The sequence below is a fragment of the Vitis riparia genome, chromosome 9 (assembly GCF_004353265.1).
Source record: "Vitis riparia cultivar Riparia Gloire de Montpellier isolate 1030 chromosome 9, EGFV_Vit.rip_1.0, whole genome shotgun sequence".
Taxonomy (NCBI): domain Eukaryota; kingdom Viridiplantae; phylum Streptophyta; class Magnoliopsida; order Vitales; family Vitaceae; genus Vitis; species Vitis riparia.
In genome coordinates, this window is record NC_048439.1 from 4,579,155 (window position 1) to 4,650,464 (window position 71,310).

Genomic DNA, 71,310 nt, shown 5'->3' on the forward strand with positions numbered 1-71,310 from the left:
CATCATATTCACCAAGGAACATTCACTCCCATTCAAAGATCAATTGAGTTTGCTGATAAGTTTCCTGATGAGATTAAGGATAAGAAACATTTGCAATGTTTCTTAGGAAGCCTTAATTATGTTTCAGACTTTATTCAAGATTTAAGCTAGCTTTGTGCCCCTTTAAGACAGAGACTTAAGAAAAATCCAGTTCCTTGGAATGAGAATCATACCAAGATTGTTAAAATAGTAAAGTCTAGAGTCAAGACCTTACCATGTCTCGCCTTAGCTGATCATAAAGCCTTTAAGATTATTGAGACTGATGCTTCTGACATAGGTTTTGGTGGAATTCTTAAGCAAAGAAGTAATAATCAAGAATTGTTGGTTAGATTCACTTCTGGAACTTGGAACCATGCCCAACTCAACTACAGCACCATCAAAAAGGAAATTTTAAGCATCGTTTTATGCATTTCAAAATTTCAAGATGATCTTTTGAATCAAGAATTTTTATTAAGAGTGGATTGCAAATCTGCAAAATCAGTTTTACAAAAGGATGTTAAAAATATAGCTTCTAAACATATTTTTGCTAGATGGCAAGCTATTTTAAGCAATTTTGATTTTCAAATTGAGTATATTAAAGGAGAATGTAACTCAATCCCTGATTTCCTAACCCGTGAATTTTTGTAGGATTCACAAGAATAGGACCCCCAAGAAAGACAAACAACCTCTTAGGTCCATTAAACCTATAGATTCTAAGATTTCCCATTTAGCTCTTTCTGAAAAATTCATACCACTTTATTATGACCATTTTGAAGTAGCAGGTTCTTCCAGCCGCTTCAATCATCATATTCCTTCAACATCCCCTAGTAGGGATATAGATTCAAGCTCGAAATCTCTACCTTTTGTGGAAGATTCCTTCCCCACAAATCCATCTTTTAACAATACTAACACTTTATCTGATTATATCAATTGCATTTTTGAATGGCAGGAAAGGTGTGAGACTCTTGAAAGGAAACTTGAATTAGTTGACTTTCAGAAGCTCATGTTAAAAGCTCAAGCCTCATTTTCCCCACTGGAAAATGGTGAGAATAAGCATTCTACCCCACTGGTGAATGATAAATTGAGTGAGGAAGAGTTGGGTTACCGTATGCTAAGAATGTATCATCTTAAGACTGAGAATCTATACTCTCTTCAGCCAAAACTACGTCTCCTAATTTTGGAAAAGGCTAAGTCCTCAATTGAAGAAAGCCAGATCTTCATCTCTTCATACCTCCAGGATCTTCATCTCTATCTTTCTACCAATATTGGTCTTAAGGTCCCAGGTTTAAGCTTGGTTACTGATAAGGAAGTTGATGATTCTAAAGTTTGCAGAATGATTGAAGAACCTTTCCAGTACCAAAAAGGCATCAAGAAAATGATTTGCAATTGCAATAGAAATTTCACAATCAGTTGTGTTTGCTTGAACTTGCAATACTATTCGCCAATTAGCATCAAATTCAAGGCTGAAGAATTATTATTAACTCCAGAAAAGCTTTTGGACCATGGTCTGGTCCATCAAATCATATGTTCTGATCCCCACCAAGTATCTCAGTTTGGAAGAAAAATTGCTCTTGGCCTAACCTAAGGATTTAAAATGAACAAGAAATTCGTGGACACCATCATCATCAGCAAAACTCCAGAGTGGGTTTCTAGTGGCAAGCTTGTTCCAGCCCAACACATTGTTTCTTTTCACTATCAGAATAGAAGACCTACTCAATTGTCTTACCCTCTGCTATTTTCTGATATCTATGCTGAACCCATTATTAAGCAAATCAAACATTGGAGAGCCAGAATTATTAGCAGGGATTTTGAGGCTTTTCCAAGAAATATGGGTTATCTCATTGTTGCAGATTCTTGTCATCAGATTTTCTGTGGCAAGAGATTGGACCCTCTTCCAACCAAGTCTTTTACTAGTGATGAAAAGATTCTTGAAGAGCATCGTAAGGATTATTATCTACCCTAAGCATTTTCTTCATGATGACCTGCCAACAAGAATATTATCAAACCAAGCAGTTTTTAGCAATAAAAGCAACCTGTCAGCTGTCTTCTCCGCATAAAGCAAAGATTCCCGGCGAAATTGTCAAAAGTAGCTTGTCAAAAGGGTCTTTTCGATGGAATTCGGTGGAAAAGTGAATTTTACTATTCACTATTCATGCACGAGATTACTATTCATGACAGTTAGCAAACAATGCTTTGTCCCCTCTTTTTGCCTATTTAAGGAGACCTGATTTTCATTTGTAAGCACCCATAATTTTATGCTCTCCCTTTTCTCTTCTTTCTCTCTCATCATGTAAGCCCTTCAAGCCCCAAGCTTTCTTTAAAGCTTTCCTCCCATTGTAAGATATTTCTCCTTATATATCTATGTTTTATGATTTACCTCCTATTATATATATTATACTTGAAAAAAATATTTTACTTTTTTTTTTTTGTGTGTTTGAAACTAACATTCTGCGATGAATATTTTTATGCTTAAATATAATATTTTTGAGTGAAATTTTTTCATGCATAAAAATAATATTTTCTCATGATTTTGTTTTTCCTTAAAGGTAATATTTTGTTATGAAATTATTTTCAAGTCTAAAAGTAACCTTTTGTCATGAATATTTATTTGTACTTGAAAAATGATTTCTTTTTTTACTTTGCTTTTCTTAATAAAAAACAATTAATTACAAACTTGTAACACAAAATTGCTATAAATCATTTTTTGTGCCTAATTTTTATTTATTAGTTAGACTAATATCAATTTTATGATTTATATTCATAATAATCAGACTTACTTGTCAAACTCAAAATAATTTTGCAAAACGAGAAACCATAGTTACTTATTACAATTATGATGCATCAATAGAAGAATAATTACAATAATTTATTTTTCATCTAATTTTAATAATTATAAGTTTTTTAAAATAGTTTTTCTGAAAAAAAAATAAAATTAGAATATGTTTGACAATTAAAAAACGTTTTAAATTTTTTCTAATATTTGAAAAATAAAAATTTTAAATGTTAAAACATTTAAAAATATTTTTTAAAATCACTGTAAAACGGATCTTTAATGTTATATTATAATCGATATATAGAATAATAACTTATCATTAAAATTAGCATGTTCAAAGATATTTTTAGTAAACCATTGTTATGATGTTGGGGCTGAAATTTTGACTTTCACCATGTGCTAAATACAAATTCCATCTGATTCTGATGGTATCTATAGTTAATAAATACAACTTTTGTTATATTTTGCTTCACTTTCCCGCTGACCAAACAAACAAGTATTGTCGCCAATAAATTATACTTGGCCGGGTTCATGACTAAAACGTCCATTGCAAAGGAACATGACGTAGTCTTTCTTTGGCCTGTAGCCTAAAACAAGTTAAGACAAAACGGTGTCGTTTTCCGGAGGGTGTCAGTCGGTGTCCAACTCGCTTACAAAAATATTACCCAAGTGCCTAGACTTTTTATGTGATTTTAAGACACGTGTCATGGGTACCTGAATAAGGTACATTATGAACTCATTGTGAGCCGTTGGATGGCCTGGCTTTGGTCAGGGAATCTTTGCTTCATGCCGTTGGATTTCAGGTGGACATGCTCCGCAGAGAACACACGTGTTTGTGTTTTATGAGGCCAAATCACAAAAACAAAAAAAAAAGAGAAGGGATGATGCAAAAGAAAAGGACAAAAGTAGTACATAAGCCACTCAAAACCCACCCTCTCTTGGTGTCATTTACTGAAATACCCTTCTCATTTTACAGCCATAATTTTAAATTATCCATTAGAAGTATTCATTCTATACATCCTACACCGAGAGAGAGAGAGAGAGAGAGAGAGAGAGAGAAGCCTTTCTTGTAAGATTTGCATCAACTCTAATTCTATACATCTATGTACTCTCTATGATTAATTAATATTTTTATTATTTTAATTTTGGACTCTTTTATAAGTATAAGATAGTGATAATAAATTAAGGTATAAAAAATTGTCATTTTTATGTTTTCCAAATATTATTCTTCAAATTGTTACCTCCTATGATTTTGATTATCGAATATTTGAATTTTTTATTATTATTTAGTTAATCACTATAATTGTTGTCATCGATTATGGTTACAACTGTCAAAGTTATAAAATTATTGTCGTTGTATAATTTTACTACATCTTTACTTTTTTAAAGTAAACCAAATTATCATAAATAACTGTCATTTACCATTATTGTTATTAAACATTTCAATTGTAGTGTTTATTAAAAGATGTCTTTATCATTAGTAAGGTAAATTATCATGATTTATTGTCGTTTTTCGTTACAACTAACGACAATATGTTGTTCCAATCATCGTGGAAGTTATCATCATTTATTCTGATCAGTATCAATGCTAAATATATTAGTACTCTAGTTGTTTTATTCATTAAATATTAATGCGATTTTAATAAAACAAATTATTGTAATACTTTGTGTTTTTCACTTATTATTATAACTATTATTTTGTTTATTCTTATAATTATTGATACCGTAGAAAGTTATCTTATAATTAAGAAAATTTATACGGATTTTCTAGTAAAATAAATTATCAACTATTATTGTTGACTGTGTCATTATAATAATTGATATTATAATTATTTAAATAGTTGAATGTTACTATGTATAGTCTATAATCATATTATCTAATTCCTAAATGGACATATCCGGTAAGTTTAAAAGTGTACAACATCATATTTTGTACCTTAAAGTCTATAGCTTGATCAAATTAAGAAACAAATTTGCAAAAGGTTATTTACGTCATTTCACTTCATTCATGATCCTTGTCCACATTTTCAAACTGGCCAACCTTCAGGAGGTGTTTGGTTTCACATTCAAAAACCATTTTTCTCTTTTGTTCTAAAATCTTGGGTGCTTCTCCTAATGATAATAATTAAAAAAAAAACATTTTTTTAAAACCACCCTATACCAAACATTCCTTAAGCAGCCCCAAAAATCCAACCCACTTTTAAGCCAACAGAAAACATAGCTGTGAATAGGAGCAGACGTTAGTCAGTTTTTTTGGAATTCACTTGATACTTTTGAAGTTTTGTAATGGCTCTTTTCATGACGAAGACCAGGGTACAGCCACTCATTCCGTCCACAGGGGAACCTTCATTCTGACGTGGCAAGATCATAGTGGATCAACCCATAACCGACCCCACTTGGGAAACACATTTTCTGATCAAGAGGCACAATGGGTGGCCCAATTTTGAAGTGCAGAACTGCTTTGGGTGTGAGCAATCTGCACACAAAGTGCCATCTCTCTGTACACAGTATTGTATGGTGGTATTCTCTGAGATAATCGTATTAGACAAGAGGGAGGCAGAGAGTATCAGGAGTGTCAATTCTATGCTGCTTCTAATGCATGCAACATAGAGGGTGCGGAAGGCAGCAGGTGAGAGCCTTTGTCTACATCTATGTATTCGCTTCATTTGTGACTGTCAATCCGCAATCTTGTTCTTTGAGAGCTTCTCTTAGGACAAAAACAAGGGTGAGTTTCTCATTCTAATTTCCTGCGTTCCTCCCTTTCTTTCTGTGCTGTCATTGTCATTCGTCACTGACCCTGAAGAGCTTTCTCATGGTCTCATGATTTGCTGCACCCTGAGGTTATGGAAATTGGGTTTGAAATAAACCAGGTTGTTCTTTCCATTTTTCTTTTTCTAGGAGTATCTTTTCTGTGTTCCTCTGGTTGGTTTCAGACACTAGCCAGCTTTTTCTTCTAAAATCTCCTTTCATATTTACTGGTTTTCAAGACCCTTTTTCCTACAAAATCGAGTTTTTATGGTCTTTTTGGAGATCTAAAATCTCTCTCTCTCTCTGAATTTGATTAGTACTTTATATGAAGATCCTCCAATGCATTTTCTGAAAGTCTCATTTCTGATAATTTGGGGCTCAGAGTGGTACATGCTGGCTCCATTTTCACTGCTCTCTGAATCTAGAGTAACAATTCTCAATTGAGGCATTTAATTAATTTTCCATTAAATCTCTTAATTTCCTTGCTTTACTTAGATCCCATTATTGCATGTGTGAATGGTTTGCACTTTATCTCTTCATGTTCTTATCTTTAGTTCTTGTCTTTATAAGCAATTCTTGAATTTAATGCAGTGAGAAGGATAGAACAGATTCATATGCAATGCTGAGCGAGCACAATAATCATCATTTCAGGGGTAATCTAATCACTGAACACAGTTCAGACTCCCATTTTCTTTCTGGTACCTTATACTTCAATCATAAAAACAACTTGTTTTTCAGTGTCCATGGGTTTTTTTAGGGGGTTTGATACTGAATTTTGGTCGTCTGCTGCCTCAGCGAACTGTTCGGATTGTTCAGATAAGCTTCTGAAGCTCGGTAAACTTTTAAGGTTTTGGCCCACAAAACCATCATCCATAATTGAGACTAGCAGGAACTGCAGTGGCATTGAGTTAGCTCGAGGGATCTCTGTAATATTCGCTGAAAAAAACTCCCATCTTCTGCTTCGACATAGAGATGTTACCGTCCACTTCACAGTACTGAATTTCGGAAAATCATGTAATTCTTCTGTTGCTAGCAATTCCTTAACTGATACAGATTCTCAAGGTTCGGTCACCCAACAACCCATGCCCCAAAACGTAGCCTGCGACGTTGGGGAATCATCTACAAGGCCTGATCAGGCCTATCGAAGAGTGAGTTCTTTCAGTTCCATCAACGCCGGGCCTAAGGTGAGTTCAAGTTCAAGGGCTTCTTCCGAAAAGAGAGATGCTATGATGATCCCTCCTCCAGATTTTAAAAAATCTATGAGAACCCAAAAGAGCTCAGTCATCATACCTTATGCCTTAGATGAGATATGGTCATCTGAGGAGTATACTTGTGTGGTTGTTCATGGTGATCAGAAGCCTGCCGTTACTCATATATTCTGTGACTACATTTTGGAGTGTCACGCCAGGTGGATGGTCGGAAGGAAAAGGATACCCACAATTGAATCGCTTGAACAGATCACCAAGAGCCCAGATGTTCCAACAGTTCAATCTTTTGATAATGATCGTCAATTTATCTTGAGCTTCTGCTCCATGTGCAGCCAAAGACTGGAGAAGGAAGAAGACATTTACATGTTCCAGTTTGTCCCCAATATTATATATATGTCCCACTTTATGTTTTCTACTTCACTAATTAGGCTATAACTAACAAGGATTCTGATGTTAATTTCCTGTAAATTCCTGCAGAGGTGAAGCATTTTGCAGTCCTGTCTGTCGCAACCATGCGGTTATAATTGAACTTTGGGCCGAGGAGGGAAGGAAGGTCAAAGGGGACCATAGCTCCCAAGGTCCTCCTGAACCTGCAGACTCAGATGAGAAGAATCTCTTCACCTTGGGCATCCCCATCATTACATGAAAGAGGTGAGATTAACTGCTCAAATGTCACATGCCACCGTGCCTTCCAAAAAGGTAAAACAACCCCAATGTATATACGGTCTGTTTTAAAAGAGCTAGCTGTCTCTTTTCTTCAACTTTTAGCAGCCATGGACTTATCGAAATGTACAGTTTTCTCGAATTGTGTTGCAGGTTTCATGGTGGAGTTGAGTCAACACTAGCGTCATTTTTAGGTTCCTTAGTGGAAGTTCTAGTAGCTGCATGCCAAGGCATTTGGCACATCAGTCTGCCCATCTTTTTTTCTTCTTTGTTTTTCTTTAATCTTAGAGAGAACCCATGTAGCAACCTTAATTAACTCTGAAACTTAATTTTCATGGTAAGTAGTGTTATAGTACTTGATGTTTCAAATTTAGCTCTTTTATCTCTCCTTGATGTTTGGAAATTGTTATAATTTAACGGCTATTTTTCATGGTGGTAACACATTACTGACTCATAAATTAATATCCCTTATTTATCTTTTAAATTAATTACTCTACTTATATAATTTTTTTTTGCACAATCATGTTTGTCTCGTTTTTTTTTATATTTCTAATACACTACCAATAGTACATCACATTTAATGTCTTTTAATTCCATAACGTCAAAGTTTTTAGAATTAATTGGTTAAAAGAGATGAAATAATTTCCATATTTATGAATTTAACATTTTCTATGTTTTTGTTTGAAGGGTAACTCATTTTTGACGTAAATACCCTTGATTTTTTTCAAGTATTTGCATGAATGTTTAAAAAAAAAATATTTTTACAAGAAAAAAACGAGGACATTTTTTTCCAAAATAAAGGTAAATAATAAAAAATTAGATTTCCAAAATTGGGTTTTCAAATACCTTTTTAATCAAATAACCCTAATTTTTATATCTCTTTCTTATGTCATAGTGTCCATTTTGTGAAGTAGTTAAATATAAAAATAATGAAATAGTAAATTCACACCATTTTTACTTGTAATTATAACTTTCTTCGTTTTTTAGAAAAGAAATTAATTGTATTTAATTTTTCCCACAAATATCATATCTGTCATGTCTTTTACATATTAGTTAAGTAGCCATTAATTTTTTTTCCTCTTAATTAAATTGGTGAATTTATATAAGAATAATTAAACTAATATATTATTTAAGTTTTTCTTCATGTTTCTCAACTATATGTATAGCCTAATAATAAAAACCTTACCTCCATTGAAAAAAAGGCTAATGCTAATGCTAATATAAGAATGCACACCCATTGTTATTCTCTCTTTGTTTAGTCCTAGTTACAATGGATGCAAAAAACTAGTTAGGATCATTGTGAATATTGTTATAGTATATGTGAGACAAGAATAATTATTTTGCAATAATTAGTTGTTTTGACAACTTTAATAGAATCAACCACCCACTAAGATGATTTATTTATTTTTAAGTTAAAGTAATAATTTAACTCAAGGATGTTTGTTTTTTAGGTAAATAAAAAAAGTTAAAATATTTGATTTTTTTTATTTAACTAAAAGTAATATGTCGATATCAACCAATATAATATAAATAAACTTATTATCGATAAGTTTAATTTAATTATATTGATATTAATAGGATACTAGTGATTAACTTACTTTGTACCTAATTAAACAACTCTACTCTATAAAAGCATTCCATTCTTCATTAGATTTTATATTATTAGACTTAATACAAATTCATGTTTAATGACGCTTATTTCCTGGACCCTTTTAAAAGTGTACGTTCTAGCAATTCAATCAATAATGGTCTATATATATATATATATATATATACACCTATGTTTCCCTGTTTCTCAAACACCCCGCCTCATCTAAAAAACCTAGCTTGTATTGGAAAGTTAAACCCAAAACGATCCATGGCCTTCAACCATGCACCATCAAACTCATCGGTGACCTTACTAGCTAGCTACCCCACTTGACTACCTTACCAATGATTATTAGGAGTACTGCCTCACCGAAGGCACCCAAAAGCATTAATTCACTTGCATTTTGGGTCACTATATCAGGTAACTTTTCGCAAAAGGTAAGAAAAAGAAAAAGGATTTGGTTCATGTAGTTTCAAAGCTTGAACTTAGTCTAGTTTATTGCAGTTTACTGATACGCTACTCGATCTGCTTATGGAATCCCTGTATTTCTACTGGAAAGGTTGATTTTTGGTTCGTTTTTGTGCATTTTGATCTGAGTTGGAAGTTGGTTTGTGTTTAGAATAGTGTAAAAAAGCTCATTGGATGGAAATAGGGAAGAGGGGCCATTGTAGCTGTGTTCCAGTCTGGTTCGGGCTTTGAATCTAAATTGCTTTGTTCTTATAATGAGCCAAGATTTCTAGTTCTTCTAACCTTACTTCGGCATCCCAAAAATAGATTTGATCCATGCTCCAACCATCACTTCAATCATATATAAAGCAACTTCCACTTTCAAAATCTAGAAAATCATCTTCATTTGATAACAAAATACTATGCTGACCAACTGTTTTTTAGGTTCATCTACCAACAGTACTTTTCAGGGAGAAGTAGGAAGAGTTCAGTATTTGCGGTTGAAAGAGATCATATGATACCAAACTCATACTCTTCACCATCCATACTACTCATAAAGCACAAGATGGACCACTAGAATGATACTAGTGATTATTCTTCAGAATTATTGCCTTCAAGTACACCACAAAAGAACTGAGAAGCCTAGAATGATTGTAATCAACCATTAGTAGAAGATGTTTATACTTGAAATTGCTTGAAATCACATTACACTGCTAATAATACTATGACATTATTCTTTCCAATCATCTTTATCTCAGAGATCGGACAGGGTTATTCTATCAGATTACACATAGGTTCACAATGGTAATACTAGTGGCAGCACTAAGAAATGATCAGCATTCCTTCTTGTCTTCCTTCTCGACCTGAAGGCCCCTGGAATCCCAACTGTGAGAACTGAGAATTTTTACAATAATTGTTCCTTTGTCACAGCCAATTGCAACCCTGTCCAGAGAACCAATGGCAATGGTAAGAAAAGTGAGCATACAAATCCATTTTCCCCCACGCTCAGTGACTGAAAGATCATTTACTATGCATATAAATCTTTGTATGTTTTGAGCATATTAACATTCTTCAAACTGATAAGGAAGGAAGGAAGGAAAATTACCTGTTTGAACCTTTTATGCATCCAAAAGTCCAAACTCTTTCAAGACCATAGTCTAGCGTGTTCTCAAGCCTGCAATTTAACGAGAATTATTAAGAAAAATATGATACTTCTAGCTGACAGAACCTGGTTTCTTGCTAATACGAGAAAAAAGGTTGAAAAAACAAAAATATGCAGCATATCTGGAACCAATGCTTATGGAAAAAGAGGGGTCTGGCAGATTTCTCTATCACTTGGACTTAATAGAAAGACAATTTGAACAATGAAATTGTTACCTATAAGTCACTGAATCCCAAATGCGAACAGTGCTATCCTCAGAACCTGTAATGAGTAGGGGAAGTTCAGGATGAACACACACTGCAGAAACATTATTTGTGTGGCCTTCAAGTGTTTGGACACAACTTTTGGCTTGATAGTCCCAGACCTGTTTTCAGCATATTCATCAATATACGACTCAGCTAATATTTACATATGATCTCCATACAGTCATGAAAAATATAGAGTACTAGCAGACCTTAGCAGTGTGATCATCAGAACCAGAGATTAGATATGGTTTAGGGCCACTCATGAAGTAATCAATGCAATTCACCCCTTTTGAATGGCCATCCAAGGTAAAATCTGGTGCAGGAGAGCTCAGATTCCAAATCTGAAAAAGGTGATATTAATTTCCATCAGAAAAATTGCACATTCACATATATATACTGTGACCAAAAAAATAGTAAAGAAGTATTCATACCTTTATGGTGCCGTCAAGTGATGCACTTGAAAAGGTGCTGGGGTCTTTGGGATTAAAGGCTACCTGCATCACATAGTGACCATGTCCCTCAAAGATTTGAGCACACTCCCAACCTTTCTCCCAATCCCAAAGCTTTATGAGCATGTCATCAGAAGCCGACAGCACATATGGAAGGGTTGGATGGACTGCAACACTCCTAATGTAATCGGTATGTGCCTCAAATTCTGCAACCTTAACCATTGTATCATAGTTGAAGACTCGGATAAACTTGTCATCAGCTCCGGTAATAACCCATTGTTTGGTTGCTATGAACTTTGCAGACCTAACTGCAAATCCAAATTCAATGTTAAACAACAGTAATGACCTTGCCTAGGAGAGATAAGTAAGAAAATATATAGGCTTTGTTGCAGAAGTGTTTTCGAAAACATTTCTGAAAAACGATTTTTTGGAACTCCGATGTTCTGGAAAACAAAAATCTATTTAAAAACCTTAAAATATTCTTTTTACATTCTCTTTTATGAAAATTAAAAAATGTTTTCTATTTTCTAATTGTCAAAAAATAGGCTTATGCATTCACATATTGTTTTGTACATAGAATGAGAGATGGGCAAACATATGATGTAGAAAATATTGAATAGGTGGTGTTCATGTACCTGGTGATTCAGTGACCTTGAAAGACTTTACCAGTTCCTGGAATTGCACCCAAGAGTAAGCAATAATATTGCATAAAGAATTTGTATCAAGTTATGAAATGATGAATCACATTTCTTTAATTTTCTCGGTTCTCATGACAAAGATTAATTGTCATGGGAGCCAAGTAAAGATCGATGTTGAAAAATCCGAAATCCACACAGTTCCTTACCTGAGAATGGTAGTCCCAGATACACACAGTTCCTGAATACAGACTTGCCAAAATCCTGGAGGAAGTATCATGCAACATGCTTCAGTAAAACAAAAACTTTCTTGACATTGAAAGCTTCGGAAATTAAAGCAACTGATCATCATGGCTCTTACCATGGTTCTGTGGGATGTACATCCAGAGATTTTACTCTTTCTGACTGTTGAACTAGTTCTTTCTGACCAAGAAAACAATTACATACTGTCAGCATGTTAATCAAACAGATAGGCAAATTTAAAAGAAATGCAGACTGAAATTAATTATGCCTACAAATAATTTGAAGTAAATCAAATACGTTAACATACCTGAATGTCCAGATTGAGAGCCTGTGACACAGCAAATGAGAAACAATAGAGTTAGTTCAAATTATTAGGCAAAAAGACCATTTACTTTTGTTTGATTCCCTCCACTTAGACACTAATGAAAATTGAAAATAGCAATTATATATGGACTTACCATGTTGGGGGGGTGGAAAGCAGCGGATTGAAGCCTCGAGATTGCACCAGGGAAGAGAGAATTGTAGAGATTTTGTGGGTTTGGGAAATGCAGTTCCACCTCTTTAAATACTAAGGTATGCTTGGTAGCTAAGAAAATGTATGTTGGCGTTTTTTTAATCTATGAACCCACCCGTGCTTGAGATTCTTGTCTATGTTGTCACACGAAGGCCACAGTCCATGGATTAATCTGAGCTGGTGGAATTGAGGGTGGAGATGAAGTTTAAATTAGACATGTTATGTATGTGCTTTTGACCATGTGAGAAGATTCAAAAGACCAGGAATCCATCCAGGAAGGTTAGAAAATATTGGACCAGGACTTTTTTAATGGATAGACATGGTTTTAACAGGTCAAGCTTTGTGTAGGAAAAGTCACAGATGACAAAACCAAATTGAATTTGGTTCATAATCATTGATTATCATGTCTATTCTTGGATTAATGTCTCTGTCATCTTGAAGTAAAAAATTGAATTTGGTTCATAATTTTTAATTATCGTGTCTATTCTTGGAATGTCTTTGTCCTCTTGAAGTAAAAAAGAAAAAAACTAATTATTTAACACTCAATTATTTTATTTAGATCACAAATGACAAAACCAAATTGAATTTGGTTCATAATCATTAATTATCATGTCTATTCTTGGATTAATGTCTCTGTCATCTTGAAGTAAAAAATTGAATTTGGTTCATAATTTTTAATTATCGTGTCTATTCTTGAAATGTCTTTGTCCTCTTGAAGTAAAAAAGAAAAAAACTAATTATTTAACACTCAATTATTTTATTTAGAGTGTATTTGACAATGTTTGTAATCAAAGTGTTTTTAGTAAAAATATTTTATCGGAAAGTGGAAAGTGTGTTTAAGACAATCACTCATTAAGTATTTTTTTAGAAAACACTACACATGATTTTTTAACACTAAAAATGATTTTTAAGATTATAAAAAATATTACTTAAATTTTGTCAAATACCTATATATTTTTTTTTCAAAAAACACTTTTTTTTTTTCAAAAAACACTTTTTTTTTTCAAAAAACACTTTTTTTTTTTTTTTTTTTTTTTTGTTAAAAGTGTTTCTCAAACATACTCTTAATTTATCTAGAAACGGAAAAAAAAAAAACCTTATCATCCGGAGGATTTATTAATGATTTAATTCATCTAAAAATGGCATTTGAATTGTAATATGTTAAAATATATATATTTTTAATATATTATGGATAATATACTAAAATCTTTTTGAGAATTTGGTTGTTATTTCTAATTTATTTATATTTAAGTCATATATCTTAATGTTTTGATGAATATTAAGCTAATTTATTTCAATAAAGACATAACATCCTATATTGTGTTATAAACATTATGAACAAAGACTTTTACAAAAGCGAAAAAGTTCATAAAAAAATTTGATTAATAGAAATTTTGGTTGAATATATTATTTTTAATTTGTTGTAATTATTTTAATTTAATAATAAATTAATTAAACATCATGGTTTAATTGCGATTTAACAAAAAGTCTAATAATTAAACTTGACTCAATAATTTTTCTAATTGATGTACAATAAAGTTCTAAAAAGATTGATTGGTTATGATTTATTATTGATGCTAGGACTTACACATGACCAAAAACTCAATGAATTTGAGAAAGTTGTTGTGTTCTCTTGGAGGTGGTCAACCTTTTGGTTTTGAAAATACAATCAAGAATTGTATCAACACTTCCATAATTAGTGCCAAGACAGTGCTCTCACACCAATTTTTATGGCCCAAGGAGTAGATATAAAATTAAGAGAAATTTTTTTTCTTATGGAGATTATTTTTTCCACCCCTTTCCCCATCACACTCCCCTTATTTTATATAGGAAACTTACAAAAAAAAGAAATAGAAACTAATTAAAGATAAGAGGCATGGAGGCCCCTCATTAGATGTTTAGTTTGGCATAAGAATTAGATTTGTTAACATGTGTGTGAGCGTTTTGGAGTCTTTTCATTCAACTTTGATATTCAACCTGCTTGATTGGAAGTTAAATTTAGGCTCAATTAGTTGCAATCAACCAAACAATAGTACTAAGTTGTGGCCCAAACAATTTCATTTATTAGACCAACCTTTCTCCTATCCTTTTTTTCTTTTTTCACCACGTTTGGTAAAGACTAAAATTTTCCGAGAAAATGATGGATATTGTAAGTTGAAATACAAGGCTAGAATGAGAGTGCTCTAAAAAAAGGGTATTGAAAAGGTAAATATTTTTGAAAAGTAACCTAGAAAAGATGAAAGACTAATCAATATTTAAAGAATAGATTAGGAATTGCATTGTCATGTTGTGATACTTCTTAATTTGAATGTAATTGTACATTTTGGAGTATGGATACAAAAAAAAACTCATATCTCATCATCTTGACAAAAATTCCTCCTCTTAATTTCCCCGTGCCAAAAATTAAGGACTTACATTTATAATGTATGAAACTTGCGATGTCACAATAATTTCGTGGGAGACAACTTTCTCAAACACTCTGTTTTGTCTTTTCTATTTATTTATTTATTATTATTATTATATATTATTATTATTATTATTATTATCAAATAAACTTATTAGGTAAAGGAAAACAAAAATTTTGAATTTTATTTAATTTAACATATACAAAAAGGAGGGGTGAGCTTAAACTAGAGTTGTTTCAAACTCCAACATATGCTTAGTTGAATTTTCTTATATGGAATCTGAAGTCATGCTATTATTACTTAATATTCATATTTTATATGGCGAAAACATAGTATATTTCTTTTTATCAAATAAAAAACTCATTGGCGCCAAAAGTGAGGATTCGCTAGACATTTAGTAATTGTTCCACTGACTAGGCTAAAAGATTCCATTGACGCGGCCAATCCTAGATATATTGTATATACCTCTAGTGATACAAATTGTGTACGATCATAAATAGCTAAAAATGAAAAAAAAAAAAAAAAAGGCATTTCAATAGATCCAATTGGTATTTTTCTTCATTTTATTTTTTCTTCATTAATCTTTGCAAGTAAATTACATATGAAATTTTTTATCCACAATCAAAGACTTAGTGGTACTTCTTTTTGTTTCATAGGAATAGACTCTCGAAAATACCTACTTCATTATCATTTGTGACGGGGTGGATGAAAATATAAAAATGAAAATAAGAAAATAAAACCACCTTGACAAAATAGTCATGTATAAAATTCATTGTTATTTGATTACATGAATGAAAGCATTCTATCTTACTTTCTATTGTGCATTAAGAAATAGTCGAGAAGGATCATTTATTAAGAAATGAAACCATCCTTTCATTTCGGTACAAGCATAATTGGATCATTTGTTGTAGTTCTTGGAGCATGAATATACACATTCTGTCATTTCATTACCTGCAAATTTTGCCAATGTTGGATGTGAGAATGATATACAATCCAAGGTGCCCTAAATTTATATTTGCAACACTATGTTTTAAAATCTATTTTATAAGAAATTTATATCTAAAATATTTGAAAGGTTTTTCTTTGATCTCAATTTCAATCCAAGGTGCCCTAAATTTCTAAATAAAACTGTTAACATCCTTGTTGAAAGTATCATTTACCTATCAAAATTTTAATATTAATTTGTAATGACTCACATCCAATCGTGTAGAAATTATTGTATTTGAGCCCAAATGGATCTTCATGACTTTAAAATGTGTTTATATAGTTAAAAAGAGTTCATATTTATATAGTTATAAAAACTCTATTCCTTTATCACAATCACCTCTATCCGATATGAAATATCACAATTACTACCATTCGATATGAAATATTATAATCACCTTTATGTAAATAGAATGTCTCTCCCTGTTGTTGTGTTTTATAAGATTGCAAGGTCAAACAAATAGATATCCAAAGGATTGTAAGGTCAAACAAACACATATCTATAGGATTATAGAACCAAACAAACAAATATCCTTATGGAGCCAAACAAATCATAACACTAAGGTTGAGGATAAAAAGGGTTTGGGACAATAAAAATAAAAATAAATAAATAAACCCCTTTTCTAGAGTTAGAAACTTCTTTTGCAAAGGATTTGGATATCACATCTATCCTTGTCAAGAAAAATGCAAAGGACGATGGCTAAGTTGATGTTTTGGTACTTGACACAACATTGTTGCAATTGGAATTTGCACAACCAAGAGTACAATCCAAGGCTGGTTTTGAAAGAGAAGGTGGTATGCAGGTTTCCAAACATCGACTTATACACTGATAAACAAATCTAGCATCAAAGCATCTCTCTTCACATTCCTTTGTGCAATTCGGGCTTTCAAATTGTTCTGTGGCTCCGATAAACATCATCAATATTATAGCCATTCCCACAAGTTTGTTTGCACCACTTGTCTCCATGGTTGCCCTTCTCTGCAATCTTGTTTCTCTATTCTATGATCTATGAACATTTAAACAAGTCATACTCTTATATAGGCCTCTCAAACAACTAGTTCTTCATGCGAAAGATGTTGACTATGGAAGCATATGTTAAGAAATGAAAGGAAATTTGACCTAAATTGCATTTTGTTATCAAGAAGAAAATGAAAGTAAATATTAATTTATATTCTATAATTATTCAAATTCCATGTTTATTTCAAATAAAAGCAAAAAAAATTATAAATGTAACGTATATTAGTCTACAATCATTTTTTTTTTTAGATATATTATGTCTAAAAAGTGATCCTCATATTTTGCATCTAATTTATTATCAGAAGTTTGAAGGAATCTACCAACTTATGTTTTTATATTTCAAATAAAATATAATTAAAAATAATAAATAAATAAATAATTTGTAGCTTTTCATAGGTTGTTTTCCCCTTAATCCATGCTAATTCTACTATTTTTAGGTTAGTATTTTCTAATTATCAAAGTTTAATTTTAATCAATTTAAACCTTACTTACATCAATCTAAGCTTAGATCAGATAGGTTAACCCCATCCAAATTATGGTCCAATAAGGATTGCTGTCCTTGACCTCTTTTATCTTCTACTTATCCAAAATTCTAACCACTTTTTAAATTCTTATTACTTATTTTTTTCTCCTTAAATCATTTTCATTTCTTCCAACCATTTTGTTTGAAAGTTTATATCCAAAATGAAATAAAAGTTAAAAAGATGAAAAATGAATACCCTACCACTTTGACTTCTCCTTTTATTTCCTTCCTATTTCCATTTTTTTTTTCAACTTATGTCTTCTAGGTTTCTAAATTAAAACATAAAAAAGGTAAAAGAAAAAAAAAAGAGTGGTCATGGTTGCATGTCCTATAACTATTGATCATGGTAGTATGTCTTGAAACTATTGGCCATGGTGGCATATTAAACCAAATTGAATATGGTTCATATATATATATATATATATATATGCTTAATTAATTATCATGCATGTGTATTCTTCCTGACTTAAAAGGCGTGCATGGCATAAGAATGAAATTTGTCTGTCCTCGATCCTTTTTTGCACCATGTTTGGTAAGGACTACAATTTTTTTGGGAAAATGATGAATATTGTAAGTTGAAATCCAAGGTCGGGATAAGCATACTAAAAAAATAAATGTTTTGAAAATGTGAATGTGCTAAAAGTTAACTTGAAAAGATGAGAGACTAATCGATATTTAAAGGATAAATTAGGATTTACATTGTGATGTGGAGATGTTTCTTAATTTGAATGTAATTATACATTTTATAGTATAGAAACAAAAAACTACTATCCCATGATCTTTTCTAAAAATCATCTTCTTAATTTTCATGTGCCTAAAATAAAGGATTTGTATCTCTAACAAATCTCTTCATAATTTATATTCTTGTTTGCCTTTTTTTTATTAAATAAATTTGTTGGCCAAGGAAAAGAAATGAAAATTTTGAATTTTATTTAATTAATTGTATACAAGGGAAGAGTAAAGTAAAAATAGAATTGTTTCATACTCCAAACCTCTCTCTCTATATATACCTTAAACATGTCTTGTAGGAATAGGCCCTCGAAAATACTTGCTTCATTGTCATTTGTAAAGAGTGATGAAAATATAAAAATAAGAAAATAAAACCACCTTGACAAAATAGTCATGCATGAAATTTATTGTTATTGTTATTATTATTAAATAAATGAAAGCATTTTGTCTTTCTTTCCATTGTGCTTAAAGAGATGGTCAAGAAGGATCATTTATTACATTTCATTACCAGCATATTTGGATCATTTATTACAGTTCTTGGAGCATGAATCTACACATGCTGTCATTTTAGTACCTGCAAATTTACCAATCTTGGATGTGAGAGAGTAATATACCATTAGAGTAAAAATCTAAAATATTTATATCAAAAATATTTAAAGGGTTTTTCTGTATGTTAATCTCAATTTCAATCCAAGGTGCCCTAAAGTCCCATACAACATTGTTAACATCCTTGTTGAAAAACATCACTTAGAAGAAAACTTTTCTTTACTTAACCGTGTAAATATTATCTTCTCTTGATCAAAATGTGTTTAGTTCAAATGAAACCTTATAACTTTAAAACACGTTTACATTATTAAAAGAAGTTCAGACTTATATAGTTCTATAATTTTTTTCTCATATCCAACTTAGGATACCATATTCACCCTCGATGCAAACACAATGTGGTCAAACAAACAAATACCACTTATAGGATTCAAACAACTTTAATAGCATTTATAACAACTCATACCCAATCATATACATATTGTTTGTTTCAAGTTAAAAGGCCGGGTTTGGAATGAAAAAATAAAAAATAAAAATAACACCCCTTTACAAGAGTTTGAAGCTTCTTATCCAAAGGATTTGGATATCATACCATTCCTTGTCAAGAAAAATGTAAAGGATGATGGGTAAGATTATTTTTTCGTACCTGATACAACATTGTTGCAATTGGAATTAGCACAACCAAGAGTACAATCCAAGGCTGGTTTTGAGGGAGAAGGTGGTTGGCAGAATTTCAAACATAGACTTATACACTGTTGAATTATTTTACTCTCAAAGCATTCATCTGCACAATACTTTGAGCTTGCACTGTGCCTCCGATAATCATCATCAGCTTTATAGTCATTCCCACAAGTTTGTTTGTACCACTTGCCTCCATAGTTGCCCTTCTTTGTCAGCTTGTTTCTTTATTCTATGAAGATTGAAACAAGTCATTCACTGATATATATATATATATATGGGCCTCTTAAACCACTAGTTATTCATGTGAAAGATGTTGACTTTTGTCGTTTGTGAAGAAATAAAAGGAAAGTTTACCCAAAATTGCATTTTGTTATCAGGAAGGAAATGATAATAATTTCAAAAATAATTTGCATATAACTCATTTTTAGGAAAAAAATAAATACCATTTTTATTGAAAAGATAAAAAAAAATTATCATGTTTGAGGTATAATTTGAAAAGTTTTAGGATTTGTTTGATACTATTTTTCGGAATAGTTTTTTGTTCTCTAAAACAAATATAAATATATATAAAACAAGTTTGACAATCAAAATTTTTTTTTCTCAATTTTTTATTCTTAAAAATAAAAAACAAAGTGTTTTCAAATAATATATTTTAGTTGTTTTATATTATTTTTTTAAGGATTGTTTTAAAAAATAATTATACAAACATCTAAAATGATTAAAAATAAAATATTAAATATAAAAATTATTTTAAAAACATATTTAAAAATATTAAAAATAGGTTAAATATATTTTAGGTTTTTAAATAGATTTTGTTTTATAAAATATATATAAAAAAGTTTTTAAAAATTATTTTTTAGAACTGTTTTAAAAAAACAGTTATCTAACCTGCCCTAATTTTTTTTACCAAACACGCCCTAGTTTCTTTGCATATAAAATTTCCTCATTGCGTATTTCCTTTCTCATCAACAAACATGAGATTTAGCTTCAAAGTTGCATTAACCACCTTACAACATCTAAAGTAAGGCTATTATATGTGGAACACTTGATAGCACCTCAAAGAAAGTTGTAAGTTTAAGGAACTTGTCAAGACAAGTTACAAATCATAGGATGAGTCTCCAAAAAGGTGGGCAATTATTAAGGCTATGTTTGGTTCCTGAAAAATTTGAAAGAAAATGTGAGGAAAAGGAAATAAAGAAGAAAAGTAAAAGAAAATAAAAAAATAGATTCAAAATTAATAAATTATTTTTATATGTTTCTTCAAATTCATTTAACTTAATTTCCTCCATTATATAAAGATTAAATAATTTTAAAATGTATAAATTTCTAACTAATTTTAATTATATTTAATTTTCTTTAAAAAAAATTTATAGTGAAATCAAATATGAGAAAATCATTTTTCTTTACATTTTTTTCTTTCCTTGGTACTTTTTGGGAACCAAAGATAACCTAAAGGTCTTTGACCGTTTATAAATATCCTATTATACATTGAAAAAAAAAGGTAGAGAATTTCTACATAAGTTTAATGTTTACATAAATATTGGTTTCTTATATTGTCTATGGAATAATGCAGATTAGGAAGTATTTCCTTATATTCCTTGTATTGTGATTAAGCGCTTGTATTGTTTATGTGTAGCTTTGCATTAGTGTGGATTGATTAAGTTGGGTTGAAATTCCTTCTAACAAAAAATATGATGGAATTACCCCTCTTAAATTTTCATTTCTAAAATGGTTTTCTAGTAATTACAAGAAGCATGCATGGGCATTCAGGTCATCCACCCCTTATCTATGGAAAATGTAACGGGTCCTTGTGATCGCCTTATCTCTCTAGAGACCCACTTCTCTTTCCTTTTCACACACTCGCAATGGGTGCAGAGAGAGAAACGGCGGGTGTATATAACGGAAGATAGAGTGAGATAGGGAAGGGCTCTGAAGTCTGAAGCTTCAGTACTTGGCTTATCTATCTGAAAATCAAGGGAGGAAAACAGAAAAAAGGAAGTAGGAAAGAAAAGCCATGGGCTTTGTAATGGGCAGTTTTTGCTTTCTTCATCCTCCGCTTCACCATCGACACCGCCCCTCTTCTTCTTCTCAATGTGCTCTATTATATATAAGAGATGCAGAGAAACAGAGGAAACACAGAGTGCCCATGGCTTCTCTCAGCCACGAAGGGGATTCAAATGACACCATTTTCTGCAAAAGGAGGGCGGTTCTATTTGTGGGTATTTCAGTTCTTCCATTTCTGAGCTCAAGGGCAAGAGCTCTTGAAGACTTGGCGAACGGTGAGTTTGGGTATTCTTTTGCTTTTCAAGACTCGTCCGTTTGGTTGGTTGATGAGGAAGTGTATGGAAATAAAAGAAACAGGAGAGTTTGAATCTTGGGTTTTTTTTTATTAGTTATGGCTTACTTGAGGAGGGCTTTTCCTTTCTTCGACTAAAACAAGACAAGGGATAGGGTTTGGTTTTCCATTACAAGCCAAATTAAAAAATTTGGTGAAATGGGTTTTCTAGGGTTTTTCTTTCCTGAATATATATGGATTGGTTGTATTATGCTGCTTAATACCTTTTTTATTTTTTGCTGTCTATTGTTTTTCATTTTCTCTTTTACTTCATGGATATGATTGTTGTTGCCTTTCACCTGGTGTAAAATAACCTGATCATTTTTCCTGCTGTGTAGTTAGTCAAAATGTTTTTTCTTGCAACTAGAATACCTTAATAAAATGTATGAACTGATGGATCCTACTGAGAAATCTTCTCTTGTTAAAAATGGAGAGAGTAAAGGTAGCGTTGCTTCTGTATTACCAATTGTCAGACAACTAGGCTTTTGGGTTGATGAGACTCTGGTAGTGAAAGTATGCTTCTGCCAGAAATCATAGCTTCATATGGATATTATATTTAGATTATCTAGGTGATAAACCCTTATATGGATATTTGAGACCTAAACTTAATTGCTGAAATGCATGAGGAGGCAAATGGGGATGTTGCTGACCAAGTGACTACAAAAGGAAGGTGAACTTCAATTTAATGATTTAGTGGGAAATTTTTTTCCTCTATTTGGTTGCTGGATCAAGCATGGAGACGGCATTAGCATTTGGGAGAGAAATGAGAAAAAGAAAACTTTCTGCAGCCAAACCAAATAGTTGAAGTCGGAGAGCTTTATTAGATGATCCAAATAAAAATAATAACTAATCTGGGATTCAGTTCTTTAATTTCTTGTGTTTTCCTATCCTTTCTTAGAAACCGGCTCAAGCATGAAATGCGTATTTTTACAGAGTAAAGCAGAAGTAGGGTAGGGCTGAGAAGGACATTTCCTACACCAAGTTTTGGTGCATTTTTATTTTGGGAACAATTTTAGTGCCTCTGAAGGGCTTGAAACATTTTCTTTTTTTTTTGATAAGTAAACACACAGAGAAAATATATATCAGAAAAAAGGGCACCTTAAGGTTGACCCAAAAGCATACAAGGGGTATACAAGAGGCGCCAAAAAGCAAGAACAAAAAGAAGAGGGGATACAAAAAATCACCAGCCCTCGACTAGATCCCAACCAATCAAAAAAACTGATTAAAGGAAGCCTTTCAAGCCTGAAAGGCTTGAAACATATATCTGCTCACACAAGGTATAACATAGCAGGATGCTGCTAATTAGCTATACATATTGAGGAAACTTGATGTTTATTCTCTAAAAGGCTGGAAACATATATCCACTCACACAAGGTATGACATAGGAGGGTGCTGCTAATTAGCTATACATATTAAGGAAAACTGTTGTTTATACCCCTTACTAGAGCAACACACTTGGATTTCTTTTGTGTTTCTAATACTCAGAACTCTCTGAATAAAGGGGTATGGTGGAATTGATGTTTTAGATGATGTAAAATCATAATTTGCTTCTTGACCCACTCCTTCCCTCCCTCCTCCCTTCAACTTATTTTTTTATGCCCATTCTCCTTTTCTGATTTGAACTATTCATAAGCCTTATCGGTTTTTTAACATTTCATGTAATTGTTCAAATGTAACTTCTAAGAACGTCTTTTACATCTTTAGATCCTCTTCCTAGTATAGATTCTTTTGTCCTTGTGCTATCATTATTCATTAATGGCGTTATCATCCCTTCTCCTCACTTTATTATTTACATATTCATTTTGTTCTCAGAAGATCACGACCTTAATACACCAGAGAAGAACAAAAATGCAGAGGTCTGTTGCTCTATCAAATTTAGTTCAAAAATGAATTCAAACTAGTGAGTTTTTTTGTTTTTATTTTTGTGATTGTCAAGCTTGGTATGGTCTGAATTTATTATCATATTTATGGACAGCAAGCACTTCAAGAAGATTCACCCCCAAATCCCTTTCTGTCCCTCCTGAATGGACTTGGAATATTCGCTTCAGGTGTGCTTGGTTCACTCTATGCATTGGACCAGAAGGAAAAGGCAGCTTCTCAAACAACAATAGAGTCTGTAAGTTACTGATATAACTTCACAGCTGACTGCTTGCAGTGCAATGATTTGATGGGGATGCATCTGAGCATCCTTGTAGAAGTCTCATTCACTTTTATTTTAGTTTTCTTTCCCCATAAGATTTTGAACATAAAAGTTTAAAGTAGATTTTTCTTTGAGGTTCATTTGCAAATTGACATCTTGGATTGGTTGTCTATTTTATTTACAGATAAAGACCAAATTGAAGGAGAGGGAAGCTGCCATTGTTTCACTGGAGAAGGAGTTCGGGTTAAAACTGCTGAATGAAGAGAAAGAGCGAGCCAAGCAACTTGGAAAAGCAAAGGAAGACTTGCAGTCTTTGATGAACCAAGTACAATCAGCAAATGATATAATAACAGGCCTTGGACAAGAGCTACAAAGTGAGAGAAGATTGATTCAAGAGCTTAAAGCCCAAATAGATAATCTTCAAACAGACCTGACAAAGGCTAGGGAAGATAAAAAGGCGCTTGAAGAAGATCTGAAGCTGAAGCTAGAGTCCATTGAAGTCTTGCAAGACAGGATTAACTTGCTTAGTTTAGAGATTAAGGATAAGGAGGACAATGTTGAAAACCTCAACTCTTCTCTTGCTCAAAAGGAATTGGAGTTTAATAACCTTATTTCTGACTATAGTCAGACTAAGAATCAATTAGTGGAATCAGATTTGGAAATCAAAGGACTGAAAGATGAACTCTTGGGAACTCAAGACGAACTAGAATCAAAGAATTCTTTGGTGGATGATTTAAATGCACAAGTGAATTCTCTAATTGTTGAAAAAGATGATTCAAACAGACAACTTGCTGCTCTTCAGAAGGAATTCAATGATCTGAGATTATCTTCTGAAAAAAAGGCAGCATTGGATGCTAAGCTCTTGGGAGAAAAAGAAAATGAACTTCACCAACTAGAGGAAAAGCTCAAGAATGCTTTGAATGAAGCAAGAAAAAGCAATGCAACAATTGCTGATTTGACCCAAGAAAAGGAAGATTTGAGTAAACTGCTAGCTGTAGAGTTGAGCAATGTAAAGAATCTGAAACATGAGCTCCAAATCACACAAGAAACTCTGAAGGCATCAACAAACGAGGCTTCTGATCTGGAAAAACAACTAAAGCAGTTGCGAGATCTTTGCTTGAAGCTGGAGGCTGAGGTTTGTACAGTGCTGGCTGAATCTGCAAAAGCTAAAGAGATGCTACAGAGGAGCCTTGATGAGGCAAAACAGAGTGGTGAAGTTCTGGCCAGTGAACTCATGAAGGTAAAGGAACTTCTGAAGAAAACAAAGGATGAGCTGCAACATAGGTCCCATGAACTGGCATCTGTGTCTGAAAATCGTGACAGCCTACAGAAAGAATTGGTTGATGTATATAAGAAGGCAGAAAGTGTAGCCCAAGATTTAAAAGAAGAAAAGAAGGCAGTGATTACTCTCAACAAAGAATTACAAGCTTTGGAGAAGCAAACATTGAAAGACAAGGAAGTGCAAAAATCTCTCAAAACAGACCTGGAGGAGGCTACCAAGTCACTAGATGAAATGAACCAGAAAGTATTCTTACTTTCAAGGGACCTTGAGTTTGCTAATACCCGGGTTTCCAGCCTTGAAGATGACAAGGCTATGCTTCATAATGCCCTGGCTGAACAAAAGAATGTTACCCAAGAAGCTCGAGAAAACATTGAAGATGCTCATAATCTTGTCATGAGGCTCGGCAAGGAAAGGGAAAGCTTGGAGAAGAGATCAAAAAAACTGGAAGAGGAATTGGCAGCTGCAAAGGGTGAAATACTGAGGCTAAGGAGTGAAATAAATTCATCAAAAACCCATGTAAACAATAAGCCCCATCAAGAAGTCGAAGCTGAAGGCAACGCTGCAGTTCGAGTGAAGAAAAGTGGTAGAAGGAGAAAGAGTAGTTCTCCATAAGTAAGGTTGCTAGCAAACTACCCAGATTACCATTCTTTTTCCCCTTCAATTTCTGATCTTCCTGTATGATCCTGTGAAGCTGGGCATCATCATAATCAAGAAAAGGGTTTGGTTTTGAAGTCCTTTCCCCAATTAGGCTGTTGCAGGGGCCTTCCATCTTCTGATTTTATGTAATGTAAGTGTTTGGCCATTTCATTGTATTGTATAAATTGAGTTGAGATAGTACGAATGAAGGAAATTAGTTTTGTAAGGACCATGTATTTGGCTGTTGTATAAGATTGAATGAGGGAAATTAGTTTTGTAAGGACCATGTATTTGGTTGTTGTATAAGGTTGGTTGGCAGCTGGTTTCATATTTCGCTTGAATTGCTGTAAGAAGATGAAGAGGGTGCGGATAAAAACAAAATGTAGTTTTTCATTCGACCACAGTGGGAGTCGAACCCACGACCTTTTGATCCGAAGTCAAACGCGCTAATCCACTGCGCTATGCGGTCATTTATAAGAAGTTTTCGCATAATTACAAATATAAAGATAAAAATTAATTTCATTTTTTTTAATAATAAACGCTTGATTCATTTATTAATGACACCTCAGAAAACAAAAGTTATTGCCCTTTTTGTTTTTGTTTTTATTCTATATGTCCACGTGGATGAATCTCATTACCTAAATTGCACTTGAACCGCATTTTCAAAATAAAATTTCATATTTTATACTAAAACTTCATTTTGAAACTGAAGTTTCATATTTTGCAATGAAATATTATTTTAGAATGTTGTTTCCCAATTTGTACTAAAATTGTATTTTCAAAACATGATTTTGGTGTTTTGTATTAACTCCAAATAATTTCAAATTTTGATTTGAAATGGTATATTGCAAACACAATTATAGTCTAAATTGCAATGTTTTTAAAATCGAATTAATTATTAAATTAAAAAAATTATCGATTTACGGTTTACTAATTTGATCGGTTGATCCAATGACATCATAAATATATAATTTATATATTATTTTATAATTAAATTTTTAATATTAGTGATCAACGGATGATTGGATTGGTTGATAGTTGGACCGGCCAAACACTACTAAATTGTGAAATCATATTTTCAAATTGCAATTTTAATATAAATTATGAAATTGTGATTTTATTTGAAATTTAAAAATAAAATGAAATCACATGACTCGTAGAAAGCAACAAAGAGCTATTTTGAAGTTTGAAAATCAACCTAAAAATGATATTTGTCTTGCAAAAATACCATTTTACCCTCAAACTTGTCCAAATTTTTTACGGAGAATAAATAGGGGATATAAAAAAATAATTTTCCCATAAAAATAAAGCAAATTACATAGTGATTGTTGAGACATATATATATATATATAAAATGTATAAGAAATGTATAATAAGTCTGAATTTATCTTATATTCTTAAAAATTAATTTTTTTTTTAAAGGGAAAAAAACAAACCTTGATGAAATTTTATACTGTCCATTACAAAAACATGGGAATTGCATTTAAACCAATTTAATACGATCTATTATTCATCACCTAACATCTCACCTCATTAATAAAAGCAATGATAAATTTTACAAGGGTTAGTTACTTCTCTTGACCAACTAATTCACATGAAATAAATTATATACGAGTGAATTTTTAGCTATAAAAATTAAAGGGTGATTATATAAAACTTAATACTTATTACTTAATTACTTATATTGATTTTAAATTAAATTATATTTAAATTATTGACTTCAAACTTATTATTTAATGCTTACTTTAAGTATTAAGGTTATTTGATAAATTAACTTAAAATTTATTTTAAATAATCCGATTGATATATTTATCTTTATAAATTATAACTAGGACAAATGAGATTAAGTAATAACGGGTGAAGTAGCAAATGAGATTATAGAGGTAACTAATACAAATAAAGATGTGAATTTAAGAATAAGTTAATTATTTTTACTTATTATTTAAATAATTTTTGACTTTAAGTCACACCATTAAACTATTCTATTAAATATATTTAATTTATCTAATAACTTAAATTAAATTATTAAATCACGTTAAGTGATTAAGTGATTAAGTTGGTTAACTAACCACCGAACCTTTTCCTTTATGACTAATATATTCTGTCCTGGATCATAAAAAATTCAATAATAATAATAAAAAGCATAAATGAATTGGGCGTTTGGGCTGGGCCCTAGGATTTCTTGATACGGTGTCGTTTTAGTCCACTGCTCTGCTCTGCAATTCCTACGAATCTTTTCTTTGAAATCGTTTCTCTGGAACTGGCCGTCTCTTTCCTTAGGTTTTCGAATCCCATGCCCACGCTTTTTTTTCTCTTTCGCATTTATATTCTTATATTCACCCCGTCTCGTTTTGTTTCCACGGAAAAGGAATCCCGGGAACAATTCCATTTTCCGGGAAATTTTTATCTCCGCTGCAACTTTATATTCTTAGGCCAAATTTGAGTGGAATCCGAAGCTTCCACTCCTTTAATCCGGAAAATTTTGTGGAAATGTGAGTTTCTCATCTCAATTTCTAGAAAATTTGGATTACCCAATTTTCAGATTTGGAATTGGTTTCGTATAAATCGTGAAGCTTTTCTCAGATTCGTTGATTTTTGAGATTCATATCGTTGTCAGACTATGCGTTTGAAGTTCGATTTGATTGTTGTGGGGAATTAAGGTTTCAGTTGAAGGAATTCGAGAGTTAGGGTTTTGATTCGACAAGATTAAAAGTCATGTTCTATGGTGCTGGGGTGTGGGATCCTTGGCTCATTGTTGCCCAAATTGTTTGTCTTCAATGCTTATACTATCTCACTCTTGGGGTGTTCATGGCGATTCTTGTCGGGACTCGCGTTTCTCGGATTAGTCTCGTATACTTCTTCGATTTCTCGACGCTTACCGGCGCAACGGTCACCGGTTGGTGCGTCATTGCTTCGTTTGGTCTCAGTGCGCTTGCAGGGTGAGAAATCTTGGTCACAATTTTTTTTCCCCTGATTGTGCTTTGTTTGATTAGTGAGAAATTGGAAGAAAATAAAATCGTAGCCCTTTAATTTCTTTTCGTCTTTGCTTCAATTATGGTAATGTAAAATATTTATAACGTGTAACACATACATAAGAATCCATCGGTGGGCATATTTCATTAAGATTCATTAAGATTGATTTCAGCAGAAAACTCAGCCATATATATATATATATGTGACCCACAAAAAATAAATAAATAAAAAAAGAAAAAAAAAAGCTGCAGAACAATTTTTGTTTGCTAACTTGCAGATTTTCTTGTTTGAGCAGAGCTGTCTTTTTGCTTTATCTGATTGAGAGGGCAAAGAAATGCTTAGATTTCTCTGCCACACTGTATGTTATCCATCTCTTTATATGCATCATATATGGAGGTTGGCCTTCCTCAATAACATGGTGGGTTGTGAATGGTACTTGTCTCGCAATGATGGCTTTGCTCGGTGAATATTTGTGCATAAGACGTGAACTGCTAGAAATTCCTATAACACGATACCGTTCAAGTAAGTGTACTATTTCTCTTTGAATATTCTTTTAATGTTAGGATGACTGCCTAAATGAGCTCTATGTTTAAATTTGGTTAATTAATTTTTTGCTATTTTGGGAAGTGGATTCATGGCTCATTAGGCAATAGTGGTTGCATGAATAGTGTGTTCAGGAAGCTTTGCTGTTTTCTCTATGTTCTGCTTAATGTTGGTCAAGTATTTCTCTGCTTTTTCTATCTATGGTGTTTTCCACTGGTTTGCATGTTGGCTTGTATATTTTGTTATCTGATGTTGGTATTTTAATGTTTTTATTTAGTGGTAGAATTCCTTTGTGCTGATTCATAGTAGAATTCTCTATTCCTTTTTGGGGAGGATCATGTACTTTTATTTCTTCTTTTTATGCACTCACTTAGATTCAATTGCTCCCCTTCATTTTTCTGCCACCTTTTGTTTTATGTGCATATCCAGAAGCTGGTTAGATGGATAAATATCTCTTGACATTGAGTAGGATTGTTTTTCCAATCTAAGTTGGGTAACTCTTTGCCTCACTCAACCTTAGACGAGCAAGAAGCCAACCATATCTAACTTCATAAAGCTTATATAACTGTTTGCAAATTTCTCCATTTCTCTCCAACATATCAGCTTCTTTTAGTTGGGTAAAGCCCTCTCCCACCAATTGACCTCTGCTTCATTAGAATTATGTCTAGCTTCTAAGCTTACTTCTCTCCTACTAGGATACACTGACATAGTGCTTGGGGAAGCAAACTAAGACCAACTTACTGTAGGGTTATCTCATTTTCTTGCTGCCTGACCAACTCCTTCATTCACTTTTTATCAGTTTCATGGGGTGGTTAACAAGCCTTTTGTCATTTAGCTCATTATGAGGCTTCTTTGTCAAGCATTATTTTTGTATGATAAAATAATGAGCAGCATACTGCACATACATTAACCAAGGCTCAATTTGATGAGTCATGGGTAAACGTCATCAGTGGCCTTTATTATGATGATAAAAGCCTCCTACCCTGTGAGAATGGGCATTGTGTTATACACTTATACTTGCTTGCTCCTTGATAATTAATTTTAATCAGTCACTTTCATCATTTGGGCATGATTCTCAACAGAAAAAAGAAAAAAAAAAAAACATTTGGACATATTGATAGAGGAAGTTGGTCCTGCCCCTTCTACATGAAGATGAATATCATTGTTATTGGTAATCATCTTGGTGAAAAATTACTCTCCAACCACCTTTATGTCATAAATTTGAAATGACAGATCTGGGGCTCTTTTGCTACTCTTGGAGTAAAATTCTTCGAAAATAGTTTTCCAATACATCAACTCATAGAGATGTTCTGTTGATCATTTTACTACATTTGGGATGCAACATTGCAAAATGGTTGCAACAGACTGTTTTGTGAAAAAGAGAAATCTGCAATAGGATGGTCTGATATTCCTTAGTTTTGTACTATGTTCGGAGGTTTGCAGTTTTCTGCATTCTCTTTCAGATGCAACTTTTGATGTCAACCCACTGTGTCGATTTTTTGCACAATCTACAAAATTATGATCTTTAGGTGGCTGAAGGGTTACATGTTCAAATTATAATGGATGGGTTATTCTAATTCTAATATCTAAAAGGTAGGGATATTGGAATGACAACCTAATGTTGACCACATAGGTGTTTACGAAGTTATGGCGTTCTTTAATGTGAGGCCATAACATCCAACATTGAAAACACATTTCAATACTACTCCGGTGGACATCTCTTGGGTTTCTCTTGTTTCATTGGGATTAGAAATGAATGTTAACTTATTCTCTATGTTGATTTCTTTTCCTCTTGCCCTTATTTTGGGTGCATGTGCTTTTGCCCTTCATTTGGGGTATATGTTGTTTCCCTCTGTTGAGGGCTAAAGTGTTATAGACATTTACTTTGAATGCTCACACACAACTAAGGCTTGCAAAATCTTACCAAACTCACCAACTAGGGCAAATCATGCTTACATTAACTGAGTGTGAGTTTGGTTCCTGATTTTTCTCACTTTTATAACAATAAAATACTCTCAGTTAACATATTAAGTTGAGCTACAGTTTAATGAAAATGGTATACCATATTGTGAATGGTTTACGATACCTGATTGTTTACTTCCAATGAGCAACCTATTGATGGTGGTGTCATGAATTTCACATTCAATTGACACTACAATGTCGCTGAACTTGTCCATGTTGCATAGTGTTATGTGTGAAGATTTTAGTTTTTATTGAAGTGATTACCGCAATGACTGTCTCTTCTTGCTCCAGCTTTCCATTCTTTGTTCTTTTCCATATTCTCATTATGTACATGAAATGAAAAATATTAATACTGGGTAAAAACTTTTTGGTTTATAGTTTTATCTAACTGTTACACTTTTGATATAATTGTTACATTATTGTTCAATGAGTGTTTGAGTTCTGTATTCATGCATTTTTTCGGTGTTATTGAGGATAGTTTGAATCATGTCTTTTGAATATCAATTTTGTTTCAGTATGGTTGTTATCCAAAATGGGGAAAAATGGGTTATTAGATATTCACTTATAATGATGTGCTTATTTTGTTTGCCTTTAAATTGCTGCTTAAATTCTGTAAGACTTGGAGGTTCTTATGCATAATTTTAATGTCATGTTTCTTGCTCTAGATTTCATTGGGTGCAACAACCACATGAGCTCTTAGTTTCATTAGCTAAATTATAAGCACCATTAATTTGTAGACATTTTCTCTGCAGATGTTTGACTGACCAGAGAAACTCAACAGGCAAGAACAAAATTTATTGGGAACATACTATGTTGGCTTCACTATTTTGGGGGAGTTCCTGGATAAAGCTCATGAGATACCAAATTTGATGTGGGATAACCTATGAGCAATGATCACCAGAAGTCTCTTATCGATTTAATTTTCTATGCTGGCGGAATGACTGAAAACAGCTGCCACAACAATTCAAAAAAATGCTTTTAAAAGATGAAAAAGTGGAACACATGAAGGGAGGTACTTCTGAATCGTGTTAGTGAAACCTGCATGTAAAATTCTAGGTAGTTTTGAAAGAGTCAATTCTTATAGTGCTTTTTGATTTGAGAATTTATCATTGAATGAGAACATTTGGAATGAGTTTTAGATCAGCGCACATATGACCCGTGGCGATTTTTGTATCGTGTGGGTGTAAGTTATCATAGGGTTGCTAGATGTGCCATGAATTGCCTGGTTTCCATTAAATCTAGTTAGAGCAGTTGAAAAATGGTATATGACAACTGTAGTTCAAGTTTCTAAGCTTGCCGTATTCCAAAAAACATAGTAAATGTATGATTGGTGGTATGATGATGACTTGGTGCTAATTGTGGGAAACGTGCTGGACATTCACTATTCATGGCCCTTCTTTATATTTATTATAACTGAGCGGATCCTTGCTTGATATTTCTCACTCTTGTTCAAAACTGTGCTGGTGCCCAGACTGCCAAAATCATATTATTCATATGGACCATTGAGGCAATCCAGAACAGATAATGCAGCCATAGATTCAGTTCCAATTTGGGGTGAATTTCAGGTTGTCACTGCAAGAATAATGGCACTGAATCGAAGGTTCAGGCCTCATGCTGCACTAGCATTTAGTGGGTGCTTCATATACCCTCTTATATTTTGTTTGTTTGTTTGTCCATTCTCTTCCTCCCTGAATGACACTTATCTTCTACCGGTCCAGGTGTCCCACGTCTAATCCTTCCCCTTTCAAAACCCACTATTTTACCTTTGCATCCTTCACTTCTATCTGCAACCAAAACTACTCACATCGGTTTAATTTCTCTCTATTGAGTGCTATCCCTGGATTACTGAGTTTCACCCTTTATGGCTTCATTTTTATTCGTCTGTTTAAGTTGGGGAGTAAATTTGTATGGTGACGATAGTGCACCGAGATTTACAGGCGCAACCCTCGAAACCCCTCTAAACCCTCAGAGTTCCCCTGTATATCGCTTTGCCAAAGCCTCGTTAATACTTCTATCACACTGACAAACACTAATTTCTTGATTTACCATTTGTGCTGTTGATGATGTGGGAAATTTTCACTTTGGCCCCAGTTGCTACAGCTGTTACTACCCACCAAGTTTTGCAGAACAATCAGCTTTGGAGCAGAATTCCAGAAATGTTTCATCATCACAAGCATTCTTTCCCTGTTTGTTTCGAGTGAAAACAAAATGGAACAAAAAGCTTCAACGAAGATTCTTTCTGAACTCTTTCATGAGCGCCACAACATGCGGTCTATAGGGTCTGCAGAAATGCCAGAAACCCGTAAGCTTAGCTTCTGGTATCTTCAAACCTTAGCCAACTAGCCTTAATGAGTTACATGAACAATGGATAACACAATTGGGAGGATATGAAGAACACATCAGGTAACTAAGCTCGAATATTCACATGGCCATTCCTCATTCCTCACAAAACTCATTAACCAAGCTCTTAACTTTACATAAATACTCTTCAACACTAATGGAAAAATACAAAGCATTGTACCAGATAGGCAACAGCCAAAACACACCATCAATCAGCTCCTCTACAAGCAGAATCCTGACCCAAGTCCATGGTAGACTCGATGATCCAGCCACTGCAGTGATAATGCTCAGCTGCGATAACGACGTCGTTTAACACTCTTCTCTGTTTCCTGTTCTCTCTTTCGACACACTTCAGATTTTCTATGTTTCTTCCTCTCATTTGCCTGACTATCTTCATTTTTTCTAATCTGCAGCTAAAAATGGGTCTGAAATTTGTGATGTGTTGCAACTAGGAACCTTTTTATTTTTCCAAACAAACAAACAAAGGAAAAGTTTTGTAAATGTCTATTTTTATTTTATTTTTAAAATTACTGTTTTCTTTTCCTTTTTCTTTCTCATTTGGACTCGTTAAAAGAGAAGCAACAGTAAATGGATTTCGTATTCCATACCTTGGCTCCTAGAGTTACAGCTTTGAAGGTGTGGAAAACTGGATCATCGAAAGTAGGAGGCCCTAGAACAATGTATGCCCCTTTATTGTTAAGTCTTTCCCCTGAGCTCTGCATGGTAGAGAAATCAACAATTAGGATGGATTACAAATTTTTAAGCAACCAATGCTAACAAATTCTTTTTTCTTTTTTTCTTTCTTTTTTTTTTAAAAATAAAATAAAAATACTAAACAATCATAATTCATAAAAGAGATGACGAAACATGTTGGTGGAGGAGCTTCATGCTGTTGGGAAGGGTGTGGTTGGAGGAATTGGTCCACATTTTTTGCACTATACCAACAGATCAGAATTAGTGTTTATTTTTATGAAAAGGGAACATGCAAATAGTTTACATAGAAAGAAAGATGACGCTCAAAAAACCTGCAAGATGGATGTCATAAAACCCTGTTTTTTATACAGTTTAGACTAGATAAAGCCTATTGCCATTTACACTCAATTACTTGTTCCACCAGCCTTGAACTAAAAGATAACTATAGGAAGAAAGTTAAGAAGAAGAATAAGAAGACGGGCTTTTTCTGAACTTATTCAAGATACATTGATTCTGAAGGTTGTTAATCAAGCATAACATTTGTAAGGGGAAACCCAATGCCTCCATACAAAGATCCAATAAGAAAATTTTGATATGCTCCATGGATTGGATGGTTACAGATCGAAGTTTCCCAAGAAGTCCAAACTAATTATGTCAAAAGGTATGGTCCTAATCTTCTATATGCATCATATTTCCAGTGTCCTGTGTCATTCAAACTAGCATTCAAATAGCTGTTATCTATATGTGCATGTGTGTATATATAATTTCAATAACTCACATTCCTTCTGGAATTACATTATAATCTTCTCCTGAAAAATTACTGTCTGTAAGCATAAGTTAGAGCAACGGAAGCAATAGTTCTCACTTTCCATGTGAAAGCTCAAACGATATATATGTATGACTATCTCCTAAGGTTTAAAGCATCCTACTTGTCTTGCTGATGATACGTACATGTAAAACATGGCCATGTTGACATACAAGGATTATTAGGCTATGTGATGTCACATTCTACCTTTACACATAAAATCTATACAAGATGTGTTTAAGTAGAAGCTATTAAAGAAGAAAGTCAGTGTTGTAAATTGTGAAACCATTGATTTCAGAATATGAATGACTGTTGGAACAAAGAAACTAACAGAAGTGACCTGAGACGGCGGAAAGTCTGGAGCACTGAATAGAGTGACTAGTTTCCCTGATTCTACTTCATGATCTATGGAATACCCTTCATCCATTCTACCAAGATCTTCTCGTTTCTCCCTTGCATCAGGGCCTTCATGCGATCTGATAATCAACTGTAGTAGCCACAAAAGACAGCATTCCCAATATCAGCATTTCAACTCTTTAAACTGGTCATTTCTCACACTTAAGTAGAAAAACTTTTCTAGTTTCATATGTATGAAGTTAAGATACAAGGGACTAAGTTAAATAATAGAACCTTTAAATTTGACTTCTTTAAGAAGGTCTCAGTGCAATCAGGACCCCACAGTAGGCCACAGCCTCTCTGTAAATTTGGTTTAAGGCCACACTCCATTGAAGGATCTGACCACAATGCATCACAAAGTATTGAGTTTGTTCCTGAACTTCGAGGATCTAGAATTGTTCTCTTTACTTTGGATAATTCTTCCAAAGAACCCAGAGACAGCATCTCAACATCATGATTGGACTCTTCTGAATCTTTCATTTTATGGGACTTTCTTAGTGGAGCAATGGATATACTGCTGCTTCGAAAAAGACCTCCATGAGTTGTATAAACACGCCCTGCTATTGTTGAGGCTAAAGGAAGTTTTGAAAAGCAGTCTAAGCATCTACGGTAGACATGCTTCCCTTGATCTCCATATTTCGTCATCACCTCCTCCTCAAACCCACACTCAGATGTGCAAAGCTTGGTTTCATGATTTCCACGAAGTAAATATACTCTATGTGGCAGAAGGACCTGGCATCAGAGTGCAAATGGTATTAGAAAAATAGATATTGCAATATTCCAATGCTTTTGTAACTTGTCACAACTCTAGGAATAGTTAGAATCAGGAGTCAATCATAAAATAAAAGCAAATAAAATAAAATTATAAAGCAATAGGGCCATGTTCTATGGAGAGATGTGTTTCTCTTAAAGAACCAAGAATTCAAATGAAAAGCCTTAATATTACAGCACCACCACAAAAACTACAAGATGACATGATCACTTGGTGAGGTATCCATATATTTTCTTTGGTTGTCAACATTAGTTTATGGCTCCTTCTCTCATTAAAATTAAAAAGAAAGTAGAAAAAAGTATCAGGTGGACCACAGAAAACAAAAAGCACTCAGCTATGTCAACCAAAGACGTACTGCTTAAACAATAAAGAAAAAGTTTGAAAACTTTAGAAATACAAATATTTCAGTCAGAGATACCAATCATCCTTCAAAATACAGATGTTGTCAAAATAAATGAAGGCAAAGAACTATTACCCAACAAAAACCTATTCATATACTATTTCCTTTGGTTTCAAATAATAAAGGTCAAAAGTATCAATTCCTCAATCACCTGAAATTAATGTCAAGATCGTATTATTAAGGCATATGAAAAAATCCCATTAGGAAAACCACATCCTTTTCCTATTTTTACAAGCTAAATACTAAAAGTAAATATCATTATTCTAATTTTACCTTCCAAGCCAATAGAAGTAAAAATGTCTCAAGACCCCACCCTCCAATACCAATATAATCTCCATTGAAAACAAAGATTTGGTTTTGTGAAGGAAAACCAGCATCTTGCAGAAGGAAAATGAGATCATGCAGTTTCCCACAAATATCACCAACGATAACCACACTTAAATCCTCCTCAAAACAATCTATCCTCACACAATTTGGCTCCTTATGCAGAATCCTTGATGCAGAGTTAAGGAGGCTATCAAAGACAGAAGATGGCAAGATGGAAGTGAATTCTGAGGGAGAGATATTCCATGAAGACCACTCAAAGGCAGACATAACGTCATGTATCCAATCCAGGGTTAAAATGCCATTGACAGGCCAGGTGAGAGGAATTTGAACAGGTGGTTGAGACAAATTTTCAGTTGATGCAAGCATGTGTGAGGGGTCTTCGTCCAAAGTGGGTTCAGGATTTTGTGAAGATTCTGCACAAGCAGTAGCCAAATAATGCAATTGTGACAACAAAGTCTGATCTGGATCCCCATCATCATTAACCACTTCTTTGTTCCTAGGATCTACTTCCACACCCACTTCTGTCTCATCACCATAACCCACATGAAGCAATTCCTTGATCTTTAAAAGTGATTGCAATTGTTGGGAATCAAAGCCTTCAGTGGAAAGGTCATTTGTAATGTGAGCTATTTCCCGCAATGCAGCAGACTGCAATAATACAAATGTGATCAATCAAATTATATTAATGCATAAGAAATAAACTTACTAATGATCTAACAATTAATTTACCATTCTAGCATTCTCAGATGAGAGAAGAGATGAAATTTTAGTTGACTCCAATTCATTAGGATTAAAACTTCGTTCAGTAGCTGTGCTGGGTAGAGGAGATGACCCTTGTTGAGTTGCTAAGGTTGGTAGAGGAGATGCCATTTGTTGTGTAGTTGAGCTGGGTGGAGGGGTCGGATGGGTTATTGATGTGAGTGGGGCAGATGCCGTTTGCTGAGTTGTATGGGTGGGAAGTGGAGATGGCATTTGTTGTGTTGTAGGGGCAGCAAGAGGAGATAAAGATTGCTGAATTATGGGGGTTGGAATAGAAGACAGTGTTTGGGTTGCAGCGGTGGGCAGAGGAGATAGCATCTGTTCAGATGTGGGAGTGGGTTGAGGAGATGACATTTGTTGAGTTGTTGAGCAGGCTACAGGAGATGGCCTGTGTTGAGTTGTAAGAGTGGGAATAGGAGAAGGCAGTATTTGCATTGTTGAGCTGGATAGAGGAGATGATCTTTGTTGAGTTGTAGTCGTGGATGGAGGAGACAACTTTTGAGATGTTGGATTGCATAGGGGAGGTGGTGCTTGTTGAGTTGCAGGGTTGGGTTGAGGAGAAGGCCTTCCTATGAGTTTACGAGTTATATTTAAGTACCAGTCCATATATCTGCTTTCATCTCCATCCAAATCATCCTTAATAATATGATTCCGACGCCCCTTCCATTCCCTTAACTCAGATGCCATCTTCTTAGACAAATCTGTACTCTCATAAGTATCACGTGATTTCCTTTTCCACTGCTTGACTGGTGTAGGCGGTGATCGATGCATGCCAAACTGACGCAAGCAACGGTCTGGGAGGTGTCGTTCAGCTTTATCAAAACAAATCAGCATGGTGGAACTCCTTCCTATAGTCATCTGTTTCCTCATTTCTTCCTGTATAAGAGCATTATCCATATCTATATATGGAAGAAAGGTAACCTGTATATCAGCAACATCTGAATTATAAATTTCACATGCAAAACTATGTTAAAGATTAAGAAGGTCATAAAGTTGCATGCTTACGTCAGACAATTCTAGAGTGTCCAGTGCCTCACGGTAAACAGACAAACTTTTGCTATTTGAATAAACTTTTCGCTTCCTTCTCCATTTTAGAGCTCGAGGAAAGTCTTGAGCAGACTTATGAAAGTTCTCAAGAGCTGGTCGACCAACTTTTAGATGCTCATAACTCCAACACTAAAAAGGAATAACCACACAGTTTTTGTTACATTATGGTTGTAAAGGAAAAAGGAAATAGAGAATAGCATAAGAAGTAAAAATAACCTGAAGTAGTGTAATACTCCCACAAATACTGGTTTGCCCATTAAGTGAGGCATTTCCAAGGGCTCTATATAAGTATGCCAATGCTGCTGCGCCCCAAGCATATCTTTTGGTATCATCAAAATTCTCAAAGAATTGAAGGTACATTACTGGTACCTTATTACCTGTGCTGGAGGAAAATATAGTGCAACCTAGAAGATATAGAAGGTAAGCACGGGTGGATCGCTTAATCTGTTCCTCAGATGCATCTTCAGGACACCTTGAGAAGCTCTCCCTTAGCCAGCTTAGCTTTACCATTCTGCCACTTCTGTGCTCGGGTCTTGGGACATTTCCCAACAACTTCCTGCATATTGACTCGCATGCATGAGATGTAACCCCTATAACTGGATCACCATCAATTGGTAATCCAAGTATCAAGAAAACATCTTCAAGGGTAATAGTCATCTCCCCCACCCTCATATGAAAACTGTTTGTTTCTCTTCTCCACCTCTCTACAAGGGCTGATATGAGGGGTGCATCTATAGACATATCTGTAATCATACTCAAGTGCTTAAATCCTGCCAGCTCTACTAACTTGATTTGGGCTTCCGTTAACTTCCACATTTTAAGTTCCTTGGTGTGCTCATGACATTTTAACACTCCACGGTCCTTGAAAAATTAAACAAATGGATCCAAAACAACAAATCATCCAATGAAAAGGACACGAAAAAAGACCACAGATAAACAGGAAAAGTAAAAATCCATTTAGTAAAGCAGACCTCTCCTTCCCAAATGGCAGAGGAGACATGTAAATCTTGCTCTGTAAGTACTGAGGAATCACATGGTCCAGGATTGTCCAAGTCCATCTCTAAGCCCAGCAAAAACTAACTGTAACCCATGACAAACACATCAAAAAGAACAAAATATCAGAAAATAGTTTGAAAAATAAAAAGTGTAATTGTGAGAAACACCAAACTAAGTATAATTTAGTTTCCTTTAAATGTTGAAATTTATGGGAGTAAGGAAAATCAAGAGGAATAATGTCATGACAACTATCTATAAGTTCAAATGAAGAATCATATAGTCCATGATATTAAAGAACATGAAGTGAAAAAACAGTACGGAGTAGTCAATTGAGTATAATGATAATGATGTTTAAACTGGAAACAAATGCTCCATAATAGTAACATTTACTCATATATCAAGCTGCAAACTGTATCATGATACTAGAAGAAACAATGAGAAATCCCACAAATTTAGTAGCAATACCTTAAACCCAACAAATAAACGATAAAGAAAATTCAATTAAATACAATTTGAATTTGTTTCTGTCGCAGTTTTACCCTCTGTTGGTTACTGAGAAAATTGAAAACTCGAAACCCCCAATTTACAAACCCTAACAGCATCCTGTCAACAAGGCTCCCGCCATCTCCTCGATTTACAACCCCATTTGAATTTCAGTTTCACCGTTTCGTCTTCATCGTCAGTCTCCAGAAACGACGCCGTTCGGAGCTTCTTCTTTGATCATTCCCGCTTTCTTCTTTTGTTTCAAAAGCTGACACCTTTGAGAAACAAAACAGGAATTGAAGCTCAGAGATGCATAGAAACGGTGATTTCTTCTCTATTCTGAGCTCACTTCCTCTCGGCGGATCTAGCCCTAGAGATTAGACGCCGCCATTTCGTTTGGGTTTCGTCGTTTCGTTATCTCTGCTATCGAAACGACGGGGTTCCAGTCTTTCCGTTTACCCATCTACCGTCATTGAACGACGTCGTTTGATCCTACTTTCCGCAGTTTGTCGTTCACCGTTTCCGTGTGCAAGATTAAAACGACGCCGTTTCAACTTTTGTTTTAATCTTAGGTTTCTTCGTTTGTTGTCTTCCCTATTTATGTTTTAAAAAACGACGCCGTTTGGACTGTACCGTTTTTTCTTGTGTTTCCTCCCTTCGTTAACCCCGACACCGTTTGGTTTTCTGCGTTTCAGCCTCTGTTTTTTCACCTCTCCCTTGTTACCAAAACGACGCCGTTCATTGTTCTCAGGGGTCTCTTGTCTTCTTCCCTACAGATCACCGGCCTTCAATTTCTCGACTTCCTCCATTCTGCCGGAAAATGAAGCTCTTTTTGATCTCCACTAGCCAGTGTTGGGTTCTTGAAATGGGTTGCAGCCCATTAGAAAGGTATAACTGAATCTAAATTAAAATTAACCTGATTCTCAATTTTGTTGGAGAATTTTGAATTTAGCTTATTTCTATTGTACTTCTCCCTGTAGGATTGCTCCAAAAGAACTGAGGATTCTATAAAATGACGGGGATTTCACTTCCTAAGAATATGTCCATAAATGCTTCAGGTACAAACCCTAATAGAATAAACAACTATAAAGTATACATGCAAAGTACTAATTCTATACAATCATGTGATTGGGTTCTTGAAAGATTCAGATGTTAATTTGATGGAAGTAGGAAAATAAATTTGTGCATGGAAATAATTTAGACACAAGTTTTAACATTCATTTTCACATCTACCTTGGCTGGAGGAATAAGTGCTTTCAACCCTAAAACATGGCTGGATTGAAGGGAAGATTAAAAAGATATGTAGTTGAATCTTCCAGTGAAATTAGTGCTTTGCATAATTATAATGCATAATGCTTATCTCAATCATGAGTTAGTTTCTTTTGGGAAATTAGGGTAGTGGATCCGCAATAATGCCTTCCTCAACTGAGTTTCCTTGTTTGTGTTATGTTAATGAGCTGAATTTTAGCTACATAGAACCCTAACTAGCACCAAATCATTATGTCAAATCTTCTTCCTCTTATTCTAATAACAAAGTTAGGAATTAGTATGAAGTCAGTAGTTCAAAGCAGGAAAACAATATGCCAAGCCTTTTTCCTCTTATTCTAGTAGCAAAACAGCAGTAGAGATGAAACCGGGACTCCCAAGACACTAACTTGGTTAGGCGCAGGGTAGTACAAGCTCCCTTGAGAAGAGGGTATGGACATAGCTTTTAGCAACAGTAAGTAGAAAAAATTCTTACTAGATTACACTTTTTTCGCCAAAAAGGAGCAGAAGAACTCTCATCTGAAATCTACACAGATTTTGAAGGTGTGAGATGCTAACATAACTATGTTTCTTTTACCGTAACTTTATTTGATTAGTTCTTTAACCATAACTGTATTCTTTTTGTCATTGTGATGTTGAGTTTCTTTTGGAACTCATGGTTGAGCCTTCCACAGTGAGGAGATGTCGGCCACGGCTTCTCCAACTGCCAGGTAGAGTCCATTCAACCCAAAGGAATCCAATATTTTTGACTGATGTAGCTTTTCCATCACATTTCCAGCGGGATTTGCCAACACAAACTACACGTGGAAGTGGAAATAAGGACTGGTGTTAGAAAGTGGGCATTTACTAGAAAAAACTATGCATAATTGATTAGATGTTTCTTCTTACCTGAAGTGATCTTTTCTCCAGCATCTTTCGGAGTTCACATATCGCGTCAATACCACTTGTGTCTATTGCTGTCACAGCTGCAAGAATGGAAAATCATAAGGCAAAGGTACAGGGATAGCTGAATTTGTTATTTCATTTATAAACTTGATTTAAAAGTTAAAAGTGCATTGATTGGATGGCTTAAACCACCCAAAACCACTTAGGAAGTTGGTTTTTGAAACCGAAATAAACCCAAACCCAACAATAATTGAGAAATGGATACACATCTCTACATCAGTACAGGAGACTCCACATTGTAGAACAGCTAAGGAAAGAAAAAGGCCACCACTATGTAATCTTCTTGTGGGTGAAGTTCCCCTCTTATCTGTGGTGGATTATTCTCTACAAACCCTAACCAACCTATTGCCATTCCTACCATACAGAATTGGAGAAATCTCATTTTCCCACAGAACAAACAAATATATAAGCCATCCCAAACTCAACTGGTTCTGAATTTGCTTTATGGAAATAACTTGACACTTTTCAGGCAATTGAGTGCAGCATGATCATGTGCTTATAAGCAGAGAACTGTTGAAAATTTAGCAAAAGGTTCGTATATACCTGTCATGTCTAAAATTACACATTTCAGCGCATTCCCATTGTTTGCTTGTATCTGCTCTTCTTCCTCGCGGACCCATCTTAGTATCCTGGAATAGGAGAATTCTTCAATCAGATAAACTTGACACAAGAAGGTGATGGTGGTATCTCTACTATACTCTGATATTATTTTCCTGAATTTATGGTGACATATACACAGCTGCTGTCTAGGGACCCGATCATCTACAAGTCCTACTTGGAGGTAAATCAGGCACACACTAGATTGGTGATAACAGCCTCAAATGATGGTAGGGCCATTAGGGTATGCTATTAGTATATATTCAGGAGATACCATATTGAACTAACCTTTCTTGTATGTAAGTGGAATTTGCAAAGTAGATGGGAGACTCCACAGCAAGTATAAGAAATGAAGGAACCTTCATTGCTTCTCTGTATCGGCTGGGATTTTGATATATTTGAGTTCCTGGGATATTCCCTAATACCATAGTGTTTGGCCTCGTGACATGCAAGAGAACCTTGAATACTGATACTCCAACCTAAATTATACAGCTAAGTCATCAGATAGAGACCAAATAATAGAATCATGTATTTGTAAAAGCCATAGAAATATCAGCATTAGTAGCATATTTCTGAATTACACTTAAATTCATATAAATGATAGGCAAGAACATGAATATTCAGAAGACCAAAGCAAAAATGCAGAGCTTATTTATTTTTGTTCTCAGAGAAGCATGCAGTTAGAAGGTTAAGTCTGAGATGGGATTTAATGTGAAACTTACCGCAATAGCAAGACCCAGGGGAACTGAAATGAAGAGCACTCCAAAGAAGGAACACAAACAAGCAAAGCAATCAAGCTTGTCGACTTTCCACAATTTATATGCAGCCTCATAATCAATAAGCCCAATCACAGCGGTTATGATAATGGCAGCCAAGATGAAATTGGGAGTGTAGTGAAACAGTGGCATGAGAAACAACAGAGTCACAAGCACCGTTGATGCCATTATTATGTTTGAGACTGCTGTTTGTGCTCCAGCATTGTAGTTCACAGCAGATCGGGAAAATGATCCTGAAAAGTGGGTCAAGCAAGTTAGCTTGAGGGATTTTAGTGAAGAATGTTTACTGAGTAAGAAAAGTTTAGATGAGAAGAGGATCTTCACCTGTGGTTACATAGCATGAAGAACAAGAACCAGCCATGTTCATGAAACCAATAGCCATCATTTCTTTGTTGCCATCAACTTGGTAATTTCTCAGAGCAGCAAATGTCCTTCCCACTGCTATTCCTTCCTGAAACACATGTAAAATTGCCAAAATATTTAGATAGAGTAGAAGCACGTGTATATGTATGCATATATTTGTGTATGTAAATATATTCTTGGCCTTAGCTGAGCCCTGGCATCAAATTTGTGGGATAGTAAATTTCTTTTATCCAATAAAAATCACTAGAAAAAAAGCCCATTCTGATGATGATTTTGGTAGAGCAAGATGCTAGGTTTTGATCACTTACAGTGAGAGATAGGATTCCAGTTATAATGCCAGTTTTGATAGCAACTGCGAGATAAGAGCCATGGAAGTATAGCATATTTGATGAAGGTGGATTCAGACCCTTTGGTAAGTGACCAATCTGCATGTCAAAAAATTCAATTTTTATAAGCTATTAGAAGAGGAAAAGAAGAATTTTCAGACGTCTTCTGTTGATTTACATCAGGAAACTTGTAGGCTAAATTAGTAGTTCTTACAATTGAGATCCCATGAAGTTTCGACTTGAGGAGAAAGACTAGAAGGGTTGACAGAATAACTGATGTCAGTGGGGCAGCTGCTGAAACCCAGAAAAGTTTTGGCCTTCTCATGCCCTGTATAGGGTCAAAGTTTGAACATTTTAGTACAACATATACAGTGAAAATTAACATAGCAGTGAAATATGTTTTTTGAGTAATATGAGACACTTACAATTTTCCTTGTAATCAATAGAAAGGCTAGGAAGCCGAATCCCATTACGATGGTTTGCCAGGACCACTGCACATCAATATCACTACAATCAGAACCAGCCCCCTCACACACCCACAGGCACATTTAAGTACTATAGTAAGTTGTGTCTTTGAAGCAACTCCAAGGAGGAAAAGAAAAGACCTGTCACTGTCACTGTCACTTAAATGGCTTCCAATTCACCTATTCTACAAGCCCTTTTTGGAGAAAAGAAATCAACCACGGAAAGTTTTGCATCAGTGGAATAAATCTCTTTAAATCTCAAATTGTTCTTCCATAGTGCTATCACACAGTTCCCCTAGGTGTCATCCTTCCAAAAAGTTGCTTCTGGACACAACCCTTTACCGAAGCCTCTTTAGTCTTACCTCATGTCTCTGCTGGAAAACAGAAGTTAAAACAGGGACAATTTGCATCTTAGTAGTGAAATGGGCGATCCCGAGCAACCCTTTCAGTTGTTGCAGAGATACTATGACGGCTGCACCAGCCATGAACCCAACTAGAGTTGCCTTTGAGAGGAAATCAATTATAAACCCCAACCTGTGAACCATATAAGCAAAATCAAACAGAGAAAAATTGGTGGAGAACTCAAGAAAATAATCTGAACTATAGTAAAATATTTCTATCATTGTTTTCCTGGGAAGCAAACAACACATAGGCGAACTTAATACACGTGGTTCAGTACCTCAGTAGACCCAAGGCAGCCTGAAACAAACCAGCGAAGAAGGTTGCAGTGAAAGCCAATTTGAGATACAGAATTGGATCTGCACTCCAAGAAACCGCGTTATTTAGCATCGTGCCCATGACCAGTGATGCTATCGAGACTGGACCGACAGCAAGATGCCTAGAGCTCCCAAGAATAGAATATATCAATGGGGGCACAAAGCTTGAATCTGCAAACAGACCCAAATCAATTAAAACGCAAAACCAAAGGAAAGCTAAAGAAATGTATGTAATCAATCAATAAACAAAACCATTAACAAAGACAGAATCAGGAAGATAGCTATACTAACATAGTCCAATAATGGGCGGCAAATTTGCAAGCTTTGCATAACTAATTCCCTGCAGCAGATCACAAGAAACTTATAAAACAATCTGCAGTTGGTATCCTTAAGAAAGAAAAATCTGAAGAACATAATTGAAAAGGATAACCATCAATAGTAGAAGTGATTTTCAGCCTAAAAATAAAGAAAAAACATAACCAACTCACTGTTCATTCTTTACTCAAATCCACACACACACACACACACACATATATATGGTTGATGGGTTGTGGGTTGTGACTCACTTGTGGGATCGCAAGGCTTGCAATGGTGAGACCAGAGATGATATCAGACCTCAAAAGAGCTAAACTGTAAGTGGGTGCCCAGTGGAAGATGGGAAAGAAGAACTGGAGGGCCAGAACCAGTTTTGTGAAGGAAGACTGGTTCTTGAACCTGTGGAGAGGGTCATCTGGGAAGAAAATCTCAGAGAGCCTCTGTCTGAGTTTCTGAAAGGTGGTTTTGCTTGGTGGTAAGCAAACTCTGTGTATCTCCACTGGTGGCATTGCCACAACCATTACTGCCTCTGCCGATGCTGGTGACATCCTAACACTTGTCTCATGATGGCTTGAGAAGTCCTCCACTCTGTTTGAGCTCACACCCATCTCTGCAAAACCCACCCAAGTCTTGATGATACGTTTCTCCCATTCTCTCTATTTATAGAATCAGAGGGTGGAGTGGTGGTAGTTAATGTTTAGTTTGTTGCTACTTGCATAATGGGGGGCATTTTGGCCATCTTTAAAATGAAGATAAATGAGTATTAATTACCCAAAAACAAAAAACAAAATAAAAAAAACCTAATGGGGTTTACCTGCAAGAAGGAAGGGAATTATAGGCTGAAACGACACCACAACATTATGGTGGGCCCTAGAAATCACTATGGATTCTGGTCTTACATTGTAATAACTATTACATTATGTGTGGCTCTGGTTTGGAGGTTTTATGGGTCCTCACTTCTGATGGGTAACGTAAAAAACTTAGGTTTTACTTGATTTGGTTAGAAGTGGACAAGGCATTTGGCTTGATGGATGTTGTAGATGCGAAGAAAAAACAAATCTGATAAAGTGGGTGTTGAAGGAAAGAACAAACGGATGCTAATTTACTTAATTTAAGTACATAAGCTTTTTAATTTCTCAAAAAGACACTGAGTATTTCTTAAATGGGGTCTTAACTTTATGACTTTTAAGGATACGTATAGAAAATAAATTTAATTAGATGATATAAACCATGAGATTCATGACTTCAAAAAAAAGAAAAATTGAAAATGAGAATTTCATTTCATGTATTCATTATTATTATTATTTTTGAATTATTTACCTTTTTCATGATATTGAAATATATATATATATATATGCATGTATGTATTTATTTATTGAATTTATATTATTACTTCTATCTAGAAATTAAAAAAAAATGAGAATTATAATTATTTTATGAAATTTGTATTCCAAAATAAAAACATCAGGTAAATTTTTTTTTCCCATTTGAGATGCCATTACTTCATGCACATCTAATGCTATATCTTTCTTTTTCCAAACTTTCCTAGATTGATAATGAAATGTAAACATTATTTTAGGAAAAAAACTATTTTTAATTCTTTTTTATTAATTTTCATACCAATTTAGAAGTTTCATTGTTTGTTTTAGTCTATTTTGAATTAATTTTTATTATATTTGATTTTTTAATATTATTTTATAATAAATCAAATAGAATATATATTTTTTTTTAACCTTCCCTTGGTCTAAAACAATCCTTCCTAATTTATGCTATAAAATCTAAAATGTCTCTTTATAAAGTTAAAACATTTTAAGAAAATGATTTTAGAAAACTACAAATCCCATCAAACTCTTATACAAAACTACCAACCCCATCAAGGCTGAAAATTAAAATGGTTTTGGATATATTTTTTATTTTTATTTTTGAAAATAGAAACAAAAAATACTGAAATTTATTTATTTTCTAAATGGATAAAAATGATTTTTTTTTTATATTTTAAAAACATTTTTAAATACATAAAATATCTTTATCCTTCTTGTACAATATATATATATATATATTATGATTTATTTTATTTTTAATAATAATATATATGATGAGGAATGGAATTTGAGGGTTCCATTCACAACTCTCAAATGGGCATCCAATCATGGCCGTCCAATGGATGCTAGCTTTGTAAAGTAGAATGATTCTAGCTCTCAATTCACTGAACTTTTCTCTTTTTCTTTTCACTTTTTTTTCCCCATATTATTCCCTGAAAAAGTCTGAATTTCAATTCAACCGTCCTCCGCTATTGAGCCACCAAGCCCATATCGTGTCTAAAAAATTTATGCTTTTTAATTTTTTTTTCCAAATCTTTTAGGTAATGACTCCAATGACCACAAATGTTACAATTTGCAACCACAAACTTAAAGCAGGTCAATGGTTTGTTTGTGTCTTGGGAAAAAAATCTCTTATCCCAACCTACTCTTCTACCTAATACTATTAGGTACTTGTAATGAGATTTTAAGATTCTAATCATGGATCAATGTAAATTTTAATCCCGCTATTTAAAATATTTTTGATAAAAATATTTTTAGAAAAATAACTGATGAAATGTTTTTTTTTTTAAAAAAATATTACAAATGATTTTTAGTGAGTTTTAAAAATTTAAAAGCATTTCCTAAATTTTTGTCTATTTTCTAAATTTTGTCAAATATTTGATTTTTTTATTAAAAATATTTTTTAGCCTAAATTTGTTTTTTATAAGTAATGTTAAACGGACTTTAAGAGCATATTAAAAAAATGGTTTTGAGAGATTTGTTTACAGATCATTTGATAATAATTTTAAAAATCATTTTTAACATTTTTAATACTTTCAAACATTAAAAAGTCTAAAAATATTTTCTAAAATCACTGTCAAACATACATACTCTCAGAACCCGCTTAATAGTGATTTTAAGAAGTATTTTTAATATTTTTAATACTTTAAAATTTTTATCATTCAAATGTTATAGATGTTAGAAACGCTATCTAGAATCACTTTCAAACACATTTTTAGAGTGCATTTGATAGTGATTCTAAAAAAACATTTCTGATCTTTCTAACACTTGAATGATAAAAATTTTGAAATATTACAAATATTGAAAGTGTTTCCTAAAATCATTGTCACTCTTAAAGCCCGTTTGATAGTCACTTTAGGAAGTACTTTTAATATTTTTAATACTTAACAAATTTTATCATTAAAAAGTGTTAGAAATACTAAAAATGCTTTCTAGAATCATTCTCAAACGTACTTTAAGAATGCGTTTGGTAGTACTTTTAGAAAACGCTTCTACCATTTTTAATATTTAAATGATACAAATTTTAAAATGTTAAAAAGGTTTAGAAACACTTCTTAAAATTACTGTCAAACGGATTTTAAGTACTATTTTAAAAAGTATTTTTAACATAAAAAGTGTTTTTGAAGAAAAATAGATATTTAATAAAATTTAGAAAGCTCTTTCAAAATATGAGAAAATTCTTTATAGTGCTTTTTGAAACTATGTTTGACAAATGATTCTCTAAAAAACATTTTCATTAAAAACACTTTAAATAAAAGATTGTTTTTTAATGTTTTGAAATACTTTTTTTTACAAAAATGAGGTGTTTGAAAAAGTTTTGAAAAATTAAAGAACCATTTAAAAGTGATTTTTGGATAATCACTTCATATAGGATTTGGATAATCAATGCAATTCGCTCAACATTCAATTTCTACACGAAAAGAATTAACAAGTGCTTTTGATAGTTTCAAAATCCTTTCTAGATGCTCTTCCATGAGAATTATTTATGAGTTTGATTGATTGATCCATTTGAGGAATATTTCGGTTGAAAAGATAAAATAATTTCAAGATTCAAAAAGAAATTATTTTCCATGTAGGATTGATACAAATAAATTGAGGGTGTTTTTATATATAAAAAAATAGTCATGTTTAATTTTTTTTTCTTTAACCAAATTAGAAATAATTTTTTTTTTTTATTGAATGGGAAAAGTAAAATATTTTGGTTTTTTCTATTCAAATTGTCAATCAACGTAATCAAATTGAACTTATTGATAATAAATTTACTTTTCTGAGACGATGTTTGGTTCCATAAAATTTGAGAGATAATGTTTAAAAAAGAAGAAGAAAAAAAAAATTTTAAAAATAAGTTTAAGCAATTATTTTTATATACTTCTTCAAACTGATTTTACTTATTTCCTTTTATTATATAAAAATTAAATAATTTTAAAATATATAAATTTGATGAATTTTAATTGTATTTGATTTTCTTTTGTATTTTTCGTAGTAAAATTAAATATGAGAAAAAAAAATACTTTGCTTAATATTTTTTTCTTTGCTTAGTACTTTTTGCGAACCAAACAAAGCCTAAATGTTCATTAACATTAAATTTTAATATATCATTAAATAACACCCTCTCCTCAATAAGAATCTATACATATTGATGATCACAATTTTTATATTTTACTTATAAGTCATTTCCTCGGCATAAACAATTAAAAACAATGATGAATTTCAACCAAATAATTAACAAAACTAAAAAATATTTAAAAAATTATTGGTTCATTCAAAATTCAAAATTTAAAAGAATTTTGGAAGCAATTGAAAAGTGATTTTGAAAAGGCTAATAAAATTTCTTGATTCTTATAAAATATTTTTTTATATAAAACTTGTTTGACAACTGTTTTTAAAAAATGAAAATACATTTGATAATTAAAAATTGGTTTTTGTTTTTTGTTTTTAAGAAAAAAAAAATAGAGCATTTTCAAAGAATATCTTTTAGTTATTTTAGGTTGTTTTAATTTATTTTCTAAAAATTATTTTAAAAAATAATTATAAAAGCATGTAAAATATGAAAAAATCATTTATAGTGATTTTTGAAACTACGTTTGAGACTATTCTCCTAAAAACACTTTCATTTAAAATACTTTAAATAAAATATATTTTTTAATATTTTGATTTTTTTTTATTACAAAAATGAGGTGTTTGAAAAATTAGAGAATCATTTAAAAGTGATTTTCGGATAATTACTTCATATAGGATTTGGATAATTGCTGCAATTCGCTCAACATTCAATTTCTACACGAAAAGAATTAACAAGTGCTTTTGATAGTTTCAAAATCATTTCTAGATGCTCTTCCATGAGAATTATTTCTGTGTTTGATTGACTAATCCATTTGAGGAATATTTTGGCTGAAAAGATAAAGTAATTTCAAGACTGAAAAAGAAATTATTTTCCATGTATGATTGATACAAATAAATTGAGGATATTTTTATATAAAAAAAATAGTCATGTTTAATTTTTTTTTCTTTAACCAAATTCGAAAGGGATTGTTTTTTTTTTTTTTTTTTTTGTTGAATATCAACACAATCAAAATAAACTTATTAATAATAAATTTATTTTAATTATGTTAGGTTACTTTTAAATAATATTAGAGAATACTTTTTGCTTAATAAGAATTCATATGACGATGTTTGGTTCTTAGAAAATTTGAGAGAAAATACGACAAAAAAGAAGGAAAAAATAAAAATAAAGAATATGTTCAATCTCAATAAATTATCTTTATATACTTTTTCAAGCTAATTTTACTTTTTTTTCTTCTATTATATAAAAATTAAATAATTAAAAATATATAAATTTGACAAATTTTAATTATATTTGATTTTCTTTTGTATTTTTAATAGTAAAATCAAATATGAGAAAAAAAAAACATTTTTCTTAGTATTTTTTCTTTCCCTAGTACATTTTTGCGAATCAAACAAAACCTAAATGTTCATTAACATTAAATTTTAATATATCATTAAATAACACTATCTCCTCAACAAGAATCTATAAATATTGATGATCACAATTTTTATATTTTACTTATAAGTCACTTCCTTTGGGTAAAAAAAAAAAAAAAAATGAATTTGGACCAAATATTAGCAAAAATAAAAATATTTAAAAAATTATTGGTTCATGCAAAATTCTAAATTTAAAAGAATTTTGGAAGCAGTTGGGAAGTGATTTTGAAAAAGTCTAATAAAATTTTTTGATTCTTAGAAAATATTTTTTATGTATAAAAATTAAAGGTTTGCTTAACAACTGTTTTTTAGAATAATTTTGAGAAACAAAAAAAAAATGTTTGATAATTAAGAATTGTTTTTTATTTTTTATTTTTAAGAATAGAAAATATAGTATTTTCAAAGAATATTTTTTAGTTGTTTTATGTTGTCTTCATTTGTTTTCTAGAGATTGTTTTAAAAATAATTATAAAAGCATGTAAAATGATTAAAAATAAAACATTGAATATAAAAATTATTTTTAAAACATATTAAAAAAATATTAAAAATAGGTTAAAAATATTTAAAGTTCCCAATTAATTTTTGTTTTACAAAACATCATAGATAAGTTTTCAAAAACTGTTTTTTAGAACTGTTTTTGAAGATAATTACCAAACAAAGTCTAAGTGTTTGACAAATTTTTTAAAGTAGTTTTTTTTTTTTTTTTTTAAATTATAGAATCATTTAAAGTGATTATTAGATAATCACTCCCCAAATAATTCTTCCAAAAATCATTTTTATGCCCAAAATATTATTTAAGTACTTTTTGTTTATATAAAAAGCCAAAATGATTCTATTTAAATGTGTTTTTAATGGAAACATTACTAATAAAAATGTTACACATAAAAACATTTGAAATAATTCCAAATGAATTCTTAAATTCCAACAACAATTCAAAAGGAAGTAACTCACAAAAAAAAAAACGCTTTAAATAAAATCACTTTCGAATGAATTCTTAAATTCCAATAACAATTCAAGGTGATAGACCATAAAAATGCTTTAAACAAAATCACTTTCGAATAAATTCTTAGACTCTAATAACAATTCAAAGGAAGCAACAAACAAGAATCAAATTATTATAGGGCTTCATCTAGGTAACTTGGTAAAAAAATTTGGTACCAATATCTCACAAATTTATAAGCATGAGGTAATTTAGGTGAAAATTGCATAATTAATATTAAATGTCATTAGTGCATCTAGGTATAGTTGTTTACGTATGGATCAAAGATGTATTTGAAATAATCTTACCACTTGGATTTAAATAAAAAGTTGATTAGATTCTTGCAATTTGTAAAATAAAATTTAATACCCAAAAGTGGTTCTGGAAAGCGGCTTTACAATTAAGTGCTCAATTAAAAAAGTGTTTTTGAAAAGCAGTGCTTAAACAAAGTAGAAAAAGTGGCGTAGGTCGGCATATGTAGTTTATATGTCATGAAAGGTTCATGCCTTTCAATAATTTATTTTTATTTTTATTTTTATAAGTTAAGATTCCATTTATTGTGTTAGAATTATTGAGCACCCACATAATTTATTTTCACAAATTTATTATTTTGATTTTGGAAAAAAATTGTGAAAAATAATTTGTAACAAAAGCTTAAAAAATATTACATTTGAAATTCTCTATTTTCCTTTTATTTTTTATTTTTTAAATTTTAGGTTTTTATTTTTTTTATTTTCTCAATCCTTTTCCATGGTTGGAATAAAAATAAAAAATAAAAAAGGAAATTCATTTCATTTCCCATTAAATACCCCTTTATAATTTGTAAAATAAAACAAATTTAGGACTTCTTTGTTGTAAGTCAAAAGCAGCTCATAAAAATAATTTGCCTTTTGAAGTTATGTCACATTGTATACTACTTTTGAATAGTTTTAATTAGTATCATGTTTGAATTTTGTAAACAATGAAAAAGAAAAAAAAACATCCATTATCAAAAGATAAATAATAATAAAAAAAAAATATCAACATCCCATTATCACGATTTTGATTATTGTGATCATATCCTATCAACCTTTGATTATCGATCCTTATCGGTTATTAGATCTTTATAGATATTTAATTATTGTGAATAATTTAAATTTCCTTTCCATTTTCAATTAAAAAGGTTGAGAAATCTTATTAGATTAAAATGTATTTTATTTTCTTTCCTTTAGTAACTTCTAGGAACTAGCCATAATTCAAAATTGGGTGTTACTCACCTTTGTTGCAACTTCTAAGAACCAACCATAAACCCAATTGGGTGTGACTTATTTTTGTCCCCCACCTTTGACTACTCTAAATTTTAAACCAAAGTACACGTACCACGTGTTCCAACCCTATAAATTATTTTCCCCACCTTTAGTGCAAATCTATACATCCCCTCTCCCATTTTTGACAAACATGAGAAGCCCAACTCATTTTCAAACAAATACCACTTTTTCTAGCTTAAAATTTCCATGAGTTGGGCTTGTGTTATTTTTTAAGTAGTCTCAAATTATCATCATAAAGTAAAAGGAAAATGTTGAAATTTCCATGAGATGGGCATGGGTTATTTTTTAAGTGTACATCAATCCCAATTAATCAACTAGCTATCACAAAAAAGTAAAAGGAAAATGTTGAACATCAGTCTCTCTCTATATGATTATATAGTTTTTGGGACCTCTAGTTAGGTCAAAAGTTTGCAGCCGTGGAGACATTCATGAACCATCGAAATTTGATGGCAAGAGAATATCATGGACTTATATTGGACGCATGTCCCTTAAATTGTGATGGGACAAGGACAACACCCTCCATTACGCGGCGAGAGGTTGGCAAATGGGAAGGTACCTTGATCATATGATATGTATAAAATATAGGCCAGCTTTCATAGGTCTCCCCCTAGCCATAAAGGGTGGATCATATTCAAATTCAAGCATGGCATCTCATCTTTTTCATTTCCCACTTTTCCCATTTTGTGTGAGCCTCTTTTAGTCTTTAAATTGTAGTTTTTTTTTTTTGTTCTTAAAGTCTAGAAAGATAGTAAATATGCATGGATGGATGTCGATCATTCCGTGAGCAAGATATTTTGAAACTCTAATTGAAAATAATATGGACCCATGATTAAAGTCGTTTATATGGGATTTTGTTTGTAATATTCTTGGAATATTATTATTTCTCACGAAAAAGTTAGATGGCATGTTGCGTGTGTTAAAAGTTATCAAATGTATGAAATTATTGATTTTCTCCTTGATATATTCTTTTTTATTTGTAAAAACATTGATAATTTAATAAATAATTTAACATTAATATTTAAAATAAAAATTAAATTAAAGAGGAGTAAGTTAAAACTTTGAACTTCTCATAGTACTTTATTGTATATATACATCAGCACTTTCTTTCATTATTTATATTTCATAACCTCATTATTTAACATAATAAAAGTAAATATTTTGAATTTAGTCATTTTAAAAAATTTTAAGTTATAAAAGTAAAAACTAAATAATAAGTAGTAAACAATAAAATAAAATAAACCATCTTAATTCTCTCCACGTCATTAATAAAATCAAGGCGATATATTTAATAGATGTTTATAAAAACACTTTTTATTTTCAATAAAAAATATAGAAAAACACATTTGACAATTATTTCTAAAATCAATTTTGTTGTTAAAAATAGAAAATAGAGTATTTTCCGAGAACATATCTTGGTTATTCTGAATTGTATTTACTTGTTTTCTTAATTTTTTTTAAAAAATAAATATTTAAATATAGAGAATGATTAAAAATAAAACATATAAAAAATATAGAAAATATGTTAAGAAATATTAGATTTCCAAGCAAATTTGTATTCCATAATAGAAAGTGTATTGATGATGACAAAAGGAGATATTTGATATATGTGCAATTTAGGGTATCCATGATGACAAAAGAAGGGGATATTTGATCATCTTCCTTCACAATTGTCATATAGAATTTCAAATATGGTATAAAGAAATCCAAATAATTTAATCAATAATGGAAAAAAAAAATCAAAATACTTATATATAGTTATATAAATTTCCTTTGGTGATATCGTCGTCTAATATCACTATATCATACTTGTATTATTATTTTAAAACCTAATTTAGAATATGTATTATTTAACTATTGTCGGTTGTCAAATTTTCTTTTCATGAACACCGATATTTTCATCGACTGCCTTGCAACACGTAGGAGTCCGCATGCCATGGTGCAGATTCGGCATAATAAATATGCAGAGTTGTATGATAATAGCGACCTACTTGCGGTAGGCCAGGATGGCATCGAGCATATGGCATGATAGACAACATGAAAGCTTCTTGTGGAAAGAGTTGTGCAATTAATTATGCTACAAAAGAGGTGTTATAATGGAGTTTTAATTAATAACTTAGCATATATGATGTCTCCTTCTGCCTAAATAAGAACTGGTAAAAATGGTATCGAATTAGGAAGAGAGGCCATCTCACATGATGGCGAGCCATAAACATAGATAGAGGACTCGACAAGGCATGTGCCATATTCATAACCAATAGGTAGAGGGACTACAAGGCATGCCTAATACTTGTAACTAATACTACCTTAAGTGCCACAATGTATGGCACCATAGATAATTTGGCAGCCTAAACCTAGGTTTATAGTTCGGTTGTAACTGCCAAAGCAATCCTATCGATCGAGGTTTAATTAATTATTATACACACATGCTTCTATAAACGATTTCGGTATAAATTTAAGGCTAGCACTGCAGTTTAATTTCCCTGTCATCCATTTAAATATGCGATCAGCAAAGCGGGATGTCATATTCAGTGCCATGCATACCAGACAAAACCTTGGTGGTTAAATTTAGTTCTATGCCATGCTAAGAATGGTGTGCCATCACTAGGAATATGGGAACCCTAGGCGTGCAAATGTTTTAGGGTAAGAATTTTAGACACTAGCTTGAATACTTTTGGTTCTGTTTACAGGAATACTTGCTTTGATCTTTTTTCTTTTACTTTTTTTTTCATCCATTTGAAGGACTCTTTGGGAGCAGGTAGGACAAAGAATAAAATTATGGGTCGCCAAGCCTTCTAGGGTTTGTTTCAAGAACCATGGAAGACTCTAACTTTGTATGAAATTTTCTCCATGGTAGGAGTACTTAAGATCTGTTGGCATAAATGCTTTTGTTTCTAATGAATTATATTAGAAGAACTCCGATCAAATGAAGTCCAATTAAGCATATGTTATCACTTGATAGAAATTTCTTTACTACCGAAGAAATATCATATTTAAGTTTCGTACCCCAGTCATGTTATTTTATTTCATATTGTTTGTATTTTTATTTTTTTTATTTATCTTTTTATATTTTGATTGCATTCTTTATACCTTTAATCGTATTCTTCATATATTTGATCATGTTCTTTGTACATACCAACTTAAAAGAGTGATTGCACGTAACTTAATATGGAGTGTTTTATTTTTCGAAAAGTCGAAATTTTGAAATAAGTGATATTTTTATATGACATGTGATTTTGTTGTTTTCGAACTATTATAACTATTTGTTAGCAACATTCAAGTGAAGCCCAAGGAAAAACACCCTTCAATTTACGAGAACAAGACAAGTTGAAGGTACTTGAAAAAGAAAAAGCTACAACCCTCCAATTTTTCGTACACAAAGTTACACGTGATCACTAACTTGAAGAAAAGGACATTAGGGTTTATGTTGGGCAGTTGAGTTGAATGAGAATTGAAAGGTCATCGCAGTGTAGCTACTTGAGTTGAATGAGAATTGAAAGAAAGGAAGATTCGGGTTTATGCCAAGTACTTGAGATGGTTGCGAAAGATCGACATTATTTTTCTTAATATAATCGATGTCAAACACGAGGGCAGGAAAATCTATCAAACATAAACTAATCGATACATAATGAGTCAACAATGCCGCAAAGTGAACATGGCATACCAATCCCCATAAGAAATGTAATGCTTTATCCGCGTCAAAAATCAACGGTAGTTAGGGCCAAGTGGCACACCGGCCTTCAAGGATGAAGCTTGGTGGCATCTATGATCTATGGAGTACTCAAGTCAAAAAAGGTCTTCCCAATTTCATATTGCCATTAGGAAGGAAACATCCTGTTACCATCACTATATATCTTGCATACATCAAGACTAGTCCAATTAAGCCCTAGTCCACTAAGTGAACTTAAGAGGTCATAGAGGCAGTTGAAAAAGGTCTGTGAGTGGACAAGTTTATTCTCAGAATATACCTTTCCATTCATATGTTTGTGCTACATATTTTTCCCAAGTTTCCTCGTTACAATCATTAGTATGTTGACCTCTTTTAGGGCCCTCCGAATTCTTTCTCTACTGAAGTCAACTAATGGGAGCTCTAAATGTTAAATATGAGTCTTGTGTGCAGTTTGTACCATTAATCTCAAAGTGGTGAAGGCACTAAAACACTAAAATATGATTGAAGTGCATATGATATGATAGGATTCCCAAGACAAATCCATGAATCCACATATGGGTTGGCTCTAGGGTTCTCAATACGAAAGTCAGGATGGTCTGCGCGGCAACATGTGGCGTAGATCGTGGCGATAATCCATGGGCAAGGAGCACAAGACTGTAGAAGATGAATTTCTACAAGTTTTTTATTTTTGGGGTGGTAATCATTGATCTGGAGACAAAAGAACATGTAGGGTTGGTTTGTGTTTTTAGAATGTTGTATTATATTGTATGTATAAGCAAGGCAAAAGTACTTCTTAAGATGGTTTCTAAATCATGTTTTTTTGGTATGATTGCGCTGATGACCCTTCATTCTTCCCTTTTCCATTTTTAAAATTTAGGAGGCTTATACTCTCTATGTATTTTATTCATAAAGCAAGCGACAAAATGATCCAAATTTTTAGTGGTATTAGTGATTCTAAGGATATTCTTTCCCGGTATTTACCCACCAAGCAAAAGAGATTGTATGATCCTTTGTGGGCTCTCTCTCTCTCTCTCTCTCTCCCTCTCTCTTAGATAAGGATAAAGTTATATTGGGAAGTTCATGTACAATGCTTACACTATATAGATGAAGTTTCATACAGTATTCGCCATTTCTGGGATGTGAAAGTTCTATGCAATATCGCCTTTCTTTGTATTCATTGATTGAAAGAAATGTATCAGATAGATTTTTCAGCACTGACATATCAGCCACGTAAAAAAAATAAAAAAAATATCCCTCATATTTTGCTAGCATAAGTATACATACGCATATCTTAATGAGGATATATTTTTATTTTAGATAATATTTAACTACTCCAATTACATAGTGTTTGGCAACTTAGATTGTGTGCTTGGTGAGTTCATCATGTCCAAGGTCTCATCTTCAATTATGGGTTTTCTGTTGGAAGCAACTGTGACAATGGCCACTTCCTTAATCGTTTAACTATTGCCCAAAAAATTTAAAAGAAGTTGATATACATCATTTATATCTCAGCTCTGCAGCTTCCAGAAAGAATATCATCCTGTTTATGAAGAGTAACAAAAAAATATAAGGATTTATCGCATGGATGGGTCGAGTCTAATCATATTAATGCTAAAAATAACAAAAAAGAATATTATGAAGCCAAACCCCAAACCCTTCTGTGACGTAATTGAGCATACATATTGTACACGTAAGATTCTCGTTTTTAAAAATAGGGTTGAATTGAATTTTTATTAATTTGAAATATAAGATACAATCTTTATTTTGTCATATGATTTTTTTTTTCTTGTCAACTTGGCTTGAAAAAACTTGATTTTGAGTGAAGAGTTAATTTGTTGAAGATTTAATATCACAAGAGCTTAATTTGGACCTTGATCTAATATAGTTTTGAGTCTTGAGTTGACATAGTTTATGGTATTATTTAAGTGCCCTAGCGTGACTTAATTAAGTTTTGGCATGAACAATATCAATCGAAGGCTTGGATAACTATGTGATGTCCCACATCAGATAGGGGAGAAAGTTCCTAACGCTATATATGTAGAGACTCCTCTTAATCAAATAGACGCGTTTTAAAACCGTGAGGCCCCCTTTGGGTCAAAAGCGGACAATATCTACACGGTTGGGAGTAGGCCATTACTAATAGTATCAGAGCCGATCTCCGACCTCGGTGTGGAGGTTTGTTTGGCCCCGTAATGTGTGTTTGTCCATTTGGCCCCACAATCCCATGAGACATAACGAGGACGTTGTGTCTGCATGGGAGAGTGTTTGTGATGACCCACATCGGATAAGGGAGGAAGTTCTTTACACTATATATGTAGAGACTTCTCTTAACCAAGTAGATGCGTTTTAAAGCCCTAAGGGCCCTTTTGGGTAAAAAACGAACAATATCGATACGGTTGGGAGTGGACCATTATTAATGGTATCAGAACCGATCCCCGACCCCGTGTGGGGGTTTGTTTGGCCGTTAAGGGGTGGAGAATGTTGTGTCTGCATGAGGGGGTGTTTGTGATATCCCACATCGGATAGGGGAGGAAGTTCCTGACGCTATATATGTAGAGGTTCATCTTAACCAAGTAGACACGTTTTAAAGTTGTGAGAACCCCTTTGGGTCTAAAGCAGACAATATCTACACGGTTGGGAGTGAGCCATTACTAACGGTATCAAAGCCGATCCTCGACCCCAGTGTGAGGGTTTGTTTGGCCACGCAATCCCATGGGACACAATGAGGACGTTGTGTCTGCATGGGGGGGGGGGGTGTTTGTGATGTCCCACATCGGATAGGAGAAGAAGTTCCTGACGCTATATATGTAGAGACTCCTCTTAACAAAGTAGATGCATTTTAAAGTCATGAGGACCCCTTTTACTCCAAAGAGGACAATATCTATATGATTGGGTGTAGGTCGTTATAACTTAATCTCTAATTGAAAAAGTCTTTTACATGTTTCAATCTTGAAGCTTCGAAGATGTTAACAATTTCAAGGACAAATTGAAGAAATTTTAAAAATTCTTTAAAGATTCATAACTCCTCTTCAATTCTACCTCCTAAATTGTCTTTTCAAATTATACTTTGTATCGTTTTTGCATTGTCTTTTAAGAGCTTTGGAATGAATCTCATTAATAAGATTTGTAAATATTATATTTTGATAGCTAGTTTTGTTTTTATCTCTTAACTTTGATTAAAGTTGATATTTAGAAAGACTTGGAAGAATGTGTGTGACTAGTTCTAATATTTTGAAATATTATTTTTTTAATTACAAATGATATTTAAAAAGATTTGAAAGACCATAGTTAGCAATCTTCAACTTATTTCTTAATAACAGCTCATAATTATTTATTTATTTTTTGCAATATATTTTTATTATCAAATCAAATAATTTTTTACTTAAATGAATAACGTTTTGTTTCTATTTTTTTCTTGTGTAGACCCATGGGAAATTGAAAGAAACTTTTTTTTGTTGCCTCAACTTTCTTAAACATTATTGTTTTTTTTTTTTTGTCGATTTTTATAGTCATGTATGCATGTAATACTAACTTTTGTTTAAATCACTTGAGGACTAAAGATGATTTGTTCTTAAGTAAACTTGAAGAACTTTTTTGAGTATTTTAGAGAATGAAAAAATAATTCTTTGAATTTGTCTTAATTTTCTATCTTGAAAATTGATAATTGATATTTTTGTATCATGTTTGATATTCTTTTATAGTCTTTAAGTTTGTCTTGATGTTCAACTTTGAAAGCAGATGAATGATAGTTTTGTATCCTGTTTGATATTTTTTCACAATTTTATTGAAGAATACTTGAAGATTAGACTTGATTTTGGTCCAAGGGCGAAAAACAAGTTTTAATCCACAATGAATAATGATTTGATTTCAAGTAAATTTGTGAAAAACTTTTCCCAAAAAAACTGACTTTGTCTTCTTTGACATTGAATGTGGATAAATGATAATTTTCTATTATATATGATATTATTTTATAGGCTTGTTTAAGAATGTTTGCAATTTGATCTTAACATTTGAATCTCATTTTCTAGATTAGGTTTTAAGCTCACAGATTCTTTCTTTTTGGAAGTCCCCATGTTAGAGAAAGACACTTATCTTTATAGAAGAGATTAAATAATTTAATTTTGAATCTCCAAATTTGACTTTACTAAATAAAAGAATTTGTGTTCTCTTAATTTATTGGCATAAGTTTGATTTCCTTCCTATTAATGACTTGATTAGTGTATGAGCGTAAATGAAAGCAAAATAAATGGGAGGGAGACTAGTGATGAGAGGATAAGGAGAAAATGAAAGGGAGTGGAAGAAAAAAAGAAAAAGATCGAAAAAGAAAGAAAGAGAGAGGGAGACAGAAATAAAAGAAGATAATGAAAAAAAAGGGAGTATTTGGGATGTGGAAAAGTGAGAGAAGATGGAGAAAGAGGGGAAGTACAAGAGGGTGTGATGGCACTAATAGAGAAAAGATGAGAAGAAAACCAACCCTAACCCTAAAAAAAAGGACCTCTACAAATCCTAAAAATGAAATGGGGTAGGCTAAAAAATGTACATTAAGAGTTAATTGATTAAAATGGATGTCCAGATCTTAAATTTGTAGCTCTAACCTCTCTCACTTTTAAATTTAAAAAGTGACCCATTTTTTTTATATATATAAATGTCCTTCAATATTTCGACTATTTACATGTAAGTTTTCTAAAAAAAAAAAAAAAAAAAATTTACAAAAAAGGGGTGAAGGTATTTTTTAAATTGAAAAAAAAGTGGATGATTAGATTTATAAATTGGGGATGATTTCATCCATTTTAATCAAATAATCCTATTATAAATCTATTATATATTATAAATATCTTTTATATGTATATATTATATCTTTTGTATAATAATTGAATATAAGACAAATATGAACTTATAAATAAAATTATTGATATTTTAGGTCATTTAATATGGCCAAACTAAATATATTATCATTTAATATTAATATGTTTTGATATTTGATACAGATAGTTTAATGTTACAAATTTATTATGGATATATCATTTTCTTCATTAAAACAAGTTCAATGTATGTATAATTGATTCTTTTATTATTTTTCAAAGATTCCTCAATATTTTCATAAGTTTTTATCAATCTTTGTCTCATCAATTTTTTGTTTTTTGGTAAAAATTTTCACACATATTTCCTAATATATCCATAAAATCCTACTGCCCATATATCTATAAAAACTTATATTTTCATCATTGGTTGTAATATAAACTTTTATTAAATATGAGAAGAATAAGTTCACAATTTTAATTTAATATTTAAAGTTATTTTTTACTTTAAGTTGGGATGTTAAATTAATTTACAAAATATGCTTAATTTACTTAGTAACTTAAATTAAGTTATTAAGTCATTAAATTGATTTATCAAACATCTTCTAAGAAAATTACTAAAATAATGAGCTAAGTCATTCCAAAATTTGCAAATCAACTTGTGTTTACTGTTGAGAAATAGTATTTTCTTTACTTTGAGTCATAGTGCGAAAGCTAGTTTCAAAGATAGCAACTTTGATACCATCAGACTAGCAGGCATATTTAATTCCTTAATTCCTTACTTGTTGGATGAACTATTTGATAGGATTAAATGTGGTATAATAGAGATGGCTCCACTAAATTTGTCAAAAATTTGTATACACAAAATTTCTTAAAGGAAAAATAGGCAAATTGAATTTTATAAATTTGAAGTAAAATTTTTATTCAGTCGATCATTCAATTCTTTCTTTTCTAGTTCTTAATCAAAGGTTTGAAGAAGGCGGAGTTCAAGATTTTATTGACGATTTGATATCACAAGAATTTAATTTGGATTTTAACTTGATTTGATTTGAGTTTGACTACACGAATTAAAAAAAAAAAATAGATTTTCAAATAATTAATGTGATCCTTACATTCATGAAGTGTACTAACACTCAAAAATTCACTAATCAAATGAAAAGGAGTACAATGGTGAAGACTCTTATCCTTCCCCAATGACAAGCCCTATTTGATAATTATTTTTTAAAATAGTTTTTAAGGAAATATGTTTGGCAATTATAAAACAAAAAGCAGTTTTTTGTTCTTAAAAATAATAAATAAAGTGTTTCTAGATTGTTTTAATTTATTTTCTAAAAGTTGTTTTAAAAATAATTATATAAATATGAAAAATAATTAAAAATAAAACACTACATATAAATTTATTTCAAAAATATATTTACAAATATAGAAAACAACTTAGAACATGTAGGTCGGACTTTTATTCTACAAAACATTAAAGAATAATTTTTTAAATTTGTTTTCAAAAACTATTTTTTTTAAAAAAAAAAAACTGTTTTCAAAATTCTTCCATTTAGAGTTTTTTTTTCTTTAAAATAAAATCCTAAATCATAAAAAAGTTAAAAATACAATAGAGGTCAGCTCAATCCCCACAAGCTTAGTGAAAAGCTTGACCCTCACGAGCTTAGTGAAGAGCTCGATCCTCGGCATCCCCTATGAAATGCAATAAGATTGATTCAAACCACTATCCATCAAAACCTTGACATGATTTGAGCTTTGGTTTAATAAAGACTTGAACCTTGGTTTGTTCAAACTAAGGGTTTCAACAACTTGACATCAGATTCGTAGATTTGGATTTTAAATATTTAAAGATTTTAACAATTTAAAGACATGTTAAAAAAATTTAAAAGATTCTTTGAAAAAGCTTTCAAGATTCGAAGACGATTTGAAGCTTCCTTTGAATATTTGAAGAAGTTATGAATTCTTCTTAAAATACTCCTCTTCAACTTTTGCCTTTAATTTGAACTATCTTTTGAAATTATGCCTTGAATTATAGCTTAAGAGCTTCGGAATGAGCCTTTTTAAATCGAAAAACTGGTGGAGCAGAATTTTTGATGCCATATAGAGATAAAAGAAAGATGGATGAAAAGTTGTTTTCTGTCACTACTTTCTCATTCAAAACTTTGTACAGGAACGTGTGAGGAATCATACAAGGAAAACAATAATGAATGCTTTTTAACATTAAGAAAATTTAAAGCTTCTTTCAGAATAAATGTGAGGCACGTGTTTCTTCTAGGGTATCCACTACCATTATACGATGTCAGTTAATACTTAAAAAGATTTGATCATGAATTTCATGATTAAATATGAAATGGCAAAACAACCAGAATTTCTCTCTTTATATCACAATGGCAAAAGAAATAAATTGTTCCGCCCAATCTTTTCCATGGAACATCACAAAACATTTCACACATCATAATCCATTATGATTGCATATTTTAATCCAAGAATTATGATGATATTTATGCAAAAAAAATGATAAATTAATTTTTATGAAAAATTCACTTGGAAAAATATTATTGATCGATGTTTACAAAGTATTGATCTCCAAAAAAACAATTGTATCTTGTTGGAGTCTCGTGTGCACTTCAATAATCTCACCCTGCCAAGGGAACATAGAGCAAAAAGGTTGGTTAGGTCCCTATTACACCATCTTTGATGACAAAGTGTGATGTCTCACATCGGATAAGGGAGAAATTTTTTAGCATTATACATGTATGGTTAACTCTTAATTTTGTAAACACATTTTAAAACCGTAAAGATTCTCTTGGGTTCCGATTGAACAATATTTATATGATCGAGATTAATCATATAGAGGACGAATCAGATTGAACAATATTTATATGATTGAGATTAACCATGTAGACGACGCATTTTAAAGTCATGAGGGCTCTTAGGCTTAGGAAATGGATTGTTACACAAAGCTAGCTCATAAGAGAGAAAATGATGAGAAAAGGAACATAACATAACCTCCCATCTTTCTTTGATATCGGTTACCTTACAATGACCTCACTGCTTTCATATATAGGAGCCGGCACACATGTAGGGTGTAGGTTCACCTTAACTATGGTCAAGGGTTATATGCCAGAGGTGTTGGGAATCCATATTACGATTCCAGTTCCTTGAGAATACGTGTTCTTGTGAAGAAAGAACCTTCTACGACACCTTCCTTGAACATAGATACTTCATATTTATTGGGTATAATCCACCTGTTGAGATTCCTAGGTGGGATATGGTCCACTCTCCGCCCCACCTTCTAGTGTTAGGAGTTTGCAGTAGAAGACCTGACCTATCTTGATATCTAGACGACTGACTAGTGCCTTCAGGCCTCGAAAGGTATCTAACTAGATCTCCAAATTAGAGCATGTCTCACTGAACTAGGGCTTGCATGTGCTATTTGAAGATGCAGAATGCATATATCCCATTTGCTTTTCCAGTCCTTGTAGTTAAAATTCAATTACTAACTTGTTTAACACTGAAGGAAGAAACATCCCCACAAGCTTAGTGAAGAGCTCGACCCCCACGAGCTTAGTGAAGAGCTCAATCCTCGACATCCTCTATGAAGTGTAGTAAGATTGATTCAAACCACTATCCATCAGAACCTTGACATGGTTTGAGCTTTGGTTTAATAAAGACTTGAACCTTAGTTTGTTCAAACTAAGGGTTTCAACAACTTGATATCAGATTCATAGATTTGGATCTTAAATATTTAAAGATTTTAACAATTTGAAGACAGGTTAAAATTTTTTTAAAGATTCTTTGGAAAATCTTTCAAGATTCGAAGACGATTTGAAGCTTCCTTTGAATATTTGAAGAAGTTATGAATTCTTCTTAAAATACTCCTCTTCAACTTTTGCCTTTTGCCTTTAATTTGAACTATCTTTTGAAATTATGCCTTGAATTATATATTGAGAGCTTCGGAATGAGCCTTTTTAAATCGAAAAACTGGTGGAGCAGAATTTTTGATGCCATATAGAGATAAAAAAAAAAAAAAAGATGGAAGAAAAGTTGTTTTCTGTCACTTCTCATTCAAAACTTTGTACAAGAACGTGTGAGGAATCATACAAGGAAAATAATTATGAATGTCTTTTAGTATTAAGAAAATTTAAAGCTTCTTTCGGAATAAATGTGAGGCACGTGCTTCTACTAGGGGTATCCACTACCATTATACGATGTCAATTAATACTAAAGAAGATTTGATCATGAATTTCATAATTAAATATGAAATGGCAAAACAACAAGAATTTCTCTCTTTATATCACAATGCCAAAAGCAATAAATTGTTCCGCCTAATCTTTTCCTTTCCATGGAACATCACCCAACATTTCACACATCACAATCCATCATGGTTGCATATTTTAATCCAAGAATTATGATGATAGTTATGCAAAAAAAAAATGATAAATTAATTTTTGTGAAGAATTCACTTGGAAAAATATTATTGATCGATGTTTACAAAGTATCAATCTCCAAGAAAACAATTGTATCTTGTTGGAGTCTCGTGTGCACTTCAATAATCTCACCCTGCCAAGGGAACATAGAGCAAAAAGGTTGGTTAAGTCCCTACTACATTACCTTTAATGACAAAGTGTGATGTCTAACATTGGATAAGAGATAAATTTTTTAGCGTTATATATGTATGGTCTATTCTTAATTTTGTAGACACATATTTTAAAATCGTAAGGATTTTCTTGGGTTTAAATTGAATAATATTTATATGATCGAGATTAACCATGTAGATGAAGCATTTTAAAGTTATGAGGGCTCTCTTGGGCTTAGGGAATGGATTGTTACACGAAGCTAGAAGCTAGCTCATGAGAGAGAAAATGATGAGAAAAGGAACGTAACATAATCTCCATCTTTCTTTGATATGGCTTACCTTACAATGACCTCACCGCTTTCATATATAGGAGCTGGCACACATGTAGGGTGTAGGTTCACCTTAACTATGGTCAAGGGTTATGCCAGAGGTGTTGGGAATCCATATTACGATTCCAGTTCCTTGAGAATACGTGTTCTTGTGAAGAAAGAACCTTCTACTACACCTTCCTTGAACATAGATACTTCATATTTATTGGGTATAATCCACCTGTTGAGATTCCTAGGTGGGATATGGTCCACTCTCCGCCCCACCTTCTAGTGTTAGGAGTTTGCAGTAGAAGACCTGACCTATCTTGATATCTAGACGACTGACTAGTGCCTTCAGGCCTCGAAAGGCATCTAACTAGATCTCCAAATTAGAGCATGTCTCACTGAACTAGGGCTTGCATGTGCTATTTGAAGATGCAGAATGCATATATCCCATTTGCTTTTCCAAGTCCTTGTAGTTAAAATCCAATTACTAACTTGTTTAACACTAAAGGAAGAAAGAGGTAACTAAGAGAGATGCCTTGATAACAAGTTTCCTCCTCATTTGTGGAAATATTTTACAAATTAATCTCGAGATTATTCCACATATAAAATTTCATGACAAATTATTGGACATATATTCTGCCCATTTGTCCCTACTTTTTAAAGATAAGATTTAAGGGTGATTATATTCTCATGGTATCTACTTTCATACTTATCATTTTATTTGAATTTTGAATCGATGAGGTAATCTTAACCATTTGCTAGAGGAATTGGGCACCCACAGTTGATATCTCTCGGCCTCAGGCTGCTCGAATGAGTGCATTGTTACTGCTCCTATATATGGCCGAGCTCATCAATGGCTTGCGGACGATTGTATGGAAATGAAGAACTCGATTATATGCATCATGTCGGTGTTTGGACACATGGTTGCATGTGAGGGGGTACTGTACCTTTAATATTCAATGCTCTCCCATATTTAACAACCCTTGGTTCATATGACCCAACCTATTTGTATATGATTTTCAATCTGACGGGGTGATATATAGCTGATAATTTAATTCAGTATTTATCATCTCAAATAGACTATGCTATCACATGCTTTAGTACAAAATTAGACAAGAAAATCTACAATTTTCATATACTGATTTGAAAATATATACAAAATAGGAACCTATGTTTTCGTATTTCAAACTAGGTAATTGGTTCAATCTTTTGATGATATGGGTATTGTTTTTTACTTGAATATGTATTACCTTTTACTTGAGAATGTATAAATTTAAATTATTTTTGAAGGATTTTTTTTTTTTTCAAAAGTTCGTACCAAAATATAATTTCTCCTCAAAGCAAAAGTCATTCTTGTGAGGGTTTTGATTTTGGGAAAGATGAATAAATCTTACTCATAAACAAATGATTGAGTCTTTGCCATTGACTGTATTGGGGATTCGGTTGTTCTTGGTCTTTGTCCAAGAATTTGTGTGGAGAGGGATGATTTCCTTCAATAAAATCTTCAAGGGCACCATTTGCAATTATCACACTAATTAAGGACCTAGCTAATTCTTCCACATAAGATGGTTTGTGTGATCTAGTTTGATGGAAAGGGTATGAGTAAGAGGGGATAGGTTTTGGTTTTGGAAGATCCGAAGAGGGTTTAGTTTATTTTTTTATTTCTCTTTTTGGTTTATGGTTTTTGGATTCAAGATTAAAGAATAATCAAGATTCATGAATAGAGGTTGCTTTCCGATCGACATTTGGGAATGAATGTAGCCCTTAAGCCTTCAGTGACTTTGATACCAAATCAACTGAAATGAACAAGAAGAAGAATTCCGAGTATTTAAAGAAAGGACTAGATAAGCAACCCCTATATTCTATCCATAATTGATGACCTCTTCTTCTATTCTTGAAAGGATGAATTATTTAAATGTTGCCATGATTTAATTACGAGTGTTTAAATGCCTTTCTTCCCTCTCATTGATTGGAAAGAAGAAACTGATCACTTGACTTGTCAGTATCAGTATCTGCCATGTGTAAACAAAATGATTGTCGCAATACAAAAAATTTAGGGATTTTTTTTTTCTTCATATTGTGGATAAGCAAAGATCTTGCCACGAACCAGAGAAAAGATAGAGGGTATAATTTTGTTTTGGACAATAATTACTTCAATTACTTGATGTTTAGCCATTTAGATTGTGTGCTTCGTGAGTTCAGCATGCCCAAGGTCTCATCTTCAATCATGGGGTTTGTTATTGCCAGTAATTGTAACAATGATCATTTGCTTAAATGTTAAAAATATGGCACTAAAATTTCAAAGTTGCCGTTGAGATCATCCACAAACGACTGCAATATGGGATGGATGGTGTTCAATCCAATGCGAAAAGAAGGTGATAAGAAAAAGAAAAAAGATTTGAATTAAAAAAAAAAAATTCTACCGAACGAGAGAGAACAAGAGAGTCAACTCCAATCTTGAGTGATCAAATCTTGTTAAATCATTTAGTAATTTAATATAATTAGTGAATGTACATTGATAAAGTGTTTGATTTAATAATATAATTTTTAACTGATGGTATTTCATTATAATCTTTTAATCTTCCACTATTCTTTCGGGGATGGGACGGGTCACCCTATCCAAAACCCACTTTGTTTCTTCAAAATATTTATCATTCTTATTCCATTAAAAAAAATTAAACGGATAAGATAGGACGGGCATGAGAAATTCTCGTACTAGTTCCGCCCCATTTAACATTTTTTTTGAAAATTTTTAAAATTTAAATTATATTAAAATAAATATATTTTATAAATAATTAAAATATTATAATTTTTTATAACTTATTTTAAAAATATTTCATTATATATATATATATAAAATAGGAAAATAAAAACTAAATTAAATTATTTTTTGAAATTAAATTTTATATATAATCAAAGTGTGACAAGATAAGATAATATCTGAACCCACTCTGAGCTAATTCTAGGTTTAAAAAAAAAAATCTCAAATTCTTTTATTTAAATTTTAAACTCTTCCCAGTAGTGGTAGGATAAGTACCTGAAAAAAACCCGCCTCATTGTTATACTTATATTCGTAGTCTAAAAAGATATGTATCTTGTTATAGGTATCAACAAAGTCTAAAATAATAATTTTTAAGTTAATAAATTAAGTAGAATTGGATTGAAAATCATTTTTAAACTATCATTAAGCATTAAATGTTAAACTCTACCAAATATCCGTTAAGTGTGATAATGACTTAATTATTGTTAATGCATATACACTAGATGACTAAACTTGTTACTCATATTAAGCCATAGCATATGAGAATCTAAAAATGACAGAAATTTAGAAATCTAGCTAGTTGAAAAGATAGTGCATGAGGTATAACATATATGTGTAAGACGTTTGAAGAAAGTTAAAAAGGTTAAAAAAAAAAAAATGGCCTTATCATGTGAATAATTTTTTTTTTCACTTTCTTTTTATTTCATTTTTTAATTATTAGGCTAAGGAACATTATAAAATATAAAATAGTGAGATAATAGTTGAGAGCAATAAAGATAGCCTTTATAGATTTTCAAAGGAGAATATGAAGAGCTCCATTTAAAACTCATCTTAAAGACGAGTGAATGGAATAATGGTAAAGCATGTGGGTCA

General features: G+C 32.4%; 5 protein-coding genes, 2 long non-coding RNA genes and 1 other non-coding gene across 14 annotated transcripts; 4 read left to right on the forward strand and 4 right to left on the reverse strand.

The window, feature by feature from the left end:
- Nucleotides 1-10,029: 10,029 nt before the first annotated feature.
- LOC117922542 (coatomer subunit beta'-2-like) lies at nt 10,030-12,693 on the reverse strand. Its single transcript, XM_034840687.1, has 10 exons — nt 12,638-12,693; nt 12,487-12,507; nt 12,298-12,359; nt 12,146-12,200; nt 11,937-11,973; nt 11,284-11,609; nt 11,062-11,193; nt 10,823-10,971; nt 10,551-10,619; nt 10,030-10,387 (listed from the first exon to the last, which is right to left on the reverse strand). The coding sequence occupies exons 1-10, from the start codon at nt 12,638-12,640 to the stop codon at nt 10,279-10,281; spliced, it is 963 nt and encodes a 320-aa protein (XP_034696578.1). The 5' UTR covers nt 12,641-12,693; the 3' UTR covers nt 10,030-10,278.
- Nucleotides 12,694-21,438: 8,745 nt separating this feature from the next.
- On the forward strand, nt 21,439-26,299 carry LOC117922241 (MAR-binding filament-like protein 1-1). Of its 2 annotated transcripts, none has more exons than XM_034840296.1 (4): nt 21,439-21,855; nt 23,724-23,767; nt 23,887-24,027; nt 24,236-26,299. In XM_034840296.1, the coding sequence occupies exons 1-4, from the start codon at nt 21,591-21,593 to the stop codon at nt 25,943-25,945; spliced, it is 2,160 nt and encodes a 719-aa protein (XP_034696187.1). In that variant the 5' UTR covers nt 21,439-21,590; the 3' UTR covers nt 25,946-26,299. The 2 variants fall into 2 exon arrangements, with proteins under 2 accessions (XP_034696187.1, XP_034696188.1); XM_034840297.1 differs by having other exon boundaries at nt 23,727-23,767.
- Nucleotides 26,300-26,364: 65 nt separating this feature from the next.
- On the reverse strand, nt 26,365-26,438 carry TRNAR-UCG. Its single transcript has one exon. It is a non-coding gene; the product is annotated as a tRNA-Arg (tRNA).
- A 1,747-nt stretch (nt 26,439-28,185) lies between these two features.
- On the forward strand, nt 28,186-32,833 carry LOC117921561 (protein SYS1 homolog). The gene is made up of 3 exons (XM_034839479.1): nt 28,186-28,908; nt 29,238-29,464; nt 32,200-32,833. Exons 1-3 carry the CDS (start codon nt 28,685-28,687, stop codon nt 32,205-32,207), a joined length of 459 nt encoding a protein of 152 aa, XP_034695370.1. The 5' UTR covers nt 28,186-28,684; the 3' UTR covers nt 32,208-32,833.
- An 896-nt stretch (nt 32,834-33,729) lies between these two features.
- Nucleotides 33,730-41,045, reverse strand: LOC117921558 (serine/threonine-protein phosphatase with EF-hands pef-1-like). Of its 6 annotated transcripts, none has more exons than XM_034839472.1 (10): nt 40,522-41,045; nt 39,958-40,066; nt 39,203-39,847; nt 38,945-39,115; nt 37,910-38,860; nt 37,127-37,828; nt 35,916-36,413; nt 35,626-35,772; nt 34,396-34,503; nt 33,738-34,200 (listed from the first exon to the last, which is right to left on the reverse strand). In XM_034839472.1, exons 2-10 carry the CDS (start codon nt 40,042-40,044, stop codon nt 34,075-34,077), a joined length of 3,435 nt encoding a protein of 1,144 aa, XP_034695363.1. In that variant the 5' UTR covers nt 40,045-40,066; nt 40,522-41,045; the 3' UTR covers nt 33,738-34,074. The 6 variants fall into 6 exon arrangements, with proteins under 6 accessions (XP_034695365.1, XP_034695366.1, XP_034695363.1 ...); XM_034839471.1 differs by having other exon boundaries at nt 33,738-34,194; nt 35,617-35,772; XM_034839470.1 differs by having other exon boundaries at nt 35,617-35,772.
- A 74-nt stretch (nt 41,046-41,119) lies between these two features.
- LOC117921562 lies at nt 41,120-43,346 on the forward strand. The gene is made up of 2 exons (XR_004652379.1): nt 41,120-41,353; nt 41,446-43,346. It is a non-coding gene; the product is annotated as an uncharacterized LOC117921562 (long non-coding RNA).
- Nucleotides 42,038-46,873, reverse strand: LOC117921560 (probable sulfate transporter 3.4). Its single transcript, XM_034839478.1, has 13 exons — nt 46,485-46,873; nt 46,210-46,258; nt 45,882-46,089; nt 45,565-45,736; nt 45,164-45,229; nt 44,953-45,066; nt 44,721-44,837; nt 44,374-44,500; nt 43,996-44,282; nt 43,562-43,752; nt 43,220-43,305; nt 42,620-42,696; nt 42,038-42,528 (listed from the first exon to the last, which is right to left on the reverse strand). The coding sequence occupies exons 1-13, from the start codon at nt 46,839-46,841 to the stop codon at nt 42,385-42,387; spliced, it is 1,995 nt and encodes a 664-aa protein (XP_034695369.1). The 5' UTR covers nt 46,842-46,873; the 3' UTR covers nt 42,038-42,384.
- A 9,943-nt stretch (nt 46,874-56,816) lies between these two features.
- On the forward strand, nt 56,817-57,261 carry LOC117921563. Its single transcript, XR_004652380.1, has 2 exons — nt 56,817-56,960; nt 57,060-57,261. It is a non-coding gene; the product is annotated as an uncharacterized LOC117921563 (long non-coding RNA).
- The last annotated feature ends 14,049 nt before the right edge of the window (nt 57,262-71,310 follow it).

Excerpts from the sequence above, each read along its gene's own strand:
- LOC117921561 (XM_034839479.1), top strand. The coding sequence starts at position 28,685 with ATGTTCTATGGTGCTGGGGTGTGGGATCCTTGGCTCATTGTTGCCCAA. Across the intron at positions 28,909-29,237 it reads GGTCTCAGTGCGCTTGCAGG|AGCTGTCTTTTTGCTTTATC; the intron begins GTGAGAAATCTT and ends TTGTTTGAGCAG.
- LOC117922542 (XM_034840687.1), bottom strand. Across the intron at positions 12,201-12,297 it reads GTACATCCCACAGAACCATG|GATTTTGGCAAGTCTGTATT; the intron begins GTAAGAGCCATG and ends TACTTCCTCCAG. Across the intron at positions 10,388-10,550 it reads TGCATAAAAGGTTCAAACAG|GGTTGCAATTGGCTGTGACA; the intron begins GTAATTTTCCTT and ends TTCTCTGGACAG.
- LOC117921558 (XM_034839470.1), bottom strand. The coding sequence starts at position 40,044 with ATGGACTTGGACAATCCTGGACCATGTGATTCCTCAGTACTTACAGAG. Across the intron at positions 39,116-39,202 it reads GGAGTATTACACTACTTCAG|TGTTGGAGTTATGAGCATCT; the intron begins GTTATTTTTACT and ends ATTCCTTTTTAG. Across the intron at positions 34,201-34,395 it reads CTGTAACTCTAGGAGCCAAG|CTGCAGATTAGAAAAAATGA; the intron begins GTATGGAATACG and ends ACCCATTTTTAG.
- LOC117922241 (XM_034840296.1), top strand. The coding sequence starts at position 21,591 with ATGGGCTTTGTAATGGGCAGTTTTTGCTTTCTTCATCCTCCGCTTCAC. Across the intron at positions 23,768-23,886 it reads AGAAGAACAAAAATGCAGAG|CAAGCACTTCAAGAAGATTC; the intron begins GTCTGTTGCTCT and ends ATTTATGGACAG. Across the intron at positions 24,028-24,235 it reads CTCAAACAACAATAGAGTCT|ATAAAGACCAAATTGAAGGA; the intron begins GTAAGTTACTGA and ends TTTTATTTACAG.
- LOC117921560 (XM_034839478.1), bottom strand. The coding sequence starts at position 46,841 with ATGGGTGTGAGCTCAAACAGAGTGGAGGACTTCTCAAGCCATCATGAG. Across the intron at positions 45,230-45,564 it reads TTTTCCAGCAGAGACATGAG|TGGTCCTGGCAAACCATCGT; the intron begins GTAAGACTAAAG and ends ATTGATGTGCAG. Across the intron at positions 42,529-42,619 it reads TGGAGAAAAGATCACTTCAG|TTTGTGTTGGCAAATCCCGC; the intron begins GTAAGAAGAAAC and ends TTCCACGTGTAG.